Source organism: Melampsora larici-populina, assembly GCF_000204055.1.
Source record: "Melampsora larici-populina 98AG31 unplaced genomic scaffold MELLAscaffold_52, whole genome shotgun sequence".
NCBI lineage: Eukaryota > Fungi > Basidiomycota > Pucciniomycetes > Pucciniales > Melampsoraceae > Melampsora > Melampsora laricis-populina.
The window spans coordinates 412,741-484,515 of NW_006768816.1; the positions used below are offsets into that span (position 1 = coordinate 412,741).

At 40.9% G+C, this 71,775-nt stretch overlaps 10 protein-coding genes across 10 annotated transcripts in view; 3 read left to right on the top strand and 7 right to left on the bottom strand.

Moving 5' to 3' along the window:
• MELLADRAFT_92774 (uncharacterized protein) overlaps window positions 1-692 on the bottom strand; it is a gene marked incomplete at both ends in the record, with an annotated part of 1,653 nt that extends 961 nt beyond the window's left edge. The window contains 2 exons of the mRNA XM_007415629.1: window positions 1-190; window positions 260-692. The exon at window positions 1-190 is cut by the window's left edge and continues 961 nt beyond it. Coding sequence (XP_007415691.1) covers window positions 1-190; window positions 260-692 — 623 coding nt within the window. The remainder of the gene's footprint in view (window positions 191-259) is intronic.
• A 2,474-nt stretch (window positions 693-3,166) lies between these two features.
• Window positions 3,167-4,938, bottom strand: MELLADRAFT_67330 (uncharacterized protein; the record flags this gene model as incomplete). Its single annotated transcript, XM_007415628.1, has 2 exons — window positions 3,167-3,606; window positions 4,050-4,938. The coding sequence occupies 2 exons, from the start codon at window positions 4,936-4,938 to the stop codon at window positions 3,167-3,169; spliced, it is 1,329 nt and encodes a 442-aa protein (XP_007415690.1).
• A 14,506-nt stretch (window positions 4,939-19,444) lies between these two features.
• Window positions 19,445-20,673, bottom strand: MELLADRAFT_92775 (uncharacterized protein; the record flags this gene model as incomplete). Its single annotated transcript, XM_007415627.1, has 5 exons — window positions 19,445-19,848; window positions 20,080-20,269; window positions 20,334-20,399; window positions 20,472-20,550; window positions 20,603-20,673. 5 exons carry the CDS (start codon window positions 20,671-20,673, stop codon window positions 19,445-19,447), a joined length of 810 nt encoding a protein of 269 aa, XP_007415689.1.
• A 1,982-nt stretch (window positions 20,674-22,655) lies between these two features.
• Window positions 22,656-25,422, top strand: MELLADRAFT_73077 (uncharacterized protein; the record flags this gene model as incomplete). Its single annotated transcript, XM_007415576.1, has 5 exons — window positions 22,656-22,748; window positions 22,831-22,886; window positions 22,952-23,076; window positions 23,159-23,446; window positions 23,511-25,422. The coding sequence occupies 5 exons, from the start codon at window positions 22,718-22,720 to the stop codon at window positions 25,105-25,107; spliced, it is 2,097 nt and encodes a 698-aa protein (XP_007415638.1).
• Window positions 25,423-30,180: 4,758 nt separating this feature from the next.
• Window positions 30,181-32,488, top strand: MELLADRAFT_111305 (uncharacterized protein; the record flags this gene model as incomplete). The annotated part of the gene is made up of 4 exons (XM_007415577.1): window positions 30,181-30,405; window positions 30,493-31,717; window positions 31,799-32,140; window positions 32,244-32,488. 4 exons carry the CDS (start codon window positions 30,181-30,183, stop codon window positions 32,486-32,488), a joined length of 2,037 nt encoding a protein of 678 aa, XP_007415639.1.
• Window positions 32,489-33,771: 1,283 nt separating this feature from the next.
• MELLADRAFT_123599 (uncharacterized protein) lies at window positions 33,772-34,657 on the bottom strand (the record flags this gene model as incomplete). Its single annotated transcript, XM_007415626.1, has 6 exons — window positions 33,772-33,830; window positions 33,983-33,987; window positions 34,061-34,124; window positions 34,189-34,329; window positions 34,393-34,452; window positions 34,528-34,657. 6 exons carry the CDS (start codon window positions 34,655-34,657, stop codon window positions 33,772-33,774), a joined length of 459 nt encoding a protein of 152 aa, XP_007415688.1.
• A 17,832-nt stretch (window positions 34,658-52,489) lies between these two features.
• On the top strand, window positions 52,490-54,924 carry MELLADRAFT_92778 (uncharacterized protein; the record flags this gene model as incomplete). The annotated part of the gene is made up of 10 exons (XM_007415578.1): window positions 52,490-52,561; window positions 52,645-52,768; window positions 52,844-53,012; window positions 53,223-53,268; window positions 53,369-53,770; window positions 53,871-53,895; window positions 53,978-54,077; window positions 54,153-54,305; window positions 54,385-54,596; window positions 54,662-54,924. 10 exons carry the CDS (start codon window positions 52,490-52,492, stop codon window positions 54,922-54,924), a joined length of 1,566 nt encoding a protein of 521 aa, XP_007415640.1.
• A 3,987-nt stretch (window positions 54,925-58,911) lies between these two features.
• On the bottom strand, window positions 58,912-59,648 carry MELLADRAFT_124565 (uncharacterized protein; the record flags this gene model as incomplete). Its single annotated transcript, XM_007415625.1, has 5 exons — window positions 58,912-58,924; window positions 59,015-59,132; window positions 59,203-59,259; window positions 59,365-59,508; window positions 59,576-59,648. 5 exons carry the CDS (start codon window positions 59,646-59,648, stop codon window positions 58,912-58,914), a joined length of 405 nt encoding a protein of 134 aa, XP_007415687.1.
• A 3,933-nt stretch (window positions 59,649-63,581) lies between these two features.
• Window positions 63,582-64,318, bottom strand: MELLADRAFT_124564 (uncharacterized protein; the record flags this gene model as incomplete). Its single annotated transcript, XM_007415624.1, has 5 exons — window positions 63,582-63,594; window positions 63,685-63,802; window positions 63,873-63,929; window positions 64,035-64,178; window positions 64,246-64,318. The coding sequence occupies 5 exons, from the start codon at window positions 64,316-64,318 to the stop codon at window positions 63,582-63,584; spliced, it is 405 nt and encodes a 134-aa protein (XP_007415686.1).
• Window positions 64,319-66,806: 2,488 nt separating this feature from the next.
• Window positions 66,807-70,162, bottom strand: MELLADRAFT_50217 (uncharacterized protein; the record flags this gene model as incomplete). Its single annotated transcript, XM_007415623.1, has 11 exons — window positions 66,807-67,896; window positions 67,994-68,205; window positions 68,277-68,429; window positions 68,506-68,605; window positions 68,680-68,704; window positions 68,784-69,185; window positions 69,278-69,323; window positions 69,406-69,574; window positions 69,665-69,772; window positions 69,840-69,855; window positions 69,933-70,162. 11 exons carry the CDS (start codon window positions 70,005-70,007, stop codon window positions 67,637-67,639), a joined length of 1,566 nt encoding a protein of 521 aa, XP_007415685.1.
• Between the last annotated feature and the right edge of the window lie 1,613 nt (window positions 70,163-71,775).

The following is a 71,775-nucleotide window of genomic DNA, read 5'->3' on the forward strand; positions in this document are numbered from 1 at the left end:
TCAACAGGCATCGTATTGAAGCCCAAGGGGCGGAAGGGTGGTGCCTCAGAGCTTCGTCGCCATCCCATTACACGTTCAAGATATTGGTCGGCCCTTATGTCATCCTGCGTGATTCTTGACCCCGCTTTCCTAGCCAAAGGTATCTCCACACCGAAATTTTGCAGTGGACTGGGATCGAGAGGATTGACATCTATGAAGAAACACTTGTCAGTTCGAACACGCATCTCCAAGCAGACGCAATGGAGCAAGCATCACCTACCTTGTGTCCTTGTTGACCAATCATCAACCCTAGCTTCGTCTTCCGGATCCAACAGGGAGATTTCGTCAGGGAGATCAGTGCTTGATGCTTTAGTCTTGGTGTCGAATCTCGAATCAGGAAAGAGGGCTCCATTTCGCAGCCAGTGGAATTGGAAAGTTTCCACTCCATTGACGTCACAAGGTATCTTCGAAACCCTGCACCACTCGCACTTGACGGATTTCGTGCCACTAGTTACACAGGTACGACCAGTATTGGCGCATCTTGAACAAGGATTGGCAAACTCGTACACCTTCGAGTACTTGTGTTTCCCGATTAAAGCCTCGTCCGGCTCGGTCTCGCAACAAACCGATCGAGGGGATTTAGATTTGATTTCTATAATAGTACCCGGGATGTGAGATTCCTCGTCTGGAGTAAGGGATTTTGAATGTTCCATCTAAGTGAAAAGTGAGAGAGTCGGACTAGGGATTTAGGAAGGAACGAAACGAAAAAAGTATGATGAATGTTGAAGTTCGAAGTTCGAACAAGGGATTTGGGAACGAAAAAGATGCGAGGAAGTACTCTTCGATTTGGAAGAGGATGTTTGGAAAGAAAAATCGAGAGAGGGGATTATGAATTGGATTGGATTGAGGAATTGGTGAGGGGAACAAAGACGACGAAGACACGGCTAGTTTATACGTGTGGCAAAGGTGTCGACAGTCGAAAGCTAAGCTTTAACACATAAGCATTTTGAACCTTGCTCATCCTAAATTAAATATGTATTCTACGAAATTCCAAAGTCGACTCTGCGCATCCTCCCTGAGTAATCGAAAATATGCAATAGTAAGCTTTCAAATGACTCAGTGCGTATTCACGCTCAGCGTTCTACAGGGTTTTTTTGATGTCTACGTCAAGCTACACGTGTCAGAGTTAGCAAACGCGTGATTGGTTCAAGACCAAAAGGATGACCATGGAACACACATGACAAACCTTTGTTATAGTACAGAGGCGTCAATAACAAGGGCAACTATACGCACTTCGCAATGTTGGTCGTAAAATGTTAGAGATGTGACTACTTCTGATGCATGGAAGCCAGACTGTTCTAATTTGAACTTGTACCTTTGCAAGTAAAGATGTAGTATGTTATAAAATTTAACAGAGATATCTTGGATTGCATAATTCATCCATCTACGCTTGAGACCTCCCTCATTTCACAAGAAAAGTCATTGTATAAAGAATCCACATTATCCTGTGGTCCTCCCTGCAATCATGTCAAGCAAAAACGCGTGACACGAGAGAGTTCACACTGTATGAAGGTATGTTATGTTTACTGTGTTTCCGGTTTGAAGGGGAGTTTTATTCTTCACCAGCATTATTCACCTGCTGCATACGCTAGTACCTTTCGACTATCATTGTCTTGTCCATAATTTATGATGAGTTCCCGTCGAAACCTGATCTTCATCCCACTTCAAATCTACGATGTCTACAATACTTGAGGATCTGTCTGAGTGTTTGATACAAGGCACTTATGAGCTGTCACAAGTTGGGGCAGGGTTTCTAACCAATCATTACAGGAGCCTTTGAACTTTTACATAGCTATAGCTTCATCATTTTTGGTTGTATGTACAAACAAATCGAGTATACCTTAGATGACTCCTGAAGATGTAAAACACATTTTGACTAATAGTAACAAGCCCTTACAATTTTTTTATGCCTCGTCGCCTTTCTCGTCAGGGTTTCTTTTTGATTTTAATGTTTTTCTTATCTCATCGCGGCTTTAGAATTTCTGTATAATGGAGGCACAGGCGCGGTTACTCAATATTGGACGTGCATTTTCCCGGTTTTCCCGGCTACGTCCGGATGTTTGCTGCTTACATGGTTTGAAGTTGGTCTTTACCCTTTACCTTTTGCATACTACCTTTGCTAAACGGGCCTCCTATCACCTACTTTGCTTTTATTACTAATGTGTTATCCCTGTGAGGTTATGACTTCTTCTTGAAGCTCTCGGAAAACTCTTGATCCACGTTCCACCATGGATGAGGCAAATTTTACTCGGCGTATCATCTGGAGTTGAAGACTTTGCACTCTGGTATGGAGTCTAAGTCGATTACAGATGATTCGACAATTTTGTTTACTTTACGTACCGAATTGAAGGCCCTTATTGATGAAGTGAATGCTGCTTGCGAAGTTGAGATCGGCAAGACTGACACAGTCCAGAACCTGCTCCATTGCCTGATCTGTCTCAATCCGGCTTGATCTGGTCACTAAGGACTGTTGAATGTTTTCATCAATGCGGCTCGAGATTATCTCTCTGTCATCAGTTTGCCTAGAGATTATCTTCAACAGTTTGCCTATTGCACGAGTCTCTTCAGAATCGGCGTTTTGCTCATCTCTTGGCCCGAATGATCTTCCCGCCCATGAAGAGCTTCAAATTCACTTGATGCTCTAGCTTGAGATATCTCGATTCGTATTATTTCGATCGATATTTTAAAACTCCTGAAGCTCTGAGTAGGATGATCATACCCAGAACCTTACATCCTGCGGTGTCTAGTATTACCTTTGAAGTAGGATCATCCTAGTTCAAACATTCGAACTTACATGTCTAATACGTAAGTTCGAAGTAAGATCATCCTAGATCCAAATTGTAGTGTCTACCAGACAATTTCAAAGCAGAATGATCCTACTTCGAATCTGCGTTGTCTATGAGAGTCAAGCATCGGAGCGTAAGCACTCATGAGGTGTTGCAAGTAGGAACAGGGTGTCTTACCTAGCAAAACTTGAGGCTTTGAACCTTTACGTAGTTCTTCATTGCTTGCATATATAAACGAATCAAGCATCACTTTCAGATGTCTTGTAAAGATAATAAAATACATTTCAACTAACAAAAGATCAGAAAAGAAAGTCTATCAAGTGGCCCATAGATTATGAAGATCAGGAAGTTTGCTCGCAATTAAACTTGCTCAAATTTATAATCAGTGTGGTTGGCTGCTTAATTCCGAAGCATCCTTCTGGGGTATCCCAAGCTGCCCCTTGAGCAACAAGCTCATCTACCCGCACCAGATCCTTTTTTTTTGCGGAGGTGTACACAACAGTCATTCTCGCATTTGGCCAATTATCAAGACCATGCTTGGCTTTCTCAGCAGTTCTCAAATCGGAGAATCGGAGGACTTCGAACCATAGCTGCGCCTTTAGATTGCCTTGCGACCCCGGATTCGTGATAAATATCTCATTGATTCGGCCCCACCGATATGCCATTGGGCGGCGCCCATCTTTAGACTGATACATAACAATACTGTTCCCCTGGTGATGCTCCCAAGTTGAGTAGGATATGTCGCCATGCTTTACCATTTTTCTTTGGTTCACCATCCGTCCTAGCAATATGAGATGGGGTGGAGGAAGCGGTGTTCTAAAAATCCGGCTAGCCACAACAACATCCCCGCATCCCAACTCTTTCATACGGCGTGCCAGGTTCTCATGGGTGTCGTAATCCAGGGTCTCGGCTTTTTTTTCGTCGTAGTGATAGACAGGCTCCGCATGTTCAGGGATGCCTGTTCGAGCGTCGTATCCGGAGGTACTGCCTCGTGGTGTACCACTGGGCTCCAAGAACTTCAAAATCCTCGTAGCAATGTCTCTTGGAAGAGATTCACATAAGATTGTGACAACTGGGCGCAGGTTTTGCTCCAAGGTAAACTTCCTGAGTCTTGTCAATTCACGGGAATCTGCCATACTTTTGTCAGTGCAGACACAATCTTTTATTTAGTCGATATTATGAACTTACTAGGATGATTATTATTCGGTATTTTAGCCAATTTACCATTAAGTCTCTCAAACGACCATGCACTCCAGAAAGGCGCGGGCCCAAACCGTTGGATACATTCAGGAAGATGAAGCGCCATGTGATGATTAGGCAGGACGGGAAGTGAACTATAAAGTTTGGAATACCCATTTCGATAGCTTCGCAGATGGTATTGGAGGGATCCAATGTCGCGCTCATTCAGTTCCAATCTCCTAACAATGTTCAATACACTTATAAGATGGAGCACATTGCGGACAAAGTTGTGTTCCGTGAAGTCTGTAGCACCCTGGTCTTTGTCCAAGACAGAAATTATCGCAGGAATCATCATGACCTGGAAGAGAATGACCCATTCATCTGCCTTCAATTTCCCGCCCTTCCGTGTCCCTACAGTGCTAGGCACGCGTCCAACCCAGGAAGGAAGGTGTATATTTCTTGTGATATCTTGCAATGTAGCTAGGTTCTGAGGATCATCAAAAAATTTCCAACCGAGTTCATCTTCATAAGCATCTTCCAAGTCAGAGAGATCTTCATCAAATGCGTCGTCTTCTAAAAAGCTTTCTGTCTGCTCTTGCGTTGATTGATAATCCTGGGGCGCTGTCGCAGAGCAAGTATCACTTTCTAAGTTCATCTCTTCAAATGCAAACAACGATTTGTCATTGCTCTCTGCTGATAGATACCCTGGAGTTGGAGGGGGAGATGATGATCGTAGTTCCGTATCTGGGTTTTCTGATGGTGCGTCAACAGAGCAATCCTTCCTATACACATCTGGTGCTACAGTCTCCGTCTCCGAGTCTTCAACATCGCTAGCATCCCCGTTCCTTGGATCTTCAGCAGATTGTGGGTCGGACTTCATTCCAAAAGCCCTCGTGCCGTGGTTCTTGATGATACCAAGAAAGATGTTGTGCATCGGTTCTACAATTGTGTGGCTAAGAGGATCAAAATACGGAAGCTCCCATAGGACGGAGTACCGCACGCCATATTCTGCAAAGATTTCCTTCCGGTGTGTTTTTGTTTTTGCATCTCTCCACGCCAAAGCCTGTTTGCGAAGTGTATGCGTGCATCGTCTTCGTTCTTTAGGAATTCGTAATAGATGTATGTCGTCTGTTCCGAGCAGACACAGTGAGCAAACATGTCGATTTGATGAATGGCCTGCCATTCCCAAAACCTTTCGTATTGCGGGAAGGTCACAGATAATGGGACCTAGCATAGCACGGATTACTCTACCATGCGTGGGATACTTGGCAGTAGAAGAAAACTTGACCCCCTTCCATAGGACCTTGAGTTCTTGGACTAAGGGTGCCAGAACATGGTTCATTTGCTCTACGTCCGGTTCGGAAGGACCAGGGGTCAGCCCTACTAAAAATATGTTCTCTTGAGATGAACGAATCTCTGGTGGCAGATTCAAACAAACTAAAGCAATAGTTCCAAGAGAAATTTGTTTTGATGCAGCCTTGTTTCCATTTGCATTGAACCAATCCACATTCAAAGCAAACACCAGATTTCCGGAGGAGGACGTAAACCGCTGTCCATCTTCCCCACGAAGCGAGTGCCACATTGAAGCGTCCCGCACATCCTTCATGATCGGACCTTGCGTTTCGAAATAGTCGTCTCTCCATTCCAACAAATCCTCGATCCCAGGTCGATTCAAAAAACGAGCTAACCAATCAGTAAAGGATACAGTCGAAAACAGCCGGCATGCTTTTGGGGTTGTCCCATCATGAATACCTGCTTCGTGTAAAAGCTGCTCTGAACATACACGGCTCCTGGGAGTAACTTGAGACGTGCAAAATGTAGGAATCTTATCACCATAGTACATCCTGAAGCATTTGGGGCAGCACACTGTTCTGCGAATCTTTGGCTCAATCCTTAGTCCATCAAGAAATGTACTCATAGCCTTTGGTAAAATGGCCGGCGAAGACTTTTTATCGGTGTTGAAGGTGGAGACTGCACCTATGACATGCAAGCAAAGCGTGGCAGCTTCCACACTGATGTTTTTGATAAGGTGTAAACATGTGATCATAAGGAAGTAAGCCAGGTCAGAAGACTTCCAACGGCGAAACGTGTCGTAGTGTGTTGTACTATATATGCCTGCTTGTCAAAAATTTCAAAACTTCAACAAAAATTCACATAAAGATAGAATGCTATTGGAGACAAGAAGAACCCACTTGAATCTATGATTGGCCCATCCCATAACGGTTGGAAGTGGCTTTCTGTGGCTTTACGATTGAAAGGTGTTGTTTCTAAGTTCAAAGAAGCACGAGGCAAACTTGCCATGGAGGCATTTTGGGCATCGTGTGATGGCAATCATGTATCTATCAACTGATTGCTCTCAGACTCTCAAGTATTATTAAAACTTAACCAGAGAGAATGTCTACCTACCCTAAAAATCCGAGGATAAAGAGGTTTTGTGTGCTGTGCATGTTGCGCGTGCTCCGAAGCTCTTGACATGTTTTTTGTGATTTGCAGGTCTCCAGAGCGTTCCATATACTTTAGCATTGGTCTGGGGATGTTGGTAGGTGTTTTTTTCACAGTCGGTACAGTGACAAGGTATCAGAGCCAACGTTTTCATACTTCAATCAAGGCTTTGCTTTCTTCGGTGATTGGCCTGGATGAATTAATAAATGGTATCAAAGTGAGATGAAGCGAGAAACTGTTGAATGTGAAGATGATCGCGTGACTATTCACGCGAATTTTGTATAAGATAGGTTTCAAGTACTTGAAACCTATCTTATACAAAATGAGACGCGCATGTGGACTATTCATCCTCAGATCTGAGGATGCATACATGCTGAACATCAAAGGATATGGGATCTCAGCAGTATTCGAGCTGGCGCTCCAATGCCAGTAGATAAAGGCGCCCTCATGAGTATAAGTTTAGCGCTCATTGGAACATGCTGAGTGATGCGAAAAACTCTCCATAACACCGAAGCTAAGAACTCAAACTCCCAAGAGTGGCTACGTGCTGAGTCTCCAAGGGCAAGTTCGAACCAAGTTCGAACTTTGAAGTCGAGTTCAAACTTCGAAGCTCATTGTGATGAGGTCTTTTGAGGCTCGAAGCCCAGACCTCTCATATTCGAACTTGAGATTTGACGTTCGAAGAGCTCAAAACTTGGTGCTTGTACAGAAAAGCCCTTGCTGTTTTTTTGAGTCGAAGAAATAAGCAAGACAGAAAAAAAAACTAGACAACAAAAAAATGAATTGCAATATCAAGATTATGGATTATTTTTTGGCAAGTTTTGGGGTGGATTCGAGACCAAATAGGTCCTACGCAAATTGCATCGTCTGCGTTTGGATTGTGTCGCGAAGATGGCACCGAAGTTGCCTCGCAAGTGAGATTGAATTGGGCATTTAGGGGATTGAATCACGAGTTAAACACCGACATGAACTCGCAAGAATGATTGAATCGGGACAAAAGGCCCGATGTTCAGTTGCTCAGAGGGGATGCGATGCAATGATTTTATCGCACATTTGTTTGAGTCGGATGAGCACTATACGAGTAGCTATCGGACCTCATCAGGCTGAGGTTCAGTCGCTCGTCACCAATGCAGTTTGGGATCGGAACTTAGTTTCATCGGATCTGGCAAACCATTCCTCAGTCGGACTGAGGATCCCATCAAACAACCTGGATCTGATTAGACATCGCACATCGATTCTATCGGACCCCTTGGCCCCGACTCTGCTTCGGAACACCGTCCCCGATGTGACATCGGAAAGGGCATTCCGACGTGAATTTCTTGGCGGTGATGTGCGTTATCAGATGATGAACTAATCATGAGCCGTAATTGGAAATGACACTCACTTTGACTTGAGGCAGGGATTCAGACTTATAAAAGGTCTTCCTTGCAACAATTACCCCACAAGGAGCAACCATGAGTTGCTCATTGTGGGTGCGAGCTCGAGATAGTAAGATTTTTTTACCGTCAAGTTTTTCTCCACCATCTCTTCCTGCTTCATGCTTGCGGTCGTCAACATCGGCGTACATCAAGTCTTCTTCTGTCAAATTGACCTCGCCGGTTTCAGGCGACACCAAATCACTCGGATCAGATCTAATGTGCGTGTTGGGTCTGTTGAATCGTTTTGGTAAGCCCAATAAAGATTTGGTTTTGTCTTTAAACTCGCGGTATGCTGATTTGTGTTTGGGATCTGAGCATGTTTTTTGACCCTTTTCGACTGGTCTGATGCACGGCTGAGCTTGGCATATGTTATGCAATTGTGTATAGTGTTCTTGGCAATACCTGTGTGTAACCTTGTCGAGGTGATTCTCGCAATGAGTGGCCGTCGAAGAGGGATCCAGTGATCTTAATTGCGCTACGGATGCACTGCATCTCCAATGCCCAACCGTGATTCCATCCGTAACCATAGCCCGCATGACTATCAGATACACATCTTTAGATGGAGAAAATGATTGATCAACATATTTTATTACTTACTTGTAGAGTTCTCATGATTGACTTCAGTACAGATGGAGCAAACGTGAGACGAGTACTCTGTTCCCTCATGTTTCATCCATTCACCATGCTGTTGCATGGCGGTGAAATATTGCCGGTCATCGGTGCCGGTGGCATCACTCTTGAGCCTCACTCCACGCTGTTTGGTTATTCTCAACAGTCTGTGTAAGTCGAGGGCTAATGAGCACAAATTGTGACTCATTTTTCGCATGTATCGCGGATTTTGGAAATCGTTGGAGTACGTAGATGTTGGTGTGGCATGTGTTCGGTTGTATGATAATACCACATTTGAGACGGAGACTCTTTTTTGATCATCAGCACAACAATCAATCACAGTTTGGACAATGAACATCAATGATTGATGTTAACTTACATTCCAAGGCTTTGGAGGTGATTGTAATGGTCTGCCAAGCAGTGAGTCATAAAGTAATGTTGCGTAACCTGGAAAACATCTTCTGGCTGCCCTTCTTCCCGTGTGTAGTATTCACAATGGTCGTGGTCTTTGCGCCGCATGAAACAAGGTGTATATGTTGTGTTACAAGCTTCACACTAGTGTTAGGTCATTCAACGTGTTGAAACGTGGTACAAATTAGAATTGCACTCACGACAACAATAGCGAGGGAAATATTGCATCGTCTCAATTCCAGAGATGTCAAATAGGTATCCCTTCACCTTTCTTCTCCTCATTGTTTTAGCGCCACAGTCGAGACACGTCTGTGTTGGTGGATGAAATGTATGTTGCGTGATAACAAGCGCTTTATTGGAACGATTGCCTAAAGGTATACCAAGTTCGCAGAACTGGTCACCTGAGTTAAAATCGCACAGCGGAATATGATGGTACGTCAAGGTCCACAGTTTAGCCCAGGTTGACTGTGGTTGCGCGGAATCGAGGCTCTCTCCAAGGAATTCTATTGGGCATGATATAGGTGAGGTGCGTAAGGAACCTTTGGTCCGTTCCAGAAAATCAGCCGACAGCGTTGCAAAGCTGGTGAGCTGCGCTAAAGTTATAGTTTCCCATATTTCAGGATATGTTGTGGACACCTTTTTTGCGAGGTCCTTCAATAACATTATTCTAGAATACGATGTTCTCAATCATATGATAAGATAGATGATGATGCACTGCGTTGACAATTTTAGAACGATATAAGGATGAGCTGGATGGGAAGCTATTGTTATTTTTAGGGCGGGATATTGGTCTTGACAGCGTGGAAATGTCATTTTACTTCGGTACACTGTCAAACAAATTTGATTCACTGTCAAACAAATTGGAACATGCAAGAGTCTGCGGCTTCTTCTTCTGGAGGGACGCATTGGTTCATCCGTCCGGGCCGCGGGCGGGATTTGGGTTGCACAACAGGGCGAATGTTCACAAACCCCAAACCTCAAACCCGGTACAGACTGTACAGCCTGTACAGCTTTTTCAATACAAAGCCCAAGATCCATCAACTAGATCAACTCCACTTGTATGTACCTTCTCTTACTCAACTCAGCTCACAATCCCAACCTCGCTAGAAGATGTTCATTTGGAATCACATCTCACTCAAATGCAATCGATTTATAGAACATCCGAGACGCCGGACGGTAACGATCAATTAAATGTAGGTTTTGGACTTTCTTAACTGCTGATTTTCGGGCTCAAAGTACTTTTGCACTTGGTTTTGTGCTAGGGCTCAGGAATCAAGATCGGGATCTGTCAGGATCGGCTAAAGAAAACTTGAATACATAGATCATGTCACTCTTCATTAACTTCATAATAAATCAGAAGAAGGAAACTTTGAGATATCGCGATGGCGATGCCTGTCTCAGCCAATAAAATCAGGGGCTTTAATCTGGATCGTTTTCATTCAATCAGTACGCATAGGACATTTTTCAGCTGGTTTTGAATGAGATACTATAGCTTGATGGTCGCTCTATTTCTGTATGTCATTGATTAATCTTTGTTATCAAATCACTTTTTGTTATCGATGAATTTGTAATTATAAAACCACGACTTATCTTACTTCCTCAAGTTGATCAGCATAATACCATTCAACCACGAGCATTACACACAAGATTTTGCATCTTTTTCTTCATGTTTGATCAATTGGTGTTCCCAACTATCTCATGATGAAAAGGTTATGTCTGCCAGTACAAAGTTTGTTTCTAGAATAGGTAACGAGTCAGAAATTTAGTTTGCAACATTGGTGGTCAAAGAGGGAGCGAAGGCAATCTTGTAAGAGGTGGTCAGTGATCAGGGGGATGTAATTACCAGCGTGTGTGGGCATGGATCACACCAAATTATTCTTATGGCTGAACAAGACCCCTCTAAAATGAATCTGGAAACAAATCATTTGAATGCCATAGACCAGCCAATACTTGAGCTGTGTCCGAATAATCAAAGGTTCAGTGATCTGTGCTCAAAATCGGTTTTATGGCGAGGGTGGGCAAGGGTAAGTTGTGTATTGAAGAGCTGTACAGCCAGCCTGTATATGGACAGTCTGTACAGGCTGTACCGGGTTTGAGGTTTGGATCTGGAGGTTTGGGGTTTGAGGTTTGTCCTCCACCCTCCTCTCTCGTCCATCGTAGAGAGGAGGGTGGAGGACAAACCTCAAAACCCGAAACACAAACTCTGACAGTCTGTACAGGGCAATACCAGATACTCGATTTTCGAGTAAATCTCATGAATCCTTACGAGAACATCATAGAAACGATCCAGATAATGCCAGAAACGATTCCAGACTGCTCCTGATCGAGAATGCCGTCGAGTTGTTGGATCAGCATAGAACTTAGGGCACCAGATCATCAAAGAAACAATTTAAAATTGTGGTGATAAGTAATACCCCATTCATGCATTATCTTCTTGCATTGCTCTACTTCAACAATCATGTAAGGTTTTTGTCTTTCTTAATCATCTTTTTATGGGGTACAATGTAGAACAAAAAAATCAACTTTTGAATGTTGTATGCCTACTTTCATCTACAGATCTCACACAAAGATGATGTATACCATTGAGTGTAGCTTCATCTCATTTTGATTATATCAATTGATGAAAAAGATCATTTTTAAGTTTAATCATCATCAGTCTGAAGATCCGCGTGAGGGCATTTGTATCATGACAGAAGAAAGAAACTGATCATATCACATAAAAATGAAAATACAAATTGTGATTGTTAAACAAATTGAACATTAACAAAATCATCAAAAAGAATCAACCAAATCTTGCAACCCTTCATAAATCTGAACATTATCTCTTCCCTTCTTTAATGTTTATCTATCAAATCAAGTACTGTTTAACCTGATGTTTCCACTTGCAATGTAATTCTGATAAAGTTGAAAAGAGTAAGCAACCTACAAAAACCCGTAACTCGAGAGAAAGATCTCATAATTGATTCCCATTTCCATAAATTCAGCAATCAAATAACAGAAAACCTACAAAAGAAACCTAATAAGCAAACTCATGACAAACAAACAAAAGATGAATTCCATTAGAAAAAAGATCATTCTCAAAACTTCAAATAAATGTTCAATAAAACTTTGAAGAGAAACTAAACACTCACAAATGGAATTTCAACCACATCCATATGACTTTCAACTGTTTCGCAATCTGTTCTAATCCCATCCAATTCTAATTTCCTAAGCATTCCTCTGAACCTCTACAAAACCTACAAAGCTCACCACTCACCTTTAAGTTCATTAACTTTCATTAAATAAGCGTATAATATTTTGAAGTTAATTTTTTTTGTTTGGTAAAAAAGCCAAAAGAATCCTGTGTTAGTATCTATCATTTTAGTTCGAATCCATTTTTTGACAATCTGGAAACGTACTTATAATTTTGATGTAATGATTAGACCCCATTCTCAATTTCGAGTCGCCTGGAACTGTCTCTGGCATTGTCTGGATAGTCTCCATGGTGTTGTGGTGAGGATCAATGAGAGTTACTTGAGAATCGAGTATCTGTACTGCACAATACAGAGTTTGTGTTTTGGGTTTTGAGGTTTGTCCTCCACCCTCCTCTCTCGTCCATCGTATGACAGTACTGTCAGGCTTCTGACAGTCAGGCCTTTCAACCACCTCACGCTCACACCCGGTGCTTTTTTAGGGCCCAGGGCCATGGCGGAGGCCATGGCCTGCACCCGGTATGGCATGCCCTGCTCTAGCCCTTGATAGACAGAGCCTCCACGTGGCACCATGGTAAAAGCCCTCCTCAGCTGGGGCTATACCATGGCGCCACGTGGAGGCTGGGTTGAATGAAACTCCACACGCTGCAACACGTGAAATTTGAAACACACTGCAGCCTGAAACATCCTTCATTTTCATTATGTCACAATTATCTAGAAGCTCTGATCTCCAACTTTCAAGGAGAAACATCCTCAGTTCTCCTTCAATAGCTCAGCACAGAATCTCAAACACTTCACACTCAAATCCCTACAATAAATCTGGCTCACCCAACAGCCTGGCAGCGCTCCAAAAACGTTTGGAAGATTTCCAAAAAACAAAGAACAAACGGACTTCCTGGGTGTGGCCATACTTCAAACCTTCTATCATAGATAGGAAGATCAAATTTGTCTGCCAACTTAGCATTCAGCCGGTGATTTATGTTTGAGTGAAATAACTGAAGATACAAAAGGTTCAACTAACACCACAAAGAATATAATGTTTTCTGGGCAGAAAACGCAAATATTGATATAAGAAAATACTGGGCGGTCAGGAGGAGGGCAAGAAATACAAAAAAATATGGATATTGTTCCTGGTGTTGAGAGCTTCAAGCTGAGTATTTTTGTGTATTTTTAGAGGGCATATTGTTGAATGTACTAACAAAAAAACCCATATTCATCAGATATACACCTGTAACAGATGCTGAAATTCAGTTCCTCAGATTGGAGAGGACAATTTGAATTCTTCAGATGCTCATAAAATTCACAATTCTTGCTCAAAAGACTCGCTTTTCTCTAAATGTCTTAATAATGATTCAAGGCTTCATTTTCTCTCACAAGGCAGCTATAGTCACTTTGAAATATCTTCTTCAAAGCCACATAGATTATTTGAAAAGCTAGACACAGCCCCATCACCTTAATGAAAGATCTGGAGCAGAGTTAAGCTTTCTAATGAACCAATAATCGAGTGTTTTCCTTGCCAATTGCAAAAGTTATGAGCATTTGTAGATTTCAAATTGTCCTCTCCAATCTGAGGAACCAAATTTCAGCATCTGTTACAGGTATACATCTGATGAATATGGGGTTTTTTGTTAGTACGTTCAACAATATGCACTCTAAAAATACAAAAAAATACTCAGATTGAAGCTCTCAACACCAGGAACAACAGCCATTTTTTTTGCATTTTTTGCCCTCCTCCTGACCGCCCAAAATTTTTGTATATCAATATTTGCGTTTTCTGCCCGGAAAACATTATATTCTTTGTAGTGTAAATCACTCAGTCGTCATCTCGAACAAATTCATAGAATGTCATCAAACAAAAAATTCCGCCAGCAGACCGAGGGAGCATCCAAAGTGTTTTGTTTATAGTTATATTTGGTTTGGCATTTCATTTTTGCGTGTCACAAGCTGATATCTTGAGTCATTCTTGTTTTAGGAACCTTTGACACCTGATTCTTTCAAGAAAATGCTGGTCAAGATGTGCGTAGAAGATGAGATGCCCTTTCAATTTGTCAGCTCAGATGCATTTCAGAAGCTCTTGTTACTTGTGAATCCAAATATCAAGTCTTTTTTTATATCCCCTACTGCGTTGAAAGACAAGATATTTCAAACCTTCAACCTTTATCAAGCACGTCTGGTAAACTACTTCTGTTCAATCAATCATATCAACCTCACTTGCAACTCCTGGACCTCCCCAAATCACAAATCTGTCTTCGGAGTCACTGCACATTGGATTGATGAAAAATTCAAATTGAAGAATGTGGTACTTTCACTTATTGAAATTAATGGCCCACACACAGGTCAAAATTTGTCTAATCATCTACTCTGTGTCCTTGATGAATTTTCGATACGCTCTAAACTTTACTGTATCACCACCGATAACGCATCCAACCACGGTACCCTAGCTTCCGCTCTTGAAGAAGTCATTCCACAGTTTTCTCGATCCCAAAATCTGAACGGATGTCTAGCTCACGTGATCAATCATGGAGTTCGTGAATGTCTCAAGTACTTTACCAAAAGTTTAAAGCCAAATTCCATGACTGGACCCGAAGAATTTGAAGAGGTAGCCGATGTAGTCTGTTCTCAAAAGATTGCTTGTCTCCTCCAAAAACTCAATGAGCTCTCAAACAAGTACAAGAACAGCCCTCAGTTTGCAACTCACATCCAAGAATTGGCATCTACGACCCCCGGAATTGGCAAACCGTTAGGTCTTCGTACTGAATGTCTGACTCACTGGAATTCACTCTCTCATGTCTGTGCCCGAGCGGTCCGGTTGAAGAATGTGATCAACTTCAAGCTTGATAACGATCCACAATACATCAACATCCGCATCAACAAGTCAGAATGGATATTACTTGAGAATCTTGTTTGGTTCCTTCAGCCTTTTGAAAGGATCACATCCGAACTCTCAGCATTGAACTACCCTACATTCTGTCTGGCAGCTCTAGCATACGGAAAAATGATGAAACGCCTCGAGACGGTAAGGACATATCACCTTGTGAATCTAATGCAAGTTTTGTGCTGATATCACTAACTCACATGACAGGCTATGGAAGCTTCATCCACGATACCTGGCCTCCGAGCTGCTATGAACCCAATGTATGATAAGCTTTGTGATTACAGGAACCAAGCAATCACAAAGCACACATACCTCATCGCTGCTGTACTTGATCCCAGGAACAAACTCAAAGGGATCTGTCTCAACATCTTATCGCGTGAGACTCTAGAAGATCACATACACACGGCGTGTACTCATCTAGGAATCTCTGAAGCACTTGAAGATTTTGAAACTCAAGAATTACATCCAAGCTCCGATTCGGACTTGATTGACAAAACTTTTGAGTCTGACCCTCAGACTGTTCATCACCTTCGAGATGAGATTTCATCGTATCTCAGTCGTCCTGTTGAGCCCCGATCAATGACACCCTTAGGGTATTGGGAGCTCATTTGTTCAGAATATCCTCACCTCACAAAGCTTGCACAAGCCATACTTGCCATTCCGGCAACAAGTGTCCCTTCGGAAAGCTCGTTCTCTTCCGCGGGTCGTGTTATGGATGACTCCAGATGTGCAATGAAAACGTACACCCTCATGGAACAAGTGTGCTTGAAGAGCTGGATGAAAGTGTTTCCATGAAGCTTTATGAAATTCATCTTCTCTCAAACTTCTGATTCAAACCTCTGATCAATCTCAAACTTCTGATTCAAACCTCTGATCAATCTCAAACTTCTGATTGTTCACAAATTCTGATCGATCACAAATTCTGATTGACTTTCATTTTTTTGTGTTAACTAAGATCTCGCGATCTGACTCGGTTTCCGAAATCTCATTCTGTTTGATCAAACTTCTAATGTACTTACACCTACTCAAAGTTTTTGTTTCAGTCTCCTTTTGAAATTGAGAGCGCAAGTTTTCACCAAGATTGTTCACTTTCAAGACCAATCCAGATACCTCAGATTGTGGCTCACTTGCTTAAGAAGATAGAAGATGCTGGTATGAGCAAACAAGAACTTTCAGCAATCTAACTTGATTGCTCAACTTCCTGCTTGATAACTATCAACTGAGGTGTGCTTTTTCTAAGTTTCTTACAGATTTTGATGCTGATAAGCAGCTTTCTAATCCTTTTCTGATTGGTGGATTGATGATTATGATCGAGCAATCGACAGACGCGAATCATGATCATGAGAGCCAATTGATTTCTCCCAATCGGCGCAAAGTTTACAGGCCCTGAAGTGGCCATGCGGCCCCTTCAGGACACGGCGAGGGCATGGCCTGCGCCCTGGCCCTCGCCCTGCCCAAGAGCATGGCGCCACGTGGCTTCGTGGCTTCGGGTGTGAGCGTGACAACCACCTGTCCCTTAGCCGTGAAAGCCAGCACAGATGTTCCACGTGACCTTTCAGCCACGCCACATCCCGGTAGAAAGGTCACCGAGGTGTAACGAAAAATAAAATTCATATATATTCAAGTTTTTTCTTCATTAATCGTTTTTGTTTACAGCCGTTGTAATATCTATCGGCATATTTTTGAGAAGATGTGTAACCGCAGGATTTAAAGAAGAGGGCAAAAACTCAAAAAACACCATTTGAGATTGAGAACTTTAAGGAACTTTACTTACAAGTAAGTTCACATTTCTCTCTCCCTATATTGCCATTACACCCTACTGTGCCATACCAAACCCGGTTATTGGTTTTTTTTCTATTTTCCTGTTTACCGGTTTCCAGGTTCCTTCCCAATTTGCCCCAATGCGATTCGATTCTTCGATTCTTCGATTCTTTGTTTCACTCACATCTCTTTCCCACATCACATCAACTCAATCCAGCCTGCTGTCGGTGTTCTGCATGGTGAAGTCAGTTGGTTCATCATTCACATCACCCTCTCACCAAACCCATCATTTCAATCATAATTGTTTATCATGCCTTTTTGCTTTTCTTTTTGATCTTCTCAACGTGCTAATCTTGATTTAGCTTTTTAACATATGCCTACCAACACATATCCGGCCGATATCAAGATGGTTGTGATACGGATGGTATTGCGAGGTGTTCGATTCCACAATATTGTATCAACCCTTGGTGTCGACATATCTCTCACCTCCGTCCGGCGATGGTTTGATTTGTACCAAACCACCCGTGCCGTGATCACATGACCCAAGGAGCTCGACCAATTTTAGGCCAAGCTCAACACGATTTCATTATTGAATCACTTCAACACGATCCCACTTTATTTCTAGATGAACTTCAAGCGAAGATATCCAACCGGTTTGCAATTATAGTTCCCCTGAAGACTCTTTCAAACAAAGTTCGCTTGAAACTTGGATGGACCCAAAAGAAAGCCCGCACCGTCCATCCTAATCAATCGGAGGAGGCGCGAGGTGCGTATATTGGGCAAATTTTTGGAATTGACCCAGCTTGCCTGGTTTTCACCGGTGAGATTTTATTTAACCTGCCTTTGGATCTTTAGTGATGACATTGTACTGATAAACTTTGTTTCCAAGACGAAACGGCCGTCAACAAACGGCATTTATACCGCAAATATGCCCGCGCTCCTCGTGGCGAAAGAACTGTCCGACTTGAGAGGGCCACTTGATCTCAGAGATGGTCCGTCTTACCAGCAATTTCTCTAAGTGGCCTGGTAGCCTTAGCAATCCAGCCTGGTGGATACTCCAGAATCGATTTTGAGGGATTCTTGGAGGAATCACTAGTAAGTACATCTTATTAAATATCTGACGTGGTCCACGATGATAATCAATAGTGCACTGATGATCATTGTTGTGTCTAGTTTCCAGCAATGAATGCTTGGCCAGGTCGAAACAGCGTCCTCGTGATGTATAATGCTCCAATCCATCACGGAGGCAACATCGCGGACCTTTGTGAAGCTCATGGAATCCGGTTACTGTATCTTCCAGCGTATTCCCCCGATTTCAACCCAATCGAGCTGGGTTTTTCGCCCCTTAAGTCTCGGTTAAAACACAGTCGAGCTCTCCACCGCGCAATCAATGTGGCTGGGGAGGAAGCGTCTGTCTTTGTCGCTTGTATGACTTTGTTCACAGATTCTCTTTGCACTAAATTGTTCCAGAGTTGTTGATAAATCTGAAAACTCTTAATTTTCTTTCATTTTCCTTTGTAAATTGATCCCTCTTCGGGTTCAATCTAGTGTTGTGTGTGGTATTCCCAAGTCACTTAAGGTGTCAAAAATTTATTTCCGTTATCTAATTTTATTCAAGTGTGTACACAGCAACTGCTATAGCCAACTGTTGAGATTTTAGATATCTCGTGGTTTTTTTGCAAGTGAAGAATTTATTTTGATTCAAGCTCTTCAAAATCCTGGAACTCATGAGGATTGTGACTCATTTGATGAGTAACAATCCTCAACGCATCAAAAGATCACGAAGGCCCAACCTTCAAATGGGCCTTCATGAGAGAATGTCTTGTCATTCTCTTTAGGTATCCAAATATTACCTAAAATTCCTGTTGAGGTGTGCATAATTTTATGCACGTGTCTCAACTGATGCAATGTGTTTGACAAAGCATAACCACTTCAGGTTGGTATTGTACAAGAAAGCGCTTGAAATACCATGTGAGGTATCTCAAGCGAATGAGTTCACGTTGGTTGTTTACGCACTGTCAATCAAGGATAAAAATGTTTGCATTCAGGTATCAAACCAACAAGAAGGACGGACATCAAGAAACTAAAATGATCAAAGATAACATAAGACATTTTAAGCACGACATATAAAGTTTTTTTTGGTTTTGGATAAGACTTGAGGATAACATAAGACATTTTAAGGACGAGATCAGAATTTTTTGGTTTATTTCGATAAAACTGACGACAAGATTTCAAAACAGTTTGCGGATAACAATATGTGAAGGGCACATTTGATCATAAGATAAAAAATAGTATAACATTCAATTCGATATGAAGTCAATCAGCAGCCGATCATAGCCTGATAATAAAGTGAAACGTGGAATGAGGATGATGAAACGAATAGAATCGCTTGATCGGAGTCTTAGCAGGGGATAATTTGATATACTAAAGTCAATTTGGTGTTTGATGGATTATCTAGATCCTGAGATAGAAAAGACCCCAAAAACAAATAAGTCAGTACCCAGCTTCGTTTGTGGAAAAAATAATAATACAACTTACATTTCAAGAAACGAGCTTGAGCTTCGGTCAACAGGCGGTTGGCTACTTGACGGTCAATACCTTGGGAGGTTAGACTGTCTTCAGTGAACTGAATGCTTGGGATTAAGTCGGTCCACGAGAGGATACCAGCTTCTCAAAGAAGGGTTTGAGTCTTTTCATCATCATCTTCAATTCCACAATCAGTCAGGAACAGTTCTAATTCCACCAAGTGAGAGGTGGAAGGCCTTGGGAGCTCAAACTCAATGCTGCTACTAATACTATTGCTTTCCCAGTCACTCTCGAAATCACTGGAAATATAGATTGGTTCATTGGCGGGAAACTTGGACTCTGGAGCTGGACCGAAAAGAACCCAGTGTCAGTAAGTGCCAATTTGGTCTTGATTGGATATCCCCTGACAATTAGCTCACCATGTTCTACCTTTATTTTCTTCAAGTCGGCCTTGATGTCAATCATGTCACCAGATCCGGAGGCGACACGTTTTTCACCTACCTTCACCAACCCGGAATTCATATTGGGCATTGAGGTCGAATGGGAAAGGGATTGCTTTTTGTAGATCCCTTCGTCGGTGGATACAACTCCACCAGGTGGAGTTTGTTGAACTGATGATGAAGCCGGATTGATAGGAAGTGATCGTCAAGGCTTTCCTTGTAAACGCAGATCCACCCAATGATCCAAACCCATGTCAGGGTGGATCCAGCGGTTCTTCTGGATCTCATACCGGAACTCTGCAGTATTGGGCGGTATTTTGCTGGTGGCGATGTTGGCCATCCAACAGAATCGAAAGCAGTCAGTCATATACAAAAACAGAATGAAGATGCATCATTCAATACCTACAGCACCATTTGCCCAAACCCAGGCGGCGTGGTAAGTCAATTTGTATTGGAAGGTTGGATCCCAAGGCAAAGTCGAAATCTTTCCTGGGCCTCCGGGCTTACCAGATCCTCCGGAGGACCTTTCAATCGCAAACTTGCTAAAAATCTTGTTAGCAAAAGTAGCCAACTCTTGCTCTTTGATCGATTCCTGTTAAGGTAATAGAAAGCAGAAACCTCAATAAAAACTTGATGGTTGTAGGTCGTGTACTCACCTCAGATTCTTGATCTTGAGTCCCGCCTCTGCTAGTCGAAGCAATGAGCTTCTTAGTCGCGGATTCCTGTCAATGCCAACAAACATGAATCAATCGGTGAAAGGAAGAAATATAAGCTGGTTAGAGAAAAGACCAAACTCGCCTTAACTCCCTCTTTCGCTTTAACTTGAACGTTCTCATTTTCAATCGAAACAAGACACTTCTTTTTGACGGATTTCTCAAGAGTGTAGACCAATTCTTGCCATACATCAAAATCAGTGAGAACCCACTTGGCCCGGCGAATGCTGGCTTTCCACTTGAGTTCTGGCGAGAATGGACTGTTCAGGATGATATGTTTCATCCCAGCCTCGTACTTCTCACACGCATCAGCCACTAGCACTGCACAGATGTAGTATTTTTCGGCTATGCAAAATGATTAGAATTAATGTCAAAAATAATTAAAAATGCTATGTTAATGCATAAAAATGCACCATTAATGCACCATTAATGAAAAAAAATGCAGCATCAATGCAGAAAAATGCAGTGTTAATGCACATGCAGAATGAATGCAGAATTCCACCTTTTTCAATTTTTTTTGTCCTTCAGGTCAATCATTTTTCACTTGGGAAAAATACTACATTTTCCCAGTGTAGGTCCTTGAATTCAATCACACTCTTTCCAAAAGGGCAAATTTTCGTTTCGAGGTTACCGCTGTTGATCGCTTTAGAATCGATTAAATTGAGTTTGGAAACCTTTGCTGCCTTCTTACCAGCCCCAACTTTGGGAGTGCTTGGATTTGGAGCATTGATATCGACCTCCTGGTCGGTATAAATCTTGAATTTAATTTTGAATCTCATTTGATTCTTGTTATCGAAAATTTCACGACCGCGAGTCCCAACACGCAACAAGGGGTCTTGTCTGTTGCAGGTTGCACGTCAATCGTTACCTACCCGATCATCCGCCTCTTCGAACACTGAAAGTGAGGAACAATCAGATGAAGAAGCCAACCGAAAAAGACGAGTGAAAAGCAACTCACAAGGGTTCATGTAGGCACTTGAGGGGGTCTCGGCCGGAGCAATTGAACTGTTCTTAGACATTCTGGTAACTATCAAGAGCCAAAAAAAGAATACATCAACGCAGAGTTAAAAAAAATCATTAACATGAAATAAATGACGTACAAATACGATGTTGTATTTGGGAAAACGATGGAAAAAAGAAGAATGATGATAAGGTGGATGATATATGAAATATGAAGATAGTTCTGGTCAATAATAGGTGAATTGTGAGGATAGATTTCAGTGTGAACGGTGGTGGGTTTATAAAGTAGTGAGGTGAACGACCTAAAGCTTGAAATGGACAGAAAGACATCATGTGAGATGATGTCATGGCGATAAGAGACTTGTTTTCCGGTTATTGATTTGATTTGAGGAAAGGATAGCCGGAAGGAGAGAGATTGAAAGCGTTCGTGACTGTTCGTGACTGATCGTGATGAGGAAATGCGGAACTATCTGTCCAATCCTCAAGAAGGACACTACACTTCGATCTGAAAGTCAAAAAAATTCGAGTTTTTGACTTTCAGAATAAAATCCTGTGGTTACACATCTTCTCAAAAGTCTGCCGATAGTTATTACAACGGCTGTACTTATACAACATCTTCTTGATCTTGGAGCTCCAAGTTGACCAATAGTGATGATGATCCAAGATCTAATCCTCAAACATCGCACGAGCTTTCTATGAGTCATATATGCGTCAAGTTGATCAACCGGCTCGACTTTTGAAGTCGCGTTACAAATACGTGACGATTTAGTATAATCATCAATCGAAAGATCAAATCATGAAGTGTTTGAAAAAAAATTACCCACTGAACTTGATTTGATTTGGAGTAATAGATTGAATACTAGTGCAGGTAAAGCTAAATGGAGTGTGTTTAGACATTATGTCAAGGTCAAGTTATCTCACCATTATCTCCCTGATAAAGTGAAAGTACTTTGGAAATTGTCGAAAAAAAGTTTACAAATACCCTCATACTACGTTGGATCTTTCCTACCAAGAACAAATTGTAAAACCAATCCTTCGTCAGTTTTGAAATCATTGCAAAAGAGTATTGTCAGCAGGACTGTTGTTTGCCTGTTGACCGGATGACCACAGTCGAGACAGAGGATGCAACAGGTAGCAACCGACCTTTCAGCAGTGGGTTATGACCCATGATTACATGGTTTGTGAGGGGCCTGACAGTCAGGTGTCAGTGTCAGGGCCGGACAGTCACGGCTCTCCCGGTGGCTGCGACCTCTGAGGGACTTAGTTAAGTTTGAAAAGAGGCTGGAAATTTTCCTTCACCAGTATCACTGGAGCCATTTTAACTCTGATTTTTCACCTTTCAGTCTTCATTTAGTTATCCTAGGAAAATGGCAGAATTAACTCACCCTTCTGTCCAAGGTTGGTGTTCATATCAGATCCTCGGAAGACACCTCAAAAGATGAAGCGCGATGCTGATGTTATCCTCGTTGCTCGCTTACAGACGGCTGGTTCAAGGAAGAAAGTCCGCTATGGCCTGGACAAGCTATGTCTTTACAAGTACGCCCGATTTCTTACTTATTCGATCCGGATCCTGAAAGCTAATCATTTTTATTGTCGATCAGGTGAAGAAAATTCTTCATGTGGAGAAGAGTAAGTTCCAAGACGTCCTTGTTTTCGAGTCGGTGGCCCATGGAAACGTTCTAGTGCTTGATGGCGCAATCCAATGCGTGGAGAACGATGAGTTTAGGTTAGCATCCATTTCTGACTGAGCTGCCAGGAGCGATTTCGCGATCACTGAATCAACCATCTTGGCGTGCAACACTTGATAGTTATCAGGAAATGATTGCGCATATACCCCTCAACTCTCATCCGAACCCGGAGCATGTCTTAGTAATTGGTGGTGGAGACGGTGGTGTATTACGAGAAGTTTTGAAGCATCCTTCTGTCAAAACCGCTGTGCTGTGTGATATCGATGAAGCAGTTCCCCGAGTTTCGAAAGATTACCTTCCACACATGGCTGCCGGCTTTAACGATCCTCGGGTGACCCTCTTCATCGGAGATGGCTTCCAGTTCTTGAGAGATCAAGTCGGAAAATTTGATGTCATCATCACCGATAGGTATTCTCCCATTTCTTCAAATCAATCATACACTCTTGGCTTACGCGACTTTGTCCACTCATAGTTCTGATCCAAACGAAGGTCCAGCGCAAACATTGTTTGGAATGCCATATTTCCAACTTTTGAAAAATGCCTTGAGACCAAATGGTTCGATTTCAACCCAGGGAGAGTGCATCTGGTTGCACTTACCACTCATCCACTCGTTGATCAAAGGATCAAAGGACCTTTTCCCACAAGTCGAATACGCTTACACTTCGATTCCGACTTACCCCAGTGGAACCATCGGCTTCGTCGTGTGCTCTCTGGATAAAGACCGAAACCTAAAAAAGCCACTCCGACAGGTCCGCAACACTCGATACTACAACAAGCGCGTACATGAGGCTGCATTTGTTTTACCCGAGTTCGCTCGTGCTACCATCGCTGCTGCTAAAGTTGGGGAAGCTCCTCCTGCTCATCAGAGCACGGTTCCTGCCGTCATCACACCCGCGAAAAAGAAAATCCTCCTCCTTGGGTCTGGTTTTGTTGCTCAACCCGCTGCCGATTACATCCTTCGCCGATCTGACAACGAATTGACGATTGCCTGTCGTACATTGGCAACTGCCAAGTCTCTTGCGGAAGAATTAGTCAGAGACGCCAATTACATCTCGCTTGACATCACGGATACTGCTGCGTTGGACCGAGCGGTGTCGGAGCACGACTTGATCATCTCTTTGATTCCATATATACATCATGCAAGCGTCATCAAGAGCGCAATCAAATACAAGAAGAATGTTGTCACCACAAGCTACGTCAGCCCGGCGATGAGAGCCTTAGATCAGGAGGCTCAGCAAGCTGGCATCACAGTACTCAACGAGATTGGACTTGACCCCGGAATCGATCACTTGTACGCTGTCAAGACGATTGATGAAGTTCATCAAAAGGGTGGCAAAGTCACAGGCTTCATCTCCTACTGTGGTGGTCTACCTGCTCCTGAGAGCTCGAACAACCCATTAGGATACAAGTTCTCCTGGTCATCAAGAGGAGTCCTCTTAGCTCTCTTGAATTCTGCTAAGCTTTATTCCAAGGGCAAACTCATCGAGGTTGCAGGTCAAGATTTGATGAACCACGCAAACCCTTACTTTATTTCACCGGCGTTTGCTTTTGTGGCTTATCCCAATCGAGATTCGACACCATTCAGAGAATTCTACGCTATTCCTGAAGCCGAGACTGTTGTTCGTGGAACGATGAGATATCAAGGATTCCCAGCTTTCATTAAGACTTTGGTTGATATTGGGTTCCTCAATGAAGCTGACCAAGCTTACTTGAAGCCTGATGCCCAAATCACTTGGAATGAGGTCACCGCTCGAGTTCTCGGAGCTTCTGATTCAAATGAGAACACATTGATCGAGGCCATCAAAGCTAAAACCACCTTCCCCACCGAAAGTGAGGCAGAGCGAATTTTATCCGGTTTACGATGGATCGGAGTCTTTGGTCAAGAAAAGGTCATTGCACGTCGAAGTATCTTAGACACTCTCTGTGCTACATTAGAGCAAAAGATGGCTTATGGAAAAGGAGAGCGTGATATGGTAATGCTTCAACACAAATTTGAAATCCAACTCAAGGATGGATCTAAGGTCAGTTCAATGGATAGCTATCTGAAATTTAGAGATGTTGATTTTTGATGTTATCGGTTTTTCACAATAGCAAACTCGAACCTCGACCCTTCTTGAATATGGTGCACCATTCCACACCGGGGAGGGACCTTCAGCAATGGTGAGTGACTATCAAACATCTTCTTTCAATGAACCGTATTGACCAGGCACGTTTTGGAATCTAGGCCAAATTGGTCGGTGTGCCTTGTGGAATTGCCGTCCAATTAATCTTGGATGGCGTTATCAACAAGCGCGGAATTTTGGCACCATATACCCGTGATATCGTAGACCCACTCCTAGCAGAGGTTGAAAAGGAAGGTATCACTATGATTGAAGCCATCCTATAAGACCAAACTGGTCAATCAATTGCCATATATATCTCATCGATTGTGAATAAGGGTTTTTTCCATATATATCTTCATCTCTTGCAAGATACCTTGTTGACTAGATTGTGTTAGTGAAACGCGTACTTTGTAGCTCACTCACTTACCAATTCCAACAAATATATGTGAGCTTCACATGTGTCAAAGATGATGCATTGTACTTGCTCCTTTTTTTCTTGTTTACGAATATTTGAAAGCTTTTTTGACGAATCAGACATGATTGACAAGGTAGAAGGCTGATACCTAAGGCTAAGTTGAATCATCAATATAGGCTTGTATAGCTTTGAACTCAGATCCTTTGCATTTCTAAAGAGTTGAAATATGAACATATCAGTTTGATATAGGTATGCACTTCTGATGAGTTTGTTCGAACCCAAGAAGATGTATTTCTAAGATTATCTAAAACATCGTGTTTCTGTCCACCATCTTTACAAAATAAAACCCTTGGTAATTTTGTTTACTTTACAGGGTTTCCTTGAAGCTTTTCTGCGTAGCTAAAATCGAATTCTATACTTTGAATCAAGCTCAAGTATTTGACAACTTGTAATACTTGAGCTGTACATCTGATAGCTAGATTGCAAGCCCGGACGTCATCATCTTCTCTACTTCTCTCTCAAGAATCAATTAGTTTATATTTCGACTGTTTTGAGGAACGCGCCCTATCTGTCTACGGTTACATCATACCCCAGCTTTAAAATCTTTTTGGGGGTGGTGAAGGGTCATAATCAGAGCCGACAATATATATCTACAAACCAATGCGAGATCAAACTAAGTAAACTACAAATTTGATCGTCGCGAAGAAGGGACCTTCAAAAAGTTTTGAAAGACTAAAATCCTAAAATGTACTAGTTATGACGAAAGAAATTACAAATGAGGAGATCATTCCCCTACTTTCTCAAAGAAAGACTTTCAAGAGACCCACCAAAAACATAAGGCAAGTTACAAATTAAATCAAGATCTTGAAACACAACTTCAGATCTTTGGAAGATGAAATGAAATCAGTAAAGGGAACGGGATTTCAAAGTAAGTCTTCTTACGAAGGATTGAAGTCTAAATTATTTGGATTGAGATGAGTACATAGTGTATTGTATATGATACATATTTATCCATCATGAGAGACTATGAAATTCTATTTGGTGTTCGATATCCTGTCTTACATTGGTCAATCCACCAGCGAGCGGATCAAGAGTGGCCGTACGTTTACACAAATGAATCAGATCTTATTCATATCAATCTGGAAAAGTCAGGGATTTGTTTTGCTATAGAGGAATGAGAGATGTTTCATAATGAAATTGTTCGAAGTCTATCTTCAATCTGACTCTGAGCCAATACTTGTTAAACTGGAATTCAAGTAGGGCATTTTGAACGTCCAAACATATTTGATTCGTGAATCAGATGATGGAAAAATGTTTGACAATAAGAGATCTACAGTTTTCTTTTCTTCTTTTACTTCTCCAGAAAAATAATCAAATACGTAGAAAGTTTAAACAAGCCAAATACGAATTACCTGACATCATACATCCTAGCACTTGATCTTTTGGATTTGTTTTTCTTGCTAAATGAGAGAATGTTAATCCAACTTAAGTAAATAATCTAACATAACGATTCTGGCTCATGATGGACAGAAGGGTAAGGATTCAAGACACGAAATGATAAAGAGTCTTAGACATGAATACACGCTTGAGATGAAATAAATCGGATCTCTATCACCCGAATTTAGATTCTTAAACTCATATACCAGATTCATGTAGACTAGTTGTACCGTTATCTGCAAGGATAGATAAATGTAAGTATGCTGTACTTACATAAACAGTTCAAGAATCAGTTGGAGCGCTTGGATCGACATTCGATTCGATATGAAAATGAATTCCTTTTCAGTACACATGCTTGGTGAGATGGTTTGTGTGTGTACAAATACTTCAGGTATATGATATGATATCATTCGAGTGATATACAGTCGTTTGCAAAAAGCTTGCCACAATTTCACCGCCAAATAGCTCGAGTTTTGCGGGCAGATTTTGGCAAGCTTTTTGAAAACGACTGTACCTTTGCAATCTCAGTCGTTCAGGGTGAGATTATTCAAGGTTTATATGTCGTCATGAAATAGCTGGTACCTCTAACATCTCTTTTTCCGGCGCAGAAAAGCTTCATGAGCTTGGGTATTACATATTTGAGAACTGGTTTTAATGGTATCCTGTCTAGATGGTTGGAATTGAGATTGAGGATTGTGATATATGTTGAATGATGAGGATGAAGAAGATATGATATCTCTAGGACTACAAAAATCAAATCATCACATTGACTTGATTTGACTTGCTTCCTCTTGATGATAGTACACCATTTGTATCACTTTGTTCAGATCGTTAATTAGGAAATGGGAATCAGAGTACATATGTTGACGGCTGACTTGTTGTGATCCATCCATCCTTGACGGTTTCATTTATTGTTATTCGAGCCTTTCTTCTTACTAGACTGTTGTTAACCTACCACATATCCATCACGCTTCTTTCCTTCAAATTAAATATGTGAGTTTGAGGTAGTTGAGGTTGAGGTTATTGATGACGGTGTAGCTAGCTGACTTTTCAATCATCTCAACCAATTCCCAATACAAATATTGTTTTTTTTCTCCAGACTGTTAACCTGATCTGAGCTGGGATCCTCACTCAAGTCCGTCGTCAATCTTATCACGCACTGGAAGGTACTTACCCGGCTGACTGACTATCATCCTCCTCCTAATGGTCTCCTACCGCCCATGAATTTAGCCACCCCGGATCAGTTGGCTACCTCTATCAGATTGATGACCTGTTACCCCGTCATTGTCATCCGCTAGTATCATTGAATTCTTACTATCGCCCAGTGATTTGGTATAAATTCTAGTCAATCGGCTTATCCTCTGCCTCCCACTCTTCTTAATCATCTTCAACTACCATACACCTTACAATATTGTTCCCACTCCATTATCAGTCTTCAGCCTACTCCTGCTTGAGCTATTTTGTACATTCTAGTGATCTGATTTGATTCTTAGGATACAAGCAAAATACAATTATATACTTCCTCCTTTCGAGCGTATCTCTCACGCTTCCATACCAGATCTCATAACCTTCTACAATATCTTCATTCTCGATATCATCATTGATTCGAGTATTTCTCTTTGCCACTCCCTCAACTAAAACAACGAAGCTTTCGCTTGCCATCCAGGTCTCTTCGTCAAACCCACGCTCTAGGCCCCTTTGGCCCACTGATTTACGCTTCCTCTCTCTCACTCGGGGCTAATCAATCTTTCTCCGCTTCGAAGCTTTCGAGAGGTAAAGGTCTGTATCACATTTGTTCTATATCATCACAGCCATTCCAAAAAACCTTTAGATCAGATAAAGTTCCTTCATCGCGGTGGTGGACTATTGACGCGATGTATATGTTCTTATTTCGCCTTCGGATGTTTTTCTTGTTTGTTTATATCCAGGATTACTTTGTTCTCCTCCAATCTGTTTGCTTTCCCCTCGCGGTCTTGCCTTTTATCCCAGCAAATTCTTCTACATCATCATCTCAACTATCAAGAAGAATCGCTTTCAATATCAATAAGAACAATCGCTGTTCTATAGCCCTCTTTCATCATCCTTTGTGATACTGAGCTTCAATTCTTCAAGGAAGAAAGCAACCACCCGTCGATCAAACAAAGCAAGTTCGTTGAGTGGTAAAACGCGGCACCCCACACACTTATACACCCACACACAGCGACTTACATCAGTTTAGCTCAAGTTGTCCACCGTACTTTTTTTCGATTACTCTCAACTTATTCGTAAAGCTTTGTACTTCACCTCGATTGGATTCTTTTACCATCTCAAGAAAAGCTGTTTGTACGTGATAGTGGATAGAGTTCCCCAGGTCAGTGCGCTCCTCTGTTTGGGTCTTTTGCGATATCATCCCGGTTCGCTTCCCATAAAATCGCTCAGGTGTGATACCCATAGAGGGCTGTTATTAAACATCACCCTTCTGCATCCTTCTCTCTCCCATTTACCTCCCTTCACATCTCACTCTGAAGTCTTTGTGGATAACATTCGCGTTCAACCATCTTGCCCTTCTCTCATCTCAAAAAACGGCTTCACCGGATAGCCTCTTACTACCCTTTTTTTAGATCATCGCCGTTGCCGATCTTCAACGGGCCTCTGTTCTCTCTCTTTCTCTGTCTATCTGTCTATCTCTCCATCTCTCTGTTATCATATTCTTTTCTCAGCAAGTTCAAAAAAGACTCTCTTTCTCTGATTCTTATTTCCTTTCGTCATTTTCTCAGTGCTTTGCATATTGCATTTTTCCTCTTTCTTTGGGATTTTATTTTTTATTGTCTTTCGGAGCGGTCATATAGCCCAAAGCTGCTTCTTTGTTATAAAGAAACCCATCCCAAAAACTCCCTCTCTTTGATCATATCCCCGACTAGACTTATACCCGCACGAATCATTTACTTCTTTCTTGTTTACGGTTAAATCTGCTTTCATTGTCTTGCCTCACGCTTGAGAACAATCAACCGCGTCTTAGTCTTGGTCTTCCTTCTCAGTTCTTGTTTTTCTTTGTCCTTGTTTTGTTGTTTTCTTAGCTGTGTATTGACTTTTTATTCGCGCTCTCTTTCACTTTATCAAAAAAAATCGTCACGTCAAACGCTGAAACGCTTAAACGCCCTTTTTATACTTTTGATTATCACATCACATCTCATCGGGATTTATTCATCATGGGATCTAATGACCAACAACACGAAAATACTATCTCTTTGGATGATTTTCTTGTCTCTATGAATCCGGACGACTCACAAAATTCCGACTCGCACGATGATTTTGATTACGCTAGACAATTGGCACTTGAATCAAATCCATTTGAATCAGAAATTGCGGATCATTCGATCCAACGTACGCCAGACTCGGCCGATAGCTTTTTTTCTGCAAATTCACATCTTGACGTGAGTAATTGAAAGGCTAGGGTTATGATTGGCCCAGCATTATACCAACCGAGCAATTGCTGATGATCTACCAATTTTCTTTCTTAGTCTTCGTTGGAAATGATGAGTGGACCCGCGCTAGCTTTGGAGCCACCTACACCTATTGAATACCGATTTCAGACTCCAACTATCTCTGCTTCTGCACGCGCTCTTAGCCGACTCCAGACTGATTTCAATAGCATCATACAAGCGCCTTACCAACATCAGTCATTTGAACCTGCTCGCCTTCTTGACCCAGCTTGCGGCGGTGCACAGTCGTCTCCTATCAGTCCGCAACCCGGCTTATTCAGTCCTTCTACGTACTCAGATGAAGCATCCTTCATGAGCCCTTTGAGCTATGGCGCGCCCATCGCCCGACGTCAGCAAGGTCATCATCGTGATCTGTCTGCTGCTTCATCCCTCGGTAGCTCAAGCTCGAGTCTACAATTTGATTTCCCTCAAGCCATTGACCCTAGTGCACTTGCCCCACCACTCTTGCCTTCCTCAACTACGCATATCATCTCTCCGTTCATCAATCAAACTGTCGAGCAGGGCCCCGATGGCTCATTTACAGGAAGATACCAACGTCCACTCACTTCAACCGGAAGACCTTCACATGCTCGTAAAACCCCGCCTGGTCATGTCAAACGTCCTAGGAACGCTTTCATCCTTTTCAGATCTCACGCTTGCGCTGCCAATCTAATTCCACCTACCGTAGAAAAAGATCATAGACAAATCAGTAGGATTGTAAGTCATATGTGGAAAAACTTACCAGCTGAAGAGAAAGGGCGATGGGAACGTGAAGCAGAACAGGAGAAAGAATTACATAGAAAATTACATCCTGATTATCGTTACAAACCAGTTTATCGTAAAGATGGACCAGCAAAGAAAAAAATATCTACCGGTAGACGTAAAGCTGCGAATCGAAAATCACCTGTTTCAGAAACTTCACCTAATTCAATGATAGAAGAAACAGAAGAAACATTACTTCAAAGAGAACAAGAAAGAAATGAAGCATTGAGATGCGAAGTAGTAGCAAGGATTGTGATGGAAACTAAACTATCAGGTATTTCAATGGAAGAAGGACAAATGGAAGCAAGAGTTTCTGAAGAGATTCAAAACGTGAGACGAAAGGATCCTCAAGCTGATAAGATGGTAGTAGAAAAACGATTACCTCCATCACTTTTACCCCGTCGTAAGTCTAGAGCTATCAGTGCTCCTCCACCACCTAGTCCAATCAGGCCTATGCACGTTCACGATGTAGTCTATAACCCGAAATCTAGAGGAAGTCGAGGTAAGCGATTTGTTACATCTTTCAAAGTTAAATCACCGCTTGTACATTCTCATTCATGCTTTGTATCTCTATCATCAATAGAACTTTCGCCTGATTTCCCAAAACCTCGAGGAAACGACTCAACTTCTTCAAATGGTTTATCCGAACAACCTTCACCATACTGGGCTACACCCATGTATATTCCAGATGAAGATTATCCATCAGCGTTTGATTATACTACTTTAGCAGATCTAAGTGGCTACGAGTTTGGATCGAATGGTGTTTATTTAGATGGTAGTCAAATGGACCTTAGTGGCTTTGATCCTTCAATCAATCATTTTTCTCCTCGTAGACCTTCTGTGATGTTAACTGGTTTAGGTGAATTTCCATTAATGCCTGTTGATACTTCTTCACCTACTTATGGACCTACAGATGATCTACCAGGTATGTGAAACACTTTAATAAATCTATATGGATTCCAATGATTTTATCTTTTATTTCGAATCACATCCACTAACTTGGTAACCACATTTGGTTTTTTTTGTAGAGCATCCGATCTCTGGACTTACCCTAGCTTTACCAGCAGATGAAAACGCTTTAGTTCAATTTCAAAACCCATTTGAAAGGAATCAATCTCAACCTCAAAATCAAAATCAACATCTAGCATCGTTGGAAAATGAAATTAAATCAACTAAACCTACCTATGTTTTCTTATCACGTGATCAAGCCCTCAATGAGGGATTGGTTGATCAGATCAGATCTGCTGGATTCGGTGTAACTTATGAAGCTTGATGACCAAAACCCGAATCTCCTCTTCCCTTCTTGATCGCTACTACTTTGACGAAAAATAACTTGAATGCGTTAGAAACTTAGATTACTTAGATGTTTTGGGAGCTTGTTTTTGTAAGGAAAAGAGTATCATTTTTCAAGTCTCGTTTTAGGGGTTGTCTGTACCTTTTTTGATTCTTACTTTTCTCATCTTTTTCATATGTATTCACAGATTTTATAAAGTCCTTTTTTGTAAGACCTGAAGTTGAGATTGTTTTCTTATATATATATATACTTATATTATTGAGGTGTATTTTTTCATAGATATATCTCATACTTTGGATTGGTTTCTTTTTTTTATTCCAAAAAAAATCTTATCGTTACTGTTTTCTCATTCTTTCAATGCACATAGCCCATTTTATTTTTATTTTTTTGGGGTTTTATTTCAAGGTTTTATTTAAAGTTTGAAGAAGATAGGATTAAATATTATAAAAATATACATTTTCTAATTTTATTTATTTCAAAAATCAATGATTAGTAAATCGATTGATGAATGTTTTCTTTTCAAGAAAATAGTCAATGAGTCCCATCTACACTTAATTAGAGGAAACTTTTCCAGCTTTCAATGAAAAGCCCCAAGCGTGCGTTTACAATCTGATTTATCACTGGCAGTAAGTAGACCCGCTCGGGCGGGGCGGTGCTGCTGTTGTAAAACACATCCGGCCGCATGGTCCTGGGTGAAAGTTTTGCATCTGTTTTGCTGAATCAATTGCGCTTGAAAGTGTTCAACTTGGAGCTTGTGGGGTTTTGCAAAAAAATGGATCGCCTTTGAGCAGATGGGAGAGAAGTACAACAAAATATATGTTTTCGTTCTACCAGGGCACACACAAACCCATGGCAACCGATAGTTGGGATACATTTTCGCACCTCTTTATCATGTCGGATGGATGTTCTACTTATGATATTTGTTCCTTTGCTAAATAGTCAAATAATATCGTCTTGAATTTTGAACCAGCTTGTTTCACGATAACTCAAATAATGTAATTTGCATCATAGAAATGTAGAAGACGGAAGAGAAACCAGAGGGGCCGGTAGGACAACAATGAGGCAGCAAAAGCAAGCGGTTTATAGATTGTTGAGTTTATGCAGATTACAGAAAAAGAACTGATAACGGAATGGCCTCGTCGTTTATTCCATTTGAACCCAGGCAAAATCAGACATCAAGAGTATCATTGTGAATATAAAATCAGACATGGTATTCTCCTTGACAGCTACTTCATCTCCCAACTGCGAATCACGGTGTTTGGCTAATTCCATTTGATAATCGGGGGCTGTCTTTTATCCCCTTGCTTGCAATGATCGCAACCTGAAGGGAGTTACAAAACGTCAGTCAGCTGAAATTTACTTTCTGAAAGAAGACGGAAGTTGCAAATTTCATAGCTTGGAATATCATAATTCATGCCGTTAAGTTGCACTCAAGTATGGTAAGGATTCAAAGGAACTGAGCTTGTTACTAACTTGGACTGTGGGATTAGAACATCAGAAGTATAAGTCTTTGTTGTTACATTAGCACCCATTTAATGGAATGAGACTTACAATGTTTCTGGTAGGATGGCATTGCAAAATAGGCTTTGTGGTTGATCAGGAGCTGTAGAACAACCTACATACGCGATTCTCAGAAATTTTGTACTTGGAAAGAAAATGATTAAATTAGGATAACCTACCAAATCCATAAGGCTTTCCTTCAAGGGTGAGGCTTTCATAATTTTGGCAATCTCCGTTTAGTATGACTCCTGGCGTGTCTTGAGTTGGGATTTTCATGCCTTTCGGAACGAATGTTTTTGCCTTGACGCAGTATTGTCCCTCTGATTCGCGGCAAATGAATATAGTTCAGCCAAGAAAACGTGAAGGAGGCTCTTGAGACTTACTGGAATTGTGTCTATCACAGCTATCACAGTCGTTGATGAAGCCGTCGGTAGAAACACAACCTGATCCGAGACCTCATACCCAGTTAGATTGCTTATTTCAAAAAAGTCTTCCTTTCTTTCAGTGAGTTTACTCACGATCACGAATACCCCTCCATTTTACCCACCCGCGAAACTCTTCGACGCAGGTAATATTTTTCCCGGAGATGACGGTGATCGTAGACATGAATTGTATCACCAACAGCAGGAAAGAAAAATTGGGATTCATCGTTTTTGACTTGTCGGAGAGATACGAGGAGAAAGACCTTAGAAAGAATTCAGGATGAGTACCAATCAAGTAATCTGCAATGAGTTTCAAATTCAAAGTCGAATTAAAGAAAAGGGCAGATGGATTGGGACGTCTGAAAATCAAGATCTTTCCGCATGATCTTGGACTGTTTATATAGCCAGCTGCCAAACGATTTCCGGCTCGAAATCGGCCAGAATCGGCGTTGGAAAAACTGTCTGACTCGTGCACAACGAGATCCGAAGAAGCAGGCCGAGGTAGAAGGAGGTTCGAAGAATCTGACAGTGGGGCAGGAAGAAGAAGCCTCCCAACCAAAGACAAAAATTTATCATACTCAAGATAACTTCGTAGAAATTAAACAGTTCTATATATTTCAAGTACCGGTAAATCACTTCTTATTCGGAATTGTGTCCGACTGCTGTAGGGATTTAAAGCTAAATCAGTGTCACATCATGGCCTACGAGTAAGCTTGCTGCTTAGCCCTCTTGCGCGTTCGCCGCGCCCTCGCAGCCTGTGATAATTTTGGGCGGTGGCTGCGTTTGTCCTTCAACGAGGCTGGAAGGAGATGGAAGAGATGGAGCAAACTTGCCTTAAGCTTGGAACCCCCCACCTCCCCCCACCCAAAGCCGAATGTAGGCTGTGTTCAGGACCTACTGGGACTGAATTATAGTTGTAGATCTTTGATTCAGATAGTTCTTATTTTAAAGCCCGCCCTCCCTCTCCTTTTTTCTGTTAAAAAATAGTTAGTGGTTATTTTTGATTTATGTTTGGTGTGAATAGTCATTTTCTATATTCTTTAAAAATCAACAAAAAAAATGTGCACATGTGTGTGTTTTAGTGTAGGATTTTTTTTATTCTTGGCAGATTTTTAGAATTTTATAGTGTTTATGTACATATGTGTCTTTAGATGTTTTTACATCTTTTGTTTATGTTTGTGCCTGCACAGTTTTATCTTTTTTGTTGTATGAGCCGCTAGCCACCCCGCAGGGTGTTGATTGTTTTCACTACACAAAATGTAATCTTTACCTGGCGGTAAAGAAAACTACTGACATATAAAAGTCCTGAGGCAACAGGAAGAGAGCTAAAAATCTGAAAAAATATGCACCTTGTTCCTAGATGTTAGAGCGTCATGATGAGTATTTTTTTGTATTTTACACACGGACATTGGTTAATGTACTAACAATAAAGGCTGAGAATCATCAAAAACCCACCTGTAACAATACCTGAAATTTGGCCCTTGATTTTGAAGACAGGATTTTGAAATCTTCAAACATCAATAACTTTTGCAGTTCTGAATCAAATCACTCGATTTGAAGTGCATTAAAAAGGTGAGCCTTTCCTCTACATTTTTCACTCAGACATCACATCTGTAGCTGGTCTCAAAAAGATCCTACAGAGATATTCATGCAGAACTGTTTGAACATATGTAGAGTGTTTAAATGACTAGATAGCACCTTACTAACATTATGAAGTGTGAAGGAGAATAGTTCAGCTTTTGAATGAACCAAAAATCGAGTTACTTGGAGCAGAATTGCAAAAGTTATTGAAGTTTTCAGACCACAAAATATTGTCTTCATACTCATGACCCAAATTTCAGGTATTGTTACATGTGAGTTTTTGATGATTTTCAGCGTTTATTGTTAGTACATAAACCAATATCTGCGTGTAAAATACAAAAAAATACTCATCATGACGCCCCAACATCTAGGAACAAGGTGCATAATTTTTCAGATTTTTAGCTCTCTTCCTGTTGCCTCAGGACTTTTCTATGTCAGTAGTTTTCTTTACCGCCCGGTAAAGATTACATTTGGTGTAGTGTTTGGATATGACAGTATTTTATCCCTTTGGGGAAAGTTGTTTCAGAACTTTGAGTTATGTTCTTTGAGATTTTTGTAAGTGCCATAAATGACATTTCCAAAAGAAAAAAAAGCAAAAGTTGTTAAAAGAGTTGGAAATTTTTTTTAGGAGGAACCAATCAAGGAACGGCTGTACTACCATAGCACTACATAACCCCATAACATACTGTAATCAATACTCATACTCCTTCCTTACTCCCCCCCAATTAAGAGGAACCCAACATAAAACTTCCCTCAACTTATGAAACAAATTTATAAAATCAAAAAATACCAAAGAAATTCAAATGAAGAATTTTCAAAACAAAAAAGAGAAAAGAGAAAAGAGAAACAGAAAGAAAGATACAGATAAAGAACATGAGGAACCTAAATCCTCAACATCAACCCCACACTTGCCCCTGAACAGAGACAACCAGGACTCCTTTAGGTAAAGATTTTTGCCACAGCAAACCTGAACAAGCAAAACAAAAGATCTTGTGCTCACAGGCAGGGCCATGGTGTTGTTGCAAAACAATGGGGGAGAGGTAGAGCCTGTGGCAGTGCATACAATGGAAGGAACTTACTTGCACACAGCAATCCCTTACCTCTTCAACAACAGTCTGCTGATGTGTCCGTCTGGGAAAGCACCCAAGGATTATTGGAAATGGGATATGGATATCCACTGGAAAAGAACTTCTTCTGTATAGACTTTGATTGTTGGGTTTTGACAAGGCACGGGGAATAACCCTTGTCCATGTTGCAGGAGCCTAAGGGACAGCCCCCGGTTACCAAATAACCGGATGTGCCAAGCCTGAGGGTTTGTGCCTGAGGCACAGGCGGTTAGGTGACAAATCACGCAGAGCCTCAAAGGCACCTCACAGACCTTTGTACTCTCCACCTATCGCTCCTCAGGTATTCTCCCCCTTCACAATCTGAGAAACACTTTCCTCTCCAAAGCCTTTTTCCTGATCCGTCTTTCCTGTTCTGCCTCTCCCTTAGCTCAGTGCTCTAGGGTCACATTCTGCTCCTTTTTCAAACCCACGTTCCTCTGGAATCTCCCACCCGCACAAGGTTTGATCGGAGCTCCTTCCCCCCACTCTCTGTCTCACCCCCGGCTGTCAGACGTCTGACAGCATTGGCCTTCAAGGTGAGCTTGCAACCCTCTTGTCGGAGAGAGTCTGCAAGTCCCCTCGTCAGGAAGGCCCGGGGTCTAGGGGTTCACCCACCTTGGGTAAGCCTCACTCTACGCCCCCCGCGTAGAGCAAGTCTTACCCATCCAACTCAATACCCACAGTGACAGAGTTGTGTCCCAATCTCACAACCACCTGTGCTTGTGGTTTGAGATTTCAGGAAGCTCCTGATCCCCCTACACTCTCCAAGAAAGAGTGGATACAGCAATACCGCAACCGTCCTCTTGAATGAGCGCAAGCAGAGCGGTTTTGGCATCCGCTCAAACCTCCGCTAACCAGAGCGGAGGCTGCACACCGTGCTCCGAGAAGAGGAAAGTCCTGAGCGGAGCATATCGCTCCGCTCAGAGCCGGGGCTCGAGTCTCTTTTTTATGGTTTTTTTTAGACTTTTCAGGTCTTTTGTAGTGATGAGCGCCGCAATATAGTGTTGTGCGCCGCACACTGGTGTTGCACTACGCACACCGAAGTAAGAAAAAAATAAAAAAGAGCAATATTGTGCGTAGTGAGATTGAGCGCAGCACTGCGCTCCGCTCCCAAAATAGGTCGAAAACCTGAGCGGAGCGTAGTGGTTGCGGTGTTGGATATAGTGACAGCTGTGTTTCATAGTTACCAAAGCATCATGGGTAGTATATGTAGTGACGAAATGAGGAAGAACTGTTTTTACTCTGTTTTGTAGTCATATAAACATTGCATAGTAGTTTTTTTGTCTGACCAAAGATTAGATTTCAGCAAAACTGGATTAAATAAAACCTGCAAAGAAATCAAAACCACAGGACAACAAGCAAAATAACAAGTATGACAATATCAAAGATTACTTTGGATCTCCTTATCAAGGCGGGAATGATGTGAGTATACTGAATCAGCATGATTCAGTATCCCACATCTCTCTCTAGATGATCCGGCTCAATATGACTGACATGTAACTTTCTTACCTAGGCGAACGACAGACCGTGGAATTCGTATGATTGCAAATGGTGTGGTGAACATGTTCGAGGAGGCGGCAGTTCTCCTACAAACATGTTAGCCCATCGCGATGGTTCTAAACAAGCTGGGAAATCTGGTCGGCCAAGTTGCAAGAAACGGCATGTGGCCATATCTGCTGGTTGTAAACTTCCCCCGACAGTGGCTGAAGAACGTGAACAAGCTCGTCAACAACAAGAAACGATTTCCACCGCCCAGACGACCATCGATCTTTATGTTCAAAAAGGCTCTTCTCGGTTCTCAAACACCATTTTGAACCAAATGGTAGGCTTGTGGGCTGTGAGAACTTCTCAACCTTGGGCGCGAATCGAGGATGAGGCTCTTCGTGCCTGCTTTTGTTTCGCAAATCCCTCGGCTCAGCTCTTTGGACGTACCTGGTTAGCTGGTTTTGCTCACAAGGCATATCTTGGGATGCGAGCCTCTGTGCTATCTGATTTACAAGTGCGTATTTAAGTTTGGTTTCGTTTTGAATGTATTTTTAATTTTTATAACTTATATTTGATATTGGATTCATTTTAGGCTAATGATTCCAAATTCGGTCTCATACTCGATGCGTGGACTTCACCCCGCAACAAATACGGCTTTATCTCAGCGTCGCTTACATACATCAACGATCAATGGAAGTTTATCACACGACACCTTTCAATGAAGATGATTGCATGGCACCACAAGGGCGAGTGGTTAGCAGAGCCATTGATCAATGTGCTTGCTAAACACCAGCTTTACCCCAAGATATGTATCAATTTTGTTTCTATCTTTAATTTTCTAGTTTTTTTATTTCCATTTGAACTTTAGCTAACATATTTTGAAATGACACATGATTTCACAGACGCATGATTCCGGCAGTAATAACGACACCTGCGCTTGTGCAATGCAAGCCCGACTTTCCAAAATCGCAAAGGACAACTACAAAACTTTTGATTTTGATGAGAAATGTGATCGAGTTTGATGTGCTGGGCATAAAATTGCGTTGATTGTGAATGGCGGTCTTCAGGCATTGGGAATCAAAGCGCCACCCCCTCCGCTTGTTAAGTCCACCATACTTGGTGATTTTCCACTTCATGAACACGCTATGCCATTGATTGTTGAAGAGAATGAAGAAGACAACTTCAATAACACCAATATACCAGAATCCGACGAAGAGCTGGAACTTACTGATATAGCTGAAAAAGAGGTAGGCGAGCAATGGTACAACGTTTTAGATGGTCCTTTCGAGCTTTCCCCAGATTTGCCCGCCTCCAATCGCAACAAATCCAATGCAGTTTATTTATTGACACTTCAGGTATGTGTTTGTTGTTTAAATACAATGTTTGGCATCTTTACTAATATCAGTTGTTCTTGAATAGCTTGATGAAATCGCTCGTAAGATTGGAGGTTCCTCTAGGATGTTGGCAGTCTTTGATGCAGCTTGTGTAAGTATGGGAGTGGCATTTCCTCGTCCTATTCCGGGTTATGGAATACAATGGAATATAAAACTCTAATGTTGGGAAAGACTCTTCAACGCTCAAGAGGTCAGTGTTTACTAAATTTCTTTATTATTATTATCAATCATCTTTTTAATATATTTCTCCTTTGAGCATCCTATAACAGGTTATTGATTGGATGCTCAAAGACGATCAGAAGGAAGTGAACAACGGCAAGTACCACAGTTGCCGAAATCAAAGACCCAAACTTGGACCCAGTGATCCAGATACATCTCAACCTCGGGGCATATTCAATAAAGCTCACATTTCGCCGGATCAATGGAAGCAGGTTGGTCAATTGATTAAAATACTTCGTGTAAGTTTTTTACATATTAATTACCCAGTGGCACAAAGTGGTTCACTGATTATTTCTCTTTTATCAAGGATTTCGAATCTTTAACTAAAGTATTTGAAGCCGATGCACCGACTGGTTCACTTGTCATTCGGGAATACGTCAAGTTGAAGAAGTCACTTCAAGATAAGATTGATGCATGTGAATCCCGAGCTGATCCTCTATTCCCAATGTATCATGCAATGCATGTTAGGGTAAAATCTTATTTAGCTGAAGCGCTTCAATCCAATGTCCTAGTCTTGGCCACCATCCTACATCCCTCATGGCGAACTGATTACTTTCAGTTTGCTTTTGGCGACAACTCAGATGAATTCTTAGCCGCTCAAGCTTTATTAGAATCAGCATTTGACATTAGAAAAATGAAACTTAACTCGGGCAAGAACAATGAAGGACACAGTGTGGATTCTAATGAAGAAGACGATGATGAAGATGGATTTAGGGCACATCGCAAGAAAGTTCAGACACGAACTGAAAATGAACTTAGCAACTATTTTGAGCGGGTGGATGAGCCCTCTAAAGCTGTAGAGAGGGACCCTCATCTTGCTTTAGAATGGTGGAAGGTAATGGTCCTTGATTAGCTCAGCTCAAATATCTTGCAAAAAAAGGACTGATGATGTTTCAATTTTATATTACCCAGGTGGATGCTTCGAGATATCCGGTCTTATCATCTCTTGCAAAAGACTATCTGGCAGTCTGTGGATCGTTGTGTGCTGTTGAGAGGACGTTCTCCGCAGCTGCAGATGTCTGCAGCCGTGATCGAGGGGCTTTGAAACCAGCAACAGTCGAGCGTTCAGTTGGGGCTCGCATTTGGTCTAAGGAGGGCATCGAGGTAAAAGGATTGGAATTTGACGAGTGTCAAAAGTGTATGGCTCAGGCTAGTACCTTGGATAAGTCACACCGAAAGAGGAGGGAGCGTTAGTATTATTTTGATTAAACAAATTTTTATATTTTATATTTTCTTCTTTCATATTTTCTGAAACACAAGTTGTACGGTTTGCGTGATGGGCTCTGAGAGTCATTTTCTTGTCTTTTCTTTGGTTTCTTTTATTTTCTTTTTGTTGTTATGCCAAATGAAAACATGTGGCGTGCTGGGTTTGACATCGATACACGATACTTTACCAGTATTGTACCGGTATCGTCAACATCCTCAATACTACAATACGTATCGGTATTGTATTGGGTATCGAGGATACTGTACCAAGCGAAGACTTGGACAGTACCTTGAGTTAGGATACGGTATCTGGTATCGTCAGGGATGCAGCACTGAGTATGAGTATACCCAACTCATACTCACCAAACACGGGTATGGGCCCCACAGAGGAGTACATGTACTCCTCTGCGGGGCTGGATGAGTGACACCCCGTTTTGGAGGACTCACGTGTATGTGTTTTTTGATTACACATACTCCAGCTCCCCCTCCATCCGCCCACCAAACTCACACACCCTATTTCACCACAACGCTTGTTTGGCTGAGTATATACTCACTTATACTCAGCCAAACAAGGCCTCCACTCGATCGATCCACAAACACCAACAACCCTCTTTTCCACCTTCCATATCCACCACTTGATCAATCAACAAACATCTCAATCCACAAACACCAACAACCCTCTTTTCCACCTTCCATATCCACCACTTGATCAATCAACAAACATCTCAATCCACAAACACCAACAACCCTCTTTTCCACCTTCGATATCCACCACTTGATCAATCAACAAACATCCACAATTCCACTATCGATATCAATCTCGGAAATCGACTTTCCCACCGAACTCGCCCCTCCCTCATAAAATCGCCACCACCGTCATTCAAATCTGACCAATCGAGGCACTTGTCCACACCATCCTCAATCCCACTTCCTGATCTAGATTCCAATCACGCTCTATCCTTATTCCACCAACTCATTTGGCCTTACCGCTCACTCTAGATGAGTGGCTTGACCTTCTAGACTACATCGACTATATATCAAACCGTTAATTACATATATATCAATCTACAATACATCGAACCGTCTGTTATTATTCTAGACTACATCGAGTTGTTTCTTTCAATCTCAACATGGGGGCAGAAGATTCTTTAGATCCTGGTGGCCAGATCGAGCTATTGTGGCCGGCGGTGGCTTGGGTTAATGGTCATTTCGAGGCGCTAGGGATTTCTGATTGGTCTTTGGACCTCAGGTGAGTGCTTATCGAGGTTCCCTTATAACCGCGCGCTCGCTTGAACACACAAGCTTATCCCCCTTTCTTTTTGCATTTCTCCCTTCCGTTAAAAATTTTTCCTACCTTCTCTCGCATTAGGCCTGGCCAATATCTAGCGAATATGCCTCGTAACGTTCAGAAATCACCTCCACCTGGCAAAGGGTCTCCCTATTCACGTCGTGCCACCCCAGCGTCCTCGATCTCGCGTATCACATCTGCAAACCAGTCAGCGAACCGTGTCACTTCAGCATCACGCGTTGGCTTGGCACCTCGTCTCTCACAGTCTTCTATTCGACTTGAAAACCCTCCTGCATCGCGTCCTAGGTGCGTTGTTGTGCAAGACACCTCTGAACACGACGGGGAAGCGGCCACCCTGCGATCTCATCGACACCGTTCTGATGTTTACCTCTATTTCGATGTGAGTACACACGTCGAAAGAATTTGATTAATCGATGTCACAGACAGACTGACCTTTTCTACATCGTATTTAGGACCCTGTGCGATCCTCGGATGAGAACAAGGCGGAAGGTACAAAATCATACAATTGTCTTCACTGCCCGTGAGCTTTTTCTCTCTCAACTAATGCTCACTACTTTTGATCTTATTTGACTAACTTAGCTTGTTCATTGCAGCGTCGTGCTTTCCATCACCGGGCGTCCCAACTCGAACTTGCACAAGCACAGACGCAAGTGTCCTGGTTTGGCACTCGCGTGGTACAACCACGATCCCGGAAGTATCGAACCCGAAAGTGACCCGATAGTCGCTGCGGATCGAAAGAGAGAGCTGCGTACGCTCCTGGTCGGCGCCGTGATCAGCAAGAATCTGCCGTTTTCGATTTTTGAAGGTGTCTTGATGCAGAACGCTCTGCGTGCGATTGCCCCATCGTTCTATTGGCCTGCTCGAATGGCCGTCAAAGCCGACTCCGAGGCCCTATTCATTGATTTGGAGCGCAAGCTCCTTGACGAGGTTCAATCGGTCCCGGGATCAATCTCTACAGCCACCGACTGTTGGACCAGTGCCGACTTCTCGCATACGTACATGGCTATCAACGGGTTCTTTTTCAACTCGGATGGGAAATTCTGCCGTCAATTGTTGTCTTTCAAGGTAAGGTTCTACCTTTTTATGTTTAGTTTGGTTCGTGTGTTGACAAATACCATTTGCCCCATATGCAGAAACTTGAGGGTAAACACACGGGTGAGAACCTTGCCCAAGTTTACTGGAAGGCCCTCGAACACGTTGGGGCGCTTAGGTCTCACTACTCCATCACGGGCGATAATGCGTCTTCTAATCGCGCTATGGCGAAGGTTTTGGGTGAACGTTATGCGACCCTTGGAATCCATTGGCCTTTCGAGTCACGATTCCATGGGTGCATGTGTCACGTTATCAACTTGGTCGCCAAGGACTTCCTGGACGGAATGGGTCAGCTCACCGACGAAGATATTGCTGCCTACGAAACCTCTGGCTTGGCCGAAAGCCGCAGCTCATTCGAACCCAACAAACTTCCTTACACTGGCGACTTCAATGTGGTTGTGGCTGACTCTGTGCCACAACCACCCGAATCGCTCTCTGGCGCGTCTCTTGATGTACACGGTCCGACTCAAACTCAGGACACCAAAGACGTCCCCTTGACCCAAATGACTTATGAAGACGAATCATTGGATCAATCCCCCACTGTCCTACTTGCAGCACACAAGAAAAAGTCGACGATCGTGACTCGGGTTCGCGCCTTGGATACATACATCCGAAAAAGCCCTCAAGAATTGGAGGCTTTCATCAAGGTCCGGGAGAGTGTCCAAGACCCTCAACTTCTTCCCCTCAGCTGCCCTCCGACCCGCTGGAATTATTTCTATTATGTGGTGAGCATCCCATAAACGAAATAATTCTATTAATGTATTTTCTCAGATGCTAACCAAATAGCTTTGTAGGTACAACGCACTCTCAACCTCAGGAAGTCCCTGGAACTCTACACCTCTGATCCCAAACGAGTCCATCTAGCCATCTCGAAGTCGGACTGGGCGACCATCGAATATATGCAACCTGTCCTTGAAATGTTTGAAACAGCGACTCAGATATTCCAGTCGAATGACGCGACTAAGCAGCTCGTACTACCCGTACTCTGGGCTCTTCAAACAGTGTTGAAGAAACACCAGAAGGTTCCTGGCACTTGGGGTCGAGCTTGCAAGAAAGCCGAGGACAAACTCATCAAGTACCTGGCCCGTGAGGAAGGCAACTTCCAGACGTTGGTGGCTACAATCCTCGACCCGGTCCAGAGAGACAGCATTTTTCGGAACCACCTGTCAGTGGAAGTTCAAGCCAAGAACTGCCTTCGAGACGAGTACAATCTTTGGAAGCCCAGCCCTACCGAAAGCGGCCACGAATCCCCTCCTCCAAGTCCTGTTGCTCCAAAACAAACTACCCACAAGAAACTCCAAGAGATCTATTCACTCTTGGGTACCTCGTCCATTCACCATTCAAGTGAACCCGGTCAAGAAATTGACGAGGTGACCCGTTATTTGCAACAACTCGATCCTGTACTCCCCAATGCTTTCATTGGGGAATTCTGGGTGGTAAGTCAATTTCCCTGGTTTGGTCTTAGGCGCCTAGACATGAGCTGACGGTTGCTTTTGACAGCGCATGTCCAAGCCACACGGACTTCCCGTGTTAGCCCAGATCGCCCTGCAACACCTCACGATTGCGGCAGCTGGTGCCTCGGTTGAGCGGGTCTTTTCTATCTCAGGCAACATAGCCGTTCCGTCGCGAGGTCGCCTGGACCCTGAAACGATTTGCCACCTTGTTCTTGTGCGACACTGGCTCATGAATTGGGAGGCCACTTTGAATGTGGCAGATGTTGCTTAATCATTCTTGATTTTGTTGTTATACGTTGTTCACCTCCCCCCACCCCTTTTTAAATCATGAACGCTTGCTCGGAAAGGTTGTTGCCCAAGTTTGTATCCCCACTCTCATACAAAAGATCTTATGCCAATAGGAACATGTTCCTTTGTCCCTGTCCCAACTCGCGCTTATGACCGAGTGTACTCAGTACTCATGAGTACTCTCGGTCTGATCATGATAGAGTGTACTCTGAGTGAGTAGACTGTATCATGAGTCTACTCACTCGTTGAGTCCTTTGCCAACATCGGACTTACATAAGGGGCAGTGCTGAGTCACAAACCCAGCCTGGACTCTACTGACATATTACAGTTGAGTCTGGGACTCTACCTGTAACTAACATGTATCGGGACTCATTTGGAGTACCGATGCTGGAACACCGCGCACTGAGTCGGAGTAGACTCAGAGCATCCGCACTCGTGCGGTAAGGTAAATTTTACCGCAAATGCGGGGCCTCTCCCACACTGGTGAGAAATTAGCCCCGCGGTAGTTATTTTTTGATCGATTTGCGTTAGCCAATCGGTAACTTTACCAATTGGCTACCGCATGCGGTATCAGAGGGTAGCCCTGTCACTAACTTCAAGACTCCCCAACTCAACTTCAACACAACTCCAACTTGCTTCCTCTCAACCCACAACACCTGATTCAAGATTCATACAATGGCAACCCAAGAATCAGAAGAATCAAAAACTCGCACGCGTGGTGCAAACTGGACAGCGAAAGACAAGGAGCAGCTTGCGAAATCTTACCTTCATATCTCGTCTCAAGCCGAAATCGGAACCGGCCAATCTTCCAAGGTGTTCTTTGAAAAGATCACCAAACACTTCAACCTGCACACTGATCCTCCCGGCACTGATCCTCCTGGGCGTTCAATAGCCCAAGTTCAAAATGGGTAAGTTAAATCTTAACTCGTCTTTGATTGATATGTTTTTAAGTCTTTTTGTTTCACAAAGTTGGAATGCCCTCCGAACTTCAACTTTGAAATTCTCGGGTTGTTACGCTAGAATCGAGCAGTCTCCCCGGAGTGGGAGCAATCTCATCGACATGATACGAGATGCAAAGGCGTTATACAAAGCTGAAGACAAGAAGAAACGTGAATTCAGGAGCGAGCTCACATGGGAAGTTCTACGACACGAACCCAAGTGGTGCCCAGTCCCTCCATTCTCTAATTCCAGTTCAGCAGACGATTACAAACACACCGCTACTCGTGCCTCTAGCCCGACTCGTCCTCTGGGAAAGAAGAGCTGCAAGCGTAACCGACTGAGCGAGGCTAAGTGTGCACGCGAAGAAGACGATGAGGCTTTAGCTGAAGCCAAGGCAGAAGTCAAATCCCTTCGAGAAAGAAGAGTCTCTGCCATGGAAGAAGCTAATCGATTGGCCAAAGAGATGCAGACCACCGAGATCATGTCAAAAGAGATGGAGATTTTGAATCAAGATGAATCCAAAATGAACGAGGTGTCTAAAAAAATTTTGAAGAAGATGAAGGCTCAAATCCTTCTCAAGTATGAAGATGGGGAAGCAGATGGCTCTTCTAGTCATGTGTAGCTGTCTTTTAATTCATTGAAATCATGAGTATGTTAAGTTTCTGACTATCTTATTCCCTTCAGCCAATGTTGATTGATATTAGTCTACTTTACATCTAGTTATATAGATTTTGAAGATAACTTTAGATTGATCGAGATGAAAAGCCATCCTGTGGATGGCTTTTAGATGGATCGATTGCTTTTAGATGGATCGATTGCTTTCAGATGGATCAATTGCTTTTAGATGGATCGATTGCTTTTAGATGGATTGATGGCTTTTAGAAGGACCGATTGCTTTTAGAAGGATTGATTGCTTTTATTGATCTAGATTGATTTCTTATTGTTTGAATTGTGAAATGTAATTTAAAGATATGTTTGGATCTATTTTAGAACAATCAAAATTCAATTCAACTAAATCATTGATAAAGGGGAACTTTGCAAAAGGGGTTGATTATCTACATTTGTTTTCAATATCTAGAATGATTATCTACATTTGTTATTGATATCTAGAATTGTATTTAAAAATTTCCTTTGTTAGAATTGAAGAAATCAATTTTTCCTTGCTTGTCTACAAACCCCCGCGTGCCAACCATCCAGCTGTGATGAGATCTCGAGTTAATCTTAAATGGACTTCACTATCCCGAAGCTCTTGAGACGCACTGATGTAAGTGGTAAGTGATGGTGCGAGACGAGGGTCTCTAACATTGGGAACTACTTGTACTTGACTGTCGTAGTCCGTAATAATTGGGTCTTTTTCTAATCTTTCCTCGACAACCATATTGTGTAGTATGATGCAGCAATACATGATCTGCCTGAGATCACATATCTTCCAAAGCCGACCGGGTTGCTTTATTATTGCCCAACGAGCCTGAAGAATTCCAAATGTGCGTTCGATGTCTTTTCTTGCGGATTCTTGCCTTTCGGCAAAGAAAGATGTTGCAGGATCACCCGGATGTCGAATTGATTTGACTAAAACCGGCCATGAGGGGTAGATACCATCAGCTAGATAATATCCTCGTGTGTATCTATTTCCATTGATTTCAAAGTGAAGATTGTCTTCCGTTCCTGTGCAGATACATGAACCAAATTGTAAATATAATCCTAACCATTTTGATCAAAAGAATGAATATGAACACACCCGAGAGAAATCTTGAAAACAAAGGGCTTGAATTCAAGATATTGATATCATTGAGAGATCCAGGTGATCCAAAAAAAGCGTGCCAAATTCTGCAACTTTTTGAAGCAACCGCTTCTAGTACTATACTCGGTGATTTCTCCTTGCCTTGATACTGTCCTTGCCAAGCACTGGGACAGTTTTCCCATGCCCAATGCATTCCATCGATGGATCCCTTACAACCAGGAAATCCCCGTTCTTCATATTCTTTCGTAATAGTCACTAACTCTTCCTCGTTTGGGGGTCTTAGAAATTCCGGACCGTAGATATCAATGATTGCTGAGCAAAATTTCTTCAGCGCTTTGAGAGATGTACTTTCAGCTATCTTTAGATACTCGTCTGTTGCGTCCGGAGGTACTCCATACGCAAGCTGACGGAGAGCGGCAGTGACCTTCTGCTCAGTTGATAGACCATATCGTCCTGTACAATCCTATTTGAAGAAAGAATGAATGAGAGTGAAAAAAACAAAGCAACTCAATCAAGCTCACAGGTCTTTGTTCCCAGTACTTATCATGCTGTACTAGCCGGGCGCAGATGTCTTTGAACATATCACTGGGCATTCGAAATCGACGTTGGAAGGTCTCTTCATTGTATCTTGGGTTTTCGGCGAGGTAGTCTCTGTGAAGTTGTGCATAGGCTTCTTCTCGATCCCTGTATACCATAATTTTCTTTTTCTTTGGGCGTTCATCACAGTTATCTTCTAAGCTGAGGTCTTCATCCATATCATCTAGGTCCTCTTGAATAAACTCTTGTGCTCTCTTGAGGTATCTTGAGAAGGACGTGCTCTTTACCATCGTGATTTATCAAAAAAAGCTGTGTGGATTTGGTGGGGGATTGTGCAAATGCGTGGATGGTGGATATTTTGAGTTAGTAAACTTTGATTACTATCAACCAGTGTGGAAACTCAAATTATCCCTCGAAGATAGTTAACTACTCTGCCATTACCTCGACACGAGTGTGAAAATTGGTCGAGGTAACTATTTTTTTACTTAATGTAGCGGTTGCTACCGCAAGAGACCAAGTTAACAACCGCAAACGAGTGCGGATGCTCTCAGTGCTGCATCCCTGGGTATCGTATCCAATCGGCCGATACCGTACCGGTCCGTCCTCCCAATAGTATCTGGTCCTGGATACTTTACCAAGTATCTGCGATACTATACTAGTAAAGTATAGGTGGCGGCGTTGCTTATAGGAGCATACCAGGGTCCTATGTACACCCCTCCCCTCTTGGCTTTCAGAGATCCCCCAATCTTTTATTACACACTACTTTCAAAGAACAATTCAAGTTCAATTGAAGTAACATCAAGAGTCTTATACACAAGACCAGTGATAACTTCTTAACCTTTGTTTGCTTCCTGATTAAAAGTAAGTAATACTGTTCTGTTCACCCCTTTCTTCACCCTCTACTTCCCTCGTGTAGAAACAAATAAGTTGTGGACCTCAAATCAACCCAAGCCTAGTGAGCCAAATACAGGCACTTTGTTTGGTGACCATAGAAACAACCAGTTTAGTGAACTCTACATCACTATTCAATATGTCAAACAGAAGATTGAAGGGAAGTTCTGGATCCAACTTCAATAACACTTTTATTATGATCAAAACATCTTTTTAAAGCGTCAACTGACTGAAGTCTGTCTAGATTTGTCCCAACAGACCAGTTAGCCTCTTTTCCTTGCACTTATTTCTTATAATTCATTCGGAATTACAATACATTTTGAAATCTAAGTATAATTACTGGAATTAAAATAAACAAACTGGCCATTAGTGAGCATTGAGCAATCAAAAGAGTACCCAATCCTCATAAAACACCTGATTTTGATCAACACCGTCACTGGATACTACTTTTAATCATTGAGTGATTCTTATGAATGAATTTCAATGAATCAAATTCCATTGGTTCCAGTGAGATTTGATCTTTTTGATTTTTTTTTAGGTGAAGGCTTCTATATATACAAGCAGCACTTGTGATTTTGATAGATTGCAAGGAACATTTGCTTTTATTGAAGGCTACTTCCTCTTGTTTGTAAGCATCAAGTACTTTATATCATTGATGAATGCTTTTGAAACATCTAAATTAATTTCAAGGTCAATTTTGATCTTATTGATTATGAAGAGGTTCTGCTTGTGTTTCACACTAGTAGGTACAGCTTGACCTTCTTCCAAAAGAGGGAGACCTTCTCAGCCCTGTGCACATGTGTATTGATATCCACTCAGATACATATCCACAATATCCAATTTCTGGAAGTCCTCTAGAGTTCTGGATCATTGGTATAAATAATGAGCCCACCATGAATACTTTTGTTCAAAAAACAACACATTGAATATCATGTTTTTGTGACTTGCAACAAGGGCTTTGTGCTACTACTTGTGCCAATTGTCTGAGTAAAAAATGTGATTGTTGATAACTTTTTCTTTTTCTTTCCCAAAATAATTCATGGTGGGAATACATCACACTTTCTTGGCCAACTTAGAAATATGTAATTTTTGAAAACTTTTTCATTTTTTGTCAAAAAGAATTCATGGTGGGCTCATTTTTTCAGTTGAGAGAGAATCTCTAAAAAAATGATGATAAGCAACCTCTTAAACATGCCCAGCTTCCACTTCCATGTGCTAACTCAGAAAACATGATTCTTGATAAATTTTGCATCTTTTGTCCAGCATTCATGGTGGTTCATTTTTTGCCAATAATAGGACTTTCTGAGTATATGCTCATTTTGAACCGCTGACATGAGCAAGTGCATACATAATCAGACCAACCTTCCCACTCAGCACAATTGGCTCTCAATATCATACTTGATGTTGGATCAAAGAGTTCAGTATGAGTCTCTGCCTATCACCAATAACATTTTCTCTTTTGTGTCTGTATCATATATATATCTAGAGATTTCTCCCTCATTAGTTATTTACAGGATTCCTCCAATTTTTAATAAGCAACTTCAAATATGAACCAGACATATGGCTGTACTTGAATTAAATGATATGAAACAAATATTATCCTCTTTTACACAAATCCAGAAGTACAACTTTTTACAAACATGATTAATATGTGATGAGGTGGCTCAGGTCAAAAAATATGGCTAAATCTTTGCAAAGCGGGAAAAGTTTTTACTGTTACTGTATTTCTTGTTTTGTGAAAGGACATGATCAACAGCACCTAGGAAACTTTCTTGAGAGCTCATAAATTGATCAATTGTTCTCTTTTCAAACAAACTGCCAGTTATCCATTACTCTTGATACTATTTGTTTCTTGTTCTCGTCAAGTTGATTACCCCGTTGCCTTTACTTTCTGGTTGTTTTTGTGAATTTTCATGAATTTACTTGCCATACAAATCAGATGTTCAAATATAAGACATGATACATGCAAGAAATGCCACAGCCACCATGTCATTGATCTTACCTGGAGGATTTTGAGCTATGTCGTGATCTTTTTGGATGTTCAAAGCAAAACAATGGGGGTCTTGGTCAGTCAATTTTTTTGTCTTCAAAATCCTTTTTTGTTATGATCACATTTTTAGAATTTCAAGGCGACAATATTCCTTAAAGCCGATTACAAATTCTGCTGATGTTCTGTTTCCATAGGTATGATCTAAAAAGATGAAATGCATTCTGCATATATGGGGTGTAACAAGATTTTCCACGACATACATAGAAATTGTCATCATGATTCTGCACTTGAGATGAATTCTCTCAACGAAGAATGATAGGAGCTCTGAGGGTTCGAGAGTTCAAGGATACTTTTTTTGTATATGACCAAAGCGGATCCCATATATACATACGATGCATGCTATAATATCAATCAATTGCTCAATGCTAGTCACACAAGGACGATGTTAAGCTAAACTGTGCTCTTATAAAATAACTGTGATGAATTGGGTCCTCGATAAATAGCCTATAGGTAACGTCTGGTAACGTACGTATGTACATCTAGATGTTGACAAGGTGCCAAGACTCAAGAGCTGCCAAGAGATATTGAATGCTGGGTTGCCTCGGTTGTTGATACAAGTTTAGTTCATGATCACGATTGTGAAGAGCGTCATCGATGAGACTGAACTGCATTATTGAGAAAGTCAGTTTTCAAGTTGGAGTTGTGGACTGTTGTGGATGATCTCATTCTCCTCATCCTCTTCACATTGCATTCTTGATGGTACACTTGAGTCCGAATTGAACTTCGACTCTTCAAAAATCACTCAACATTTCAGATCGAACACACGATGCCTTTCAAGCTTGTAGGTCAACCTTTGCTATATGCAATATCAACCTTTGCAAGCTTGGGTGTCTTTTTGGTGAGTTCATGTATTCCTTTCCCTCAACAAAGGTTCTACAAATGTTAGGGAAACATTATGCTGAGGACTTTTTGATGGTCTAGTTTGGATATGATCAAGGTGTTATGTCAGGGATTATTACAGGACCTTACTTTAAATCATTCTTCAATCAACCCACGCATTATGAGATTGGAACAATGGTCGCGATTCTTGAAATTGGAGCTTTTAGTAAGTCTATCAATCACTTATCGACTTCACTCATGAAGATTCACAACGATCTGATGTTTTTGATTTGTCGTTTAGTCACTTCGATCATTTCAGGTCAATTAGGAGATTTAGTAGGACGAAGACGTACACTTTTTATCGGAGCTGTTATTTTTACTATCGGTGGTGCAATTCAAACTTTCGCCGATGGCTTCTCAACGATGATATTAGGTAGAATCATCTCTGGATTTGGGGTGGGGTTTCTCTCGTGAGTTTTTGAGTAATGTCACCCGAGGAATGTGATCGAGAATTTATAGCAGCTAGAGCTTCTCACATATCTCATGTCAAACGGGACTTCGATTTAGGATCAATCCTTGTCTACCTCCATTTGGGCCACATCACTCATTTATATATCTGTCGTATTGCTCGCGCTGACTTACTGTTCTGCGCTGTTTCGATTTGTTTTGGATATCTTTAGGACTATCGTACCAGTCTACCAATCTGAGATCTCACCCGCTGAACATGTGAGTTGATCGATTGATTCTCCGATTGGAAAACCCAACTTTCATCATTTGATCTCATGTCGGAAACTGATTATCTTCTTATCTTCTTCAAAACCAAAAGCGAGGACAACTTGCTTGTATCGAATGGACCGGGAACATCTGTGGTTACACATCATCAGTATGGATAGATTATTTTTCATCTTTTATAGAATCACATTGGTCTTGGCGACTACCACTTTTATTTCAATGTATCATTGGTGCAATCTTAGCCGTTGGATCATTAATCATTCCAGAAAGTCCAAGATGGTTATTAGATACAGATCAAAATGTAGCTGGAATGAGAGTCTTGGTTGATCTTAATGGTGGTGATCCTAGATCTGAACGTGCTCGTCAAGAATATCTGGAAATTAAAGAAGCCGTTTTAGATGACCGATTAAACCCTGATCGGTCTTACAGAGCTATGTGGACTAGGTATAGGGGGAGAGTGTTATTGGCGATGTCTTCCCAAGCATTTGCTCAGCTGGTATGATCTTTGTTTCTCTCACTTCAAATATTCGTATTTACGAAGAAAAGAATTAAACTCCGACACAATATTTCTTATTTTCTGGATGTCTGACTCTTAGAATGGTATCAATGTGATTGCTTATTGTGAGTGCTCTTTTGCATTTCACTCAAATATTGTTCAATGTGACAGAGAAAGCTGACTTTTATTCTATTCTTCCTACGACAGATGCACCACTTGTATTCGAATCAGCAGGATGGATTGGTCGTGATGCAATCTTCATGACTGCTATCAACGGACTAGTATACATCGCAAGTACAATCCCACCGTAAGTCAGACCCTAATTACCTATACATTTATATACATTCATGATGTCTGAATTCTCCGATTTTGTGATCAACAGATGGTATCTTATGGATCGATGGGGAAGGCGCTTTATTCTCTTATCAGGAGCAGTAGGAATGACAGTGGCATTGACCACAATGGGTTGGCTTATTCACCTCGATGCGCCATTCACACCAATCGGAGTGGTGATTTGTGTGATGATTTACATCTCGTGAGTGTTTATGATACTCTTTTATATTTAAATTTTTGATAATCTTCAAATTAAATCGATGTAAATTTTGATTTGATAGTTGTTTTGGGTACTCATGGGGTCCTATTCCCTGGTTATACCCACCTGAAATCATCCCTTTACCTTTCAGGGTTAAAGGAGTTTCAATTAGTACAGCAACCAATTGGTTCTTCAATTATATCATTGGTGAAGCTACACCTGTCTTACAGGACCTCATCAGTTGGCGTCTTTATCCTATGCATGCTATTTCTTGTATTTTGAGTTTCATTCTTGGTTAGTATCTTTACTATCTCTATTCCTCTATCCTCTTTACTTACATTCATGTTTTTCTCTTGCAGTTTATTTTGCATATCCAGAAACATGTGGTGTACCACTAGAAGAGATGGACGAGTTATTTGGGGATGTTGGATTAGAAGACACGGAACATCAATCATTAGTGAATTCGGAAAGATCATCAATTCGAAATGCTTTAGAACCTCCCAATTTAATTGAAATTGATGAATTCGAGAGATTGAATCCATTGAGACGTCCATATTGGTTTTCTAGATTAATAAGAAGGGAAGATCATTCACCTATGTTGGTTTCTAGTGAAGAGGATTGAAGAAGAATCAGGGGTTTTGTATATTTTATTAAGGCAGATTTTATGATTTGTTGATATAGTTCAGATCTAGGGTTTCTTTTGTTTTGTTTTGTTTTGAGGATGGCTAGAGGGAAGGTAACAGACGAGAACTTGCTTTTTGTCATTTTCTTGAATCTGGTTTTTTCTTTGATTTTGTCTTCTGTCTTGTTTTCATTAAAACAAGAAAAAAGCATGTTCTTTGTCTTTCTTTCTTTCTTCTTTGTCTCTTTCTCTTGCATATCTTGTGTTCAATTTTGTTGGAAAATTTGAAGATACCAAAACCAGTATAGATAGACAGTCCTTTTCATTTTGTTTTGATTTGTTTGTAGATAAGAAGAGTTTTTTTACTTGAAATGATGATTCTTTTTATCAATTCTGGAAGCAAATGTGATGTGTTTTCCCTGTGAGTGTTTCAATTCACAAACTGTGTGTTTCCTCATAAGACTTGATTCAAGGTGTACTTGCCTTTTTTCAGAGGTGATTGATTTGATTTTTTCACACAACACTGACAGGACAAGTACTTGTGGTCAGATGATCATCTGACGAAAGATGCAGAGGCCAAAGAGAATTTCAAAGCCTTTGGTAACTCTTGGGGACCATGTCTTAACTATCTCTCATCAGAATGTGAGATGGCCATCTCTGGAATCTTCAAAAAGTGGAATGTCATTGTTAGATGAGTGTGCAGATGCCCCCTAGATGAAGAGGTTCATGTGGAATTGCCAACCCATCTCATAACCCTTATGGTTGTATCCTCAAATCAATTAAACAAAGGAAGGGTTTGCTTAAAAAACTGGTCAAAATTGACCAAACTCTCCAACTACTCACCAATGGAGGAACAAGTTTTGGACTGGAGGCAGAAACCAGTTGGATTTGCACATCTGCACCTACCAACTTTGCACAAAACCCAACTATATGCTTGGAGAGCAGCAATAACAACAATCCTTTGTGCCCTACATCCCTTCTTCTGTTATCACACTATCATAGCCTCAGCCATCACCATTTTCATCAAGTCACCATCTGCCATCATCTCACTTTCTATACAGCACCCCTATTGATTTCAGGAATCAGGCACACATATCAACAACTTTGATTTCAACTATTGACACAAAAACCTGGCCAACATCTTCAACCAATGCAGGCCAAGCTCTCAGGCTGAGCGCCAGACACAATGACCCAAGGGGCCCAGCCCCCCTAACCCTTGGGGCAAGGGTTTGGTCAAGTGTTTTGGGCACCCAATACAGCTTGCCCCCCAAAAGGTACAGGTGCGGGGGGATAAGTATAAAGCCCTTGTGGCTTACCTGCAGTTTGTGAGCAAAAAAAATGATTTCAAACTTGTAAAGACAGTGACAAGATAACTAGAAAACAGTAGAGAAAGTGATGAGAGGTTTGAGAAAAAAGAATCAAAAATACAAGAGGCCAGTGTTGAGGAAAAAAGAAAAGTATATGTTGATGACAATTTGAATGTCTCACACATCAAGTTTATGAGGGAGATACATAGGCCTAAAGAGACAAATTGGGACACAAAAGGATCTCTACACTCATAGGATTTGAGAAGCTCATTCAGGTCCTATAATAGACTCTGTCTTACCAAGGGCTCTCTGGGATGGAGTTCTGGTACCCCAAATTGCAAGGTACATCTTTGCTATCTTAGCAAGTCCTGGTAGGGAGTCCTCCTTCCTTTTCCAACATGATACTACATTCCCCCAATGACAGTAAAAATCACCCAAATAGCAACTGATTTCACTTCCAATGATGGAGTATGAGATTGGTTCTTTGCTTCCATAGATTGCTGTGGGAAAGCAATTAGGTTTGGTCTTTGTGTTTTTATCTCAGGGATTGGAGGAACCAGGGAAAAAGTTGATGCTATGTCAATGAATTGTTGCTTGAAGTTTTTGGAAGCTGTGCCACCCTTCATAAAAAATCTCTGCTCAATCCTAGGCATGCAATTTCTTGAATTAAAATCTTCAATAATTATTAGCAATGATTAATAATATAAAGAACTTCTTACCTCAAAGAACTTCATCTTGGGGCATGGGTTCTGTTAGGACTTGGTGTGGGGGTTGGCAAGCTGTGAGAGATGTCAAGGGTCCCTGTGCTAGTAGATGTAGACTGCAATGTGAAGAACATTAAAAATCTGCTTGACTAGATCTGAGGATGTGGTAGTCTTAGGGCACGTGCACTTAGGGCACGTTCACTTAAGTGATTTCTGGTGAGAAATCACATTCTGCAGAATTTAAAGTGTCTATTTGGTAGTATATGTTTTGTTTTTGCATTAAAAAATTTACGGAATGTGATTTCTGGTCAGAATTTCCTCAAGTGAACGTGCTCTTAGTACAAGTGTACTGGCTATGTATAAGAATATGTCTCATGACACCACTCCCCCCTTAATGACTTGAAGCCCTCTGGATCATGGGCCAGCATCATTCCACTTTATTACATATTACATTCCGTCCTTTGGTGTATTTGGTCCTTGCTGATCCTTCTAAAAGGCAGGTTCCTGATTGTCTTCTGGAATAATTCTCATTCCAACCAACAACCATCACCATTTCATTATAAGCTTACATATCTTTTCTCCTGTGAACCATGATTTCATTTTTTCTGCCAATTCTCACTGGATTATCTGATTTTACCTCACCAATTTTGCCTTCTCATCTTACCAACACTCCATTTGCCATGGATTGCATTGAACTATTTCAATCAGTGTGCTTCAACTTATCCTTGCAATGTTGAACAGCTATTCATCTGCCACAAAGATCAAGGCTTGTACCTTGTATGTGTTGGGGCCAATGGATGTTTATGAGGTGGTCAGTGTTCAAGATGATGCTTTCATCACCTGACAATATCAAAATCATAATTGCACCAAGATAATTAGAATTCAAACTTGTAAACTTGTGGGGAGGTTGAAATTGGAGTTGACAACTGTGACTCACAGTGACCTTATAATGCACATTAACTACAATATTGACTCTAGGTATATCTTATTCATGATGTTTGCTCAAAATGCCTGAAGAGGTCAATAAGACTGTATTGGAATTATGGAGTATTGACTTGACTTGAAGTGCTTGTGAGAACAACAAGGTACTTGCCCTTTTACATTCAAAATACAATATGGATCAGTTGTTTACTTCGAGGTTGTTTAAGACTGACACTGCTGGAGTATGAGGTCCTTGCAATGAGGCAATTGATTCCACATTGTACGATTTTTACACTTGAGTGACTTTGTCAGAGACGTGTTAAAGGTTTTAAGTAACTTCCCAATTGAACTGGTGCAGGCATGCCCGCATAGTATCTAGTACATCTAGAGCTCATAACCAATGATTGATTTTGAGCTATCACCCACCCAGCAAATACAAGTAGATACAATAGATAGGAGGTAAGCAACAGACAAGGGAGAGTTCTCACTATCTGAAGAACTCTCTGTAGAATGTTTTTTGCAGACCTCCTTGGAAATCAGGTCTTGTGGTGGGGAGAGTTCAACAAAGAACAATCCTTATAGGTAGAGACCTACCTCCTGCTATAAAACTTCCCTCACCTGGAAATAAGCTAGGCAAGGGAAGGGTGATCATTGGTGCAATGTACATGATGTTATAAAATTGAATGCATACATCAGGTAACTTTGTTCACTTTGACAAAATTGTCTCAAGAATTGATTACATATACCACCATAGCTACTCAGGCAATGATCCTGAAGGCCTTTGTCAGTAACAGAAAGGTATTACATGACATTTAGTTGAGGGGGTTACACCAACATTTTGAATCAGTGTATGTAGTCAATTTTTGGAATACTTTTGAAACATTACAGCATCTTTTGTACAGGATCTCTGAGTATGTTGTCTTGTACTTTGTGCTTCCTCTCTACATTTCCGCCAACCAACCGTTTTGGTAGTATCACTCATATACAGTGAACAAGCTTCAAAGTGTAACATGTCACATTTAACTTGCCCCAATATGTATACATAATTGGTCAAGTCAATAATCCCTCCTATGTAATAATATGAGTCATTTGATTACACACTGTCAGACATCTATGTGCAAAACATCACAAACAGGTTTATGCACAAAAAACACTAACATTATGGTCAAGGTCACTGCTACAATTAGTCTGGTCTCCTTGTTGAACAAAACAGCAACATTATATCCCTCGGCTTTCCAATTGACATAATAGATATTTCTTCCACTGTCCAATGCCTCTATGTTGGGAAAATGATTTCAGACCACTACTCATTTTGATGATATTGTGAGTATCTACACTGGGTGTACGTGGTAGCATGGGGTCTCTGGTTTTGAATCCGCCGCTGCATGCCTTTTCAATAAAACCTATTCAATGAGTATTGATGTTCCATAAATGCAATATCATCTATGCTAAATCAGCTTCCGCAAAACAAAACAAAACATTTGGTTTGAAATTCTAGAAAAGCTTGCCTGTTGAAGACATTGGCCTGCCATTGCATGTGATAGTTGCATGTGGAGAAATGGTATTGCTGATACCTCCGGGATCATGCAACACATTACTGATGACAACATCTGAAAATGTTTCACAGGCAACACGGGATGCTGTTTGCCAGTCTGCAAGAGTCCAAAAGATGGAAGTTGCTAGACCACATGGTATATTCAATTTCATCTCAAGACTTACCTGTAGCCAAGTGTGCATTCATCAATGCAAAAGCCATTGATAGCTGGATTAAAGTCCATAACAAGTTCTTCATCATATTGAGTAGAGCACAAGCCAAGTTTTATTGTAATAATATGGAAGTTATAAAGTGAAATCGAAGTTCAACACAAGCGATCTTGATCCTACTTCTGTTGAAGGAGTGGAGCCTTTTATATTGTGGTCTGAGATCAAGAATTGCACCTCTTGAGACCTTGCTTTGCAGGCTTCTCTTTTAAGGTTTTTATTTTTTCTTGATGCACTGCCTGAAAAGTCATACAGAATATGCATTCTTGTATGACCAATAGTCCCTCTCAATTAGCAGGGTGCTACCCAAGAATTAACCAAGTCAAAAAAAACCATTTGAATCATGAAAAGATTACAATTTGTTTCAACTTCAGATTCTCATAGATGACAATTGCACTGAAAAATCACCCGGTGAACACGTAGCTGACTTTATCTTCAAACCACACTTCACTTTGATAATCAATTCACAAAGCTTCATATCTCCGTGAGCAAGTCATTGACTGTTCTGCACTTGGCCTACTCAGTAGACTTGGGATGGACCTTGTCTAGAAAATCCTGAGTGCCACTTGCCGGCTGTGGCACTCAACAATAGTGCTCATCATTTTTTTCTTGTTGAGTTTGCAGGGTCTGCTCCCAAGTTGGAACACACCATTTAAGTAAATTATGTGAGTAATATATTATGCCTTATCTTCATTGTCTGATATATAAGGATTCACCCGCAGCTTGATGGCAGGAGCTCCGGTGTGGAACGGCGGCTCTGTTTGACACTGTGTATTCTGTTGACAAGGACACTGAAAGTATTATTGCACTTATCACTGAGTTTATAGGGTTTCCCCTCAACTCAGAACGCATCCTATATGAATTATGGAACAATCATGGGATGTCTTATCTTCAAACTGCAATAGATAGAGATTCCTCTTAAACCTCATCTGCTAAACAAGGGTGTCAATTGATCATCAAACTTCATGCCAAAACTCAATAACTTCTTCACAAAGGGATTTTTTTGTGAACAGCTGGTTATATGTCTGCGGCTGCTCCGGTCTCTCGTTGACTGAGTGTATCAATTTATCATCAAGCTGAAATCCAAAGCTGAAATCCACTGCTTAAAACCCAAAATTGATGATCCAAGATCTCAGGCTTCAGCTAGCTGTTGCCTTAAATTAGTTGGTAAATAAATGGCTATTGTTTTCTCTGTCAAATTTATGATTTGTTGATCAAGAATATCACACACATTTTTTGTTTGAAGATATTGTAAATTAAAATAGTGAAAAGTAGGTGATGAGCAAGCCATAAAGTAAGAGTCATTCATGTGAAAGCCAAAGAGCTTACACTAAGAAAACTGAGTCCATGGTACGGCCCCAGGGGTACCGTCGTGCATTTGGGTACCTGTATTATATATCCATGAAGATTGTGTTTAGTGATTGTATACCCCAAACAAGTTGAACACATCCAGGCCTGGGGTTGTGGAACCAATCTGTTTCAATTTGATTTGAGTATTCAAGAATGGTTTTTGCTTTGAATGATTTCTGAGCAGGTCATTGCTGAAAGTCTTTGTGATGACCATTGATACCTACACTTAGGGCACCTTCACTTAAGCAAATTCTGGTGAGAAATCACATTCTGCAAAATTTCAAAAGTCTATTTGGTGGGGCATGTTACATTTTTGCATTAAAAAATTTACAAAATGTGATTTCTGGTCAGAAATTCCTTCAGTGAACGTGCCCTTATCCTTATAACATGGCTTAGAAACTGAAGCAAGAACTTCATTTGTGTTCTTTTTAACAAAAATTACATTTTATCAAGTCATTTTTGAAAAAAGGATTACCCCTATTTCTTATGCTTTTCAGAATAGTTTCTGAAGTTCAATTGGTTGGCCTCTTTATGTGCATGGTTGTAACATTTACTTGTTTCAGATTCAGAATCTCTTACATTTTGCAAGTTGAAAGTAAAGACAACCTCAAACAAAGTTGATATCTGAACTTTTACAAAACTAATCGATTAAGATTCATACTTGGAGGTATTTCAAGCCGTTTAGTTATACATGATCTGCTCAAGATGATGGGTCTTGATGAATTCTGTTATGTTTTTTGTAGATATTTCTCAGCAGATCATCCAAAATAGATAAAGATGAGTGAGATATAATTGATGTAAAACCTGAATCCCACCTTTTCTGTTTTCATATTGGCAACTTCATCAAGTTTCCTGGGGTGATGCACTAGAACAAGATTTGTGAAGTTTAAAGTGTTAAATATTTGTCTACTTATGATGATTTATTGAAGTGATGATGAAAATTGATTGTAAGCTTGAGTGCTGTTGGATTGTTGAAGTGATGATCAGGTGAAACAGTGAAATGTCAACCATGGTACTTGCAAAAATCACAAGATGACTAAACTCAAAAGTACTGGGCCAAGTTCCCCAAAAAGGATAAACTAACATCAAGTCTAAAACAACAACCCCCTATGGGGTGGCCAGCAGTTTGTCCAAAATGTGACTCCTAAGTAGCCAAATGATATAAAATGAAATACATCTTGTAAAGGAACTACAAAGATCTGGCAAACTAAAATTAACATGACACCAAGACATGACGATTCAAAACAAAGAGATTAGCTACTAACAAAGATAATGATAAGATTTTTGATGTCTCTAAAAGACTTTTGGGTGACTATAAAAAAGAACCTCAACAGATGACCAGAAAAGGATTTTCTAACCAAAAGAAAGGGAGGGCTTTATAAATACATAACTAATGACAATGATAACTCAGAGGAATGGTTTTACAAAAGTGATGATGAAGAATGAACAGTAAAGAAAAAATGGTAAAACAGTGGTCAACAGTTATGACATCAATTACCATGAAAGAAACATAAACCCAACCTAATTATTACAAGTGTCTAATTATCCGTGACATACCAATCAGTGAATAATAAGTGACCTATGCAAAACTATTGACCCGGTATGTAAAGAACTGTCACAAAATCTAAATTAGTTGTATAGCCAATTTGAGAATGAATGTTTTTTTCAGAAAGTACTAAATCTAGCCCAGTGCTTGCAATGCAACTCTGACCACTCAGAATGGATCTTGCTTTATCTCTATCTGACAAGATCCAATTTTCATCACACATGGCTTGAAATTCAGGGTGGTCACTTCAAATTTTATTGATTTCAGGACATGACCACCTGCTGCTCTCTTTGTAAATTTTTTACACTTGAGTGACTTTGTCATAGACGTGTTAAAGGTTTTAAGTAGCTTCCCAATTGTACTGGTGCGGGCATGCCCGCATGGTCTCTAGTACATCTGAAGCTCATAACCAACAATTGATTTTGAGCTATCACCCACCCGGCAAATACAAGTAGATACAATAGATTGGAGGTAAGCAACAGACAAGGGAGAGTTCTCACTATCTGAAGAATTCTCTGTAGAATGATTTTTGCAAACCTCCTCAGCAATCAGGTCTTGTGGTAGGAAGAGTTCAACAAAGAACAATCCTGATAGGCAGAGACCTACCTCCTGCTATAAATCTTCTTTCACCTGGAAATAAACTAGGAAAGGGAAGGGTGATCATTGGTACAATGAACATGATGTTATACAATTGAATGCATACATCAGGTAACTTTGTTCACTTTGACAAAATTGTCTCAAGAATTGATTACATATACCACCATAGCTACTCAGGCAATGATCCTGAAGGCCTTTGTCAGTAACAGACAAGGTATTACATGACATTTAGTTGAGGGGGTTACACCAACATTTTGAATCAGTGTATGTAGTCAATTTTTGGAATACTTTTGAAACATTACAGCATCTTTTGTACAGGATCTCTGAGTAAGTTGTCTTGTACCTTGCGCTTCCTCCCTACAGTTCCGCCAACCAACCATTTTTGTAGTATCACTAATGTACAGTGAACAAGCTTCAAAGTGTAACATGTCACATTTAACTTGCCCCAATATGTATATATAATTGGTCAAGTCAATAATCCCTCCTATGTAATAATATGAGTCATTCGATTACACGCGGTCAGACATCTATGTGCAAAACGTCACAAACAGGTTTATGCACAAAAACTACTAACGTTATGAACAAAGTCACTGCTTCGATTAGTCTGGTCTCCTTATTGAATGAGACAGCAACATCATATCCAGCGGCTTTCCAATTGATATAATGCAGATGTCCTCTGCTGTGCAATTCCTCTACGTTGAGAAAATGATTTCAGACCACTACTCATTTTGGTGATATTGTAAGTATCTATGCTAGGCTTACGCGATGGCATGGGAGCTCTGGTTTTGTATCCGCCGCTGCATGCCGCCACCATAAAATCTATTCAATGAGTATTGATGTTCCATAAATGCAATATCATCTATGCTAAATCAGGTTTTGAAAAACAAAACAAAACATTTTGTTTGAAATTCTAGAAAAGCTTGCCTGTCCGAGACATTGATCTGCCATTGCATGCGATAGTTGCATGTGGAGAAACGTTATTGGTGATATCTTCGGAATTACGTGACACATTACTAATGACAACGTCTGCGAATTTGTCACAGGCAACACGAGCTGCTGTGTGCCAGTCTGCAAGGGTCCAAAAGATGTAAGTTGCTAGACCACATGGTATATTCAATTTCATCTCAAGACTTACCTGTAGCCAAGTGTGCATTCATCAATGCAAAAGCCATTGATAGCTGGATTAAAGTCCATAACAAGTTCTTCATCATATTGAGTAGAGCACAAGCCAAGTTTTATTGTGATAATATGGAAGTTATCAAGTGAAATCCACATTCAACACAAGTGATCTTGATCCTACTTTTGTGGAAGGAGTGGAGCCTTTTATATTGTGGTCTGAGATCAAGAATTGCACCTCTTGAGACCTTGCTTTGCAGGCTTCTCTTTTAAGGTTTTCATTTTTTCTGGATGCACTGCCTGGAAAATCATACAGAATATGCATTCTTGTATGACCAATAGTCCCTCTAAATTAACAGGGTGCTACCCAAAAATTAACCAAGTCAAAAGAAGTTCCATTTGAATTATGAACAGATTAAGATTTGTTTTCACTTCAGATTCTTATAGATGAAGATTGCACAGAAACATCACCCGGTGAACACGTAGCTGACTTTATCTTCAAACAAAACTTCACTTTGATAATCAATTCACAAAGTTTCATATCTCCGTGAGAAGGTCATTGGCTGTTCTGTACTTGGCCTACTCAGTAGGCTTGGGATGCATCATCTAGAAAATCCTAGTTGCCACTTGCCGGCTGTGTCTCTCAACAATAGCGCTCATCATTTTTTCCTTGTTGAGTTTACAGGGTCTGCTCCCAAGTTGGAACACACCATTTACGTAAATTATGTGAGTAATATATTATGCCTTATCTTCATTGTCTGATAGATAAGGATTCACCCGCAGCTTGATGGCAGGAGCTCTGGTGTGGAACGGCGGCTCTGTTTGACACTGTGTATTCTGTTGACAAGGACACTGAAAGTTTTATTGCACTTATCACTGAGCTTATAGGGTTTCCCCTCAACTCAGAACGCATCCTATATGAATTATGGAACAATCATGGCATGCTTTATCTTCAAACTGTGATAGAAAGATTCCTCTTAAACCTCATCTGCTAAAAAAACAGTGTCAATTGATCATCAAACTTCATGCCAAAACTCAATAACTTCTTCACAAAGGGATTGTTTTGTGAACAGCTGGTTATATGTCTGCAGCTGCTCCGCTCTCTTGTTGAACAAGTGTATCAATTTATCATCAAGCTGAATTCTATTGCTTGAAAACCAAAATCAATGATCCAAGATCTCAGCTGACTCTTGCCTTGAATCAGTTGGTAAATAGATGACTATCATTTTCTCTGTTGAATTTATGATTTGTTGATCAAGAAGATCACATATATTCTCTGTTTGGTGAAGATATTGTAAATCAAAATAGTGAAAAGTAGGTGATGAGCCAGACGCGAAGTAGGAGTCATCTATGTGAAAGCCACAGAGCTCATGCTAAGAAAACTGAGCCTATGGTGCAGGGGTACTGTTGTGCCTTTGGTTACCCGTAGTATAATTCCATGAGGATTGTGTGATGAGAGGCCTCCATGATCCAAAGCCTGACACACTCGGAGAAGATTAATTTGATGTTCACTGATGGCATAGACTTGTTGTGGTCCAAAATGGAAAAGCACCGGCGAGGGCAAGGCATGTATGCAGATGATGATTCTGATGAGAGTGACTGGGGTAAGGTGCCACGAAGGAGAGGCCCAAATGAGGAAGGCAAGGATACAAGTAATGGGATGGACAGACCTCCACAGGTTGGCAAGGGCAAGGCCCCTTTGACTGCACAAAGGTACTTGCGCCACAAATTGGTATGACTTGGTCACAATCAAGCTGATTATTTTGGTCACATTATGATTTCATTGAGGCCCTAAATTTCTTGTTCAGTTTTGCGCATCAGAATTGGGGAGGGACGGTGAGACAATGAGGACAACCAAAGCCCCAGCTAAGAAAGAGTAAGTTTCAACTCTCCTTAGATTTGCCTGATATATCACATCTTGGCTTACAAGCTGCTGTTATAGCAAATTCAAGTGCGCCGGCCAAGAAAGCTCCCGCTAAGAAAGCAGAAGCTACTAGCATGACCAAGAGGATGTAATACTAAAGCAAACGGGAATGGAACACAACTACTTTGTTGCACCGCGGGAATCATCAAGTTCAAACCCCGATTGAGCAGAATTGTGGTGTCCGAGTCCGCAATTGAGACAAGTTGCGGATCTAGTTCACATTATGTTCACAATACGTTCACAAGTTTCCCTCGGGTTTTTCTGATAACCCTTTGTCATGAGACATACAAAGGCCCCTTTCAGACCGACAAGTGTCTTTCATAGTACATTCCCTGTCCTCGCTATTTACACTTGCCATAGACATGCCTTCAAGAATGTTTGGCAAATCCAGATTTGATGACTGTGGCATCCTTAAATCCAATGGAGTCAGGATGGCAAAGGAGCGTGACCCGTCCTTGGCCCGTCAGCCCACGTGATTACAGCTCGAGAGCAACTTGTGAACGTATTGTGAACGTAATGTGAACTAGATCCGTGATTGAGACAAGTTGCGGACTCGGATACCGCAATTCTGCTCAATCGGGTTTTGAACTCAATAATTCCCATGGTGTCATTCTCACAAACACAGACACAAACACAAGGAAGAATTATGACTGCTAGGTGAGTACTTATCAATTCAAAAATTGGTGCTAGCATACACGGATTTTTGAAACAAACATATTGAAAAGATGCACAATCAATCTGATTTGACATCTCTGAAATCGATGAAAACATGAGACTCAGGATTGATTGGACTCATCAAGAGTATACATAGAGTCTTAGATTTATGAGTAACTGGAATGATGTCACATCATTGCAATCCTTGTTGAGTTCATGTTTCCAAACTTTGAGATTTCTGGTTTTGGAATCTACAGGGTCTTGCCTTCTCCAACTATAAGGAGATATTATCACAAAAAATTCTTGATGTATCTTTAGTTTGAACATCACTTCTAAACCTCACTGACGTCGTCCTAAACAAATTCAAAACCCTCGAAATCTGAGACTGAAGTTCTGTTAGTACCTATCCCTTTCTATAAATCATCATTTAAAATCTAATCCAATAGTTATTAATAACCACTTCATTGATGAACAAAATAAAAATTTCAAATAAATTTCTTCAAGAGTTTATAATATACATCAAAACGCAACATAGTCAATAATTTTTTTTGTTCATCTTTTATTAAAATTAATTAAATTCAATCAGTAAAAAAACATCAAAAGTAAAAAAAAGCAAAAAGCAAACCTAAAAGAAGAACAATCAAACATAATCAAAAACAAAACAAAAGGAAATAAAAGGAAAGCAATGCATTTTTTACGAAGTACATTCAGGAAGTATAAATTCGAAGAAAAAAAAGTTACAAACTACAATCACGATCACCACCATCATCACCGCCACCGCCATTTTTCTGTTTAAAACCTTACTACAATCTTAAAAATCATCTTTTATTCTTCAATCAGAAGTTCTTTCATACCCATGCGTACTTTTACCAAGATTAGGTAAAAAGAATCCCAAAATCCCACCTTGAGCCTCATTCTCTTCTTCACCTATTGGTAAACTAGTTAAATCAGGTGGTTCTAATGCTCTTTGAATTGAAGATCTTTCTGAATTTACTAATGATTGATTTTCAGTATCTTCTAATCCGACATCTCCAAATAATTCATCCATTTCTTCTAAGGGTACTCCACACGTTTCAGGATAAGCAAAATAAACTTTTTGTTAAAAGAAATCCACATCACCCCCACCAAAAAATAACAATTAGTAATTAAGTTTCCAATAAGAAAGAAAAAGAATGAGATTTTCACATACCTAGAAGAAAACTACAAACACAAAAGAATGCATGCATAGGATAGAGTCTCCAACGAATTACATCTTGTAAAACAGGTGTAACTTCACCAACTAAATAATTAAAAAACCAATTAGTTGCAGTACTGATCGAAACACCTTTAACTCTAAAAGGTAATGGAATAATTTCAGGTGGATATAACCAAGGAATTGGACCCCATGAATATCCAAAAAATCTAATGTTCAAAGTCATTAATATCAGATTTTTCTATCTCATTTTGAAAGATAGGTTCTTAAGGTCACTTACGCATTGTAAATCATTACACAGATCACTACACAAGATGGCGTGTAAGATGTATCGATATAAAGGAACCAGCCGATCAGTGTTAATGAGAAAGCCATCACAAGGGCTCCTGATAATAAGATGAACCGTCGTCCCCATCGGTCGACCAAGTACCATCTATGTGATTCAGTCCTCAATCTCATCAGTCATGTTAATTTGTTGCAATTAAGCAAGAGATGTCGAAAGGACAAACGTAGGTAGTGTACTAAGAATGTAGACTATTCCATTGATACCGGTCATCAAGATTGCATCTCTTCCAATCCATCCAGCTGACTCAAAGACGAGTGGAGCGTCTTTTAGATATATCGAAAATGGAGGGAGTTCATAAGCGTTGACAACAGTCAATGTCAGTTTGTACAGAACTCACAATATGAGATTACGTTAATTCCGTTCTAAAAGATGATCAAGATCCATCGAAATCAGTTCAAATCAATCAAATGAATAGAAGGATTGTAAAGATATGTAACATACCAATTGAGCAAAGGCTTGCGCAGACATAGCCAATAAAACTCTACCCCGATATTTTTTCCACATAGCAAGATAAGACCGATCAGGGCTCAAACGATCATCCAAAACCGCTTCTTTAATTTCAATATATTCTTGTCTTGCTTTTTCACTCTTAGGATTCCCACCATGTAAATCAACTAAAACTCTCATCCCTGCTATATCTTGATCTGTATCTAATAACCATCTTGGACTTTCTGGTATGATTAATGATCCGATGGCTAGAATGAGTCCGATTGCACATTGAAATAGTAATGGAAATCGCCATGACCAATCTGATTCTATGTATGATGCAAAATAATCTAACCATACTGATGATGCGTATCCACAGATGTTACCGGTGAACTCGATACATGCTAATTGACCTCGCTGTTTTGATAGTGGATGATTAAAAAGAAAAAGTAAGTCGATTTTCTGAGCTAAGCAGGATACCAAAAAAATGCCAAGTGAAAGAGACAAACGTGTTCTGCAGGTGAAATTTCAGATTGATAGATAGGTACGATTGTTCTAAACAAAAAGAAACGATTAAGATCTATTCTCCAAAGCATACTAACTGAATAGGTTCTGTATGTTGGTAATCAGAACTTACGAAAGGAATCCAACACCAAACCCGGAAATGATTCTACCAAAGACCATACTGGAAAACCCAGCCGAAAAAGCTTGAATAGCACCACCAATAGTAAAAATCACAGCTCCGATAAAAAGAGTTCTTCTTCTACCGAATATATCACCAGCTTTTCCTGAAATGATTGAAGTAACTGTACTCAAAGGTAAAAAAAGAAAAGTAAAGTGAGTTTTAGTTTGAGAAGGTCAAAAGCACAGATGTGATGAAAGGTAGAATACTAAACTGAAAGCTCCAATTTCGAGAATCGCTACCATTGTTCCGATTTCATATCGAGTTGGCTGATGAAAGAAAGCCTTAAAATAAGGTCCAGTGATGATACCGGACATGACACCTATAAAACAAAAAAAGGATTACAAGATTAGTAAACTATTAATGAATTGGAAGATGAAAGACTTTACCCTGATCATATCCGAACTGATAATATAAAAAAAGAATACGAGGTATGATAAACGTTCAAGTTTAATGATTCAACGTTAAAGTATTGTACTAACCAGAAAGACACCCAAACTGGCAAAAGTTGATATACTATAAAGTAAAGCAGGTCCTACTAATTTCAGTTTGATCATCTTGAATGAGAATTGGTTGGTTATTGAATTGCAGATTGATAGGTTATCATGAGAGATAGTTTGATTAGTTTGATGGTTTGGATAGGATTGAGAAGTAAGTAAGTTGGTTGGTTTGTTGAGCTTGGTCACTGGTCACTGATATCGATGTAAATCTGGTGGTAGTAGTTGTAGCACTTTACTCGGGTAATTCAAGTTTGAAATTTAACCTGTCACTTGTTGTCAGTCGAATCGTCGATACAGGGTGTTTTCATATTAAACTTCAATATGTACTTACCTCGCTCATACTTAACTACGTACTACACGCACACAGCCCATTTGAAAAAAGTGTTTTGACAAGTTTTGGATTCTCTGTATTCTCAAATTCCGCAGAGAAACAAAACTCAATCAAAACAAAACCGGATTTTGCACCATGATGTGCTTTTCAAAAAAAGGAAAATATGTTTGTACAGCACTATTAGCGCGGTGCCCACAGACACACTTGACCGCCCGGATTTAATCTGTATTGATCTCCATCCGACAAGGTTCAATGTCTATTGAAAGTGGCTTGACATCCCGGAATCCGGGTGGTGATCACTTGAAATTTCATTGATTTTACGTTGTGACCGCCCACTCTTATATTTTTGTTTATTTGACAACATCCATAATTTGCCAAAGTCCTGAGGTGACGGCATGTTGAGCGCAATCAATGGACTGGTCTCTTGTATGAGTCCACCACATAACCATCTTTCCATCATTAGCTCATAAACTATGCACCACTGCATATGGGATCATAAGCCATTCATCATTGAGGCTGGGTGGGTGCATCTCCTTTATCTCTTGTCATCAAGATTTGAGTAATTTTCTGATCCTTGCTCTTTCAAAGCTGACCCTTTTCCTGGGTCTTGTTTTGTTCTTGCTCATGACTCACAATCCTACTATTTGTCTGTAATTTCTAGTGGTGGCTCATGATTGACATGCACAAGTAGCTTGCCTGATCTTGACTAAAAGATCAAGACTTACCTGACTAACACATTGCTTCCCTGGTGGGAAAATCTGTGAAGCCTCTCATGTACTTATACATGATCTCAAATTTACAAAGAGAGCAGCAGGTGGTCATGTCCTGAAATCAATAAAATTTGAAGTGACCACCCTGAATTTCAAGCCATGTGTGATGAAAATTGGATCTTGTCAGATAGAGATAAAGGAAGATCCATTCTGGGGGCAGATTTGCATTGCAAGCACTGGGCTAGATTTAGTACTTTCTGAAAAAAACATTCATTCTCAAATTGGCTATACAACTAATTTAGATTTTGTGACAGTTCTTTACATACCTGGTCAATAGTTTTGCATAGGTCACTTATTATTCACTGATTGGTATGTCACAAATAATTAGACACTTGTAATAATTAGGTTGGGTTTATGTTTCTTTCATGTTAATTGATGTCATAACTGTTGACAACTGTTTTACCATTTTTTTCCTTACTGTTCATTATTCATCATCACTTTTGTAAAACCATTCCTCTGAATTATCATTGTCATTGGTTATATATTTATAAAGCCCACCCTTTCTTTTGGTTAGAAAATCCTTCTCTGGTCATCTGTTGAGGTTCTTTTTTATAGTCACCCAAAAGTCTTTTAGAGACATCAAAAATCTTATCATTATCTTTGTTAGTGGCTAATCTCTTTGTTTTGAGAAGTTATTTCTTAGTGTCATGTTAATTTTAGTTTGCCAGATCTTTGAAGTTGCTTTACAAGATGTATTTCATTCTATATTATTTTGCTACTTAGG